The sequence below is a fragment of the Schistocerca americana genome, chromosome 1 (genome assembly GCF_021461395.2).
Source record: "Schistocerca americana isolate TAMUIC-IGC-003095 chromosome 1, iqSchAmer2.1, whole genome shotgun sequence".
In the NCBI taxonomy this organism is placed as follows: Eukaryota; Metazoa; Arthropoda; class Insecta; order Orthoptera; family Acrididae; genus Schistocerca; species Schistocerca americana.
In genome coordinates, this window is record NC_060119.1 from 190,174,321 (window position 1) to 190,246,409 (window position 72,089).

At 40.9% G+C, this 72,089-nt stretch overlaps 1 non-coding gene across 1 annotated transcript; it reads right to left on the reverse strand.

The window, feature by feature from the left end:
* Nucleotides 1–38,571: 38,571 nt before the first annotated feature.
* On the reverse strand, nt 38,572–38,646 carry Trnat-cgu. The gene has a single exon. It is a non-coding gene; the product is annotated as a tRNA-Thr (tRNA).
* Between the last annotated feature and the right edge of the window lie 33,443 nt (nt 38,647–72,089).

The window sequence follows — 72,089 nt, forward strand, 5'->3', positions numbered from 1 at the left end:
GGGGATTTTCTCTGCTGGGGAGTGGTTGTTTGTGTGGTCCACATCATTTCATCATCATCATCATCATCATCATTCATGACAGTGCTTTGATTGGGCTGTGTAAAAATTTGGACTGTGTAACGTTTGGGACTTTGCACGGGCGCTGATGACTGCGCAGTTGAGTGCCCCACAAACCAAACATCGTCATCCAGTTCCTCGGGTGTTGCTGGATACATGAATAATGTGTTTGGATTAATTTTTTGATCTGAGTGACTGGCTGGCTGTTTGTCAAGGTGTGTATTTATTAACTGCTGTGATATATTAGAAAAATAATTGTTGAAAGCCCTAGCCACATGTTTGGGGGTCAGTTAGTTTATTTTTATTCGTAATCATTTCTATATTACTATGATTAACTGACCAGGTTCCCATTTATTTCCTTATAATTTGCCAGGTTGCTTTAGTTTTTCTTCAAATTACACGATATTTTGTCATTTTCTAGTTTTTTTGCTTTTTAAACTACTCCTGTTAGTATTATTTTGTGTCTTTTGAAATATGTAATAAAGTCAGGATTAGTATTTTGCTTTGGAGTACTCTCTTTTTATTTTGACAAGATATTCTTATCCCTTTTCTAATCCACTTGTTTATTTGTTTTTAGTAGAGCTATCATAGTTATTTTCTCGTAAAAGTCATTTAAAAAAAAAAAAAAGGTTTGATTGTAGGCATAAACTTATCATATTTCTCATTGGTATAATTACAGTCATTACATCTTCCCAACTTTCACCCTTTAGAAGAGAACAAAAATATTCTACATCTTTTGTAATGAAATTCCTTACAGTGTATCATATTCTACTGGGAATTTAGTGTCCTGAAGTATTCACTGCAAGAATTTGAGCACTGTGATCACTACAATCAGTGTTTACAACTTGTATGTTATGGGCATATTTGCTCATATTTATCAAGATCTGATCAATAATAGATGCAAGTTGTCAAGCTGGTTCAGTTACCATTGTACTGATGTTGAACGATTGTGGTAAGATTTATACTATCATCTCTGAATTAGTTGCATTTCAAGAAATCAATATCAAAGTCACCACATATAATTGTATTTCTCTTGGGAGAGTGAATTCCTTCCAAGAGTTCCTCCATGCGATTATAAAACACTTTTTTGTCTCCATCTGGTGAGTTGTATACTCAAATAATAACTGTATCTTGCCTTGGTAGTTCAGCTGTAGAGAGTGTGGTGTCACCGCCAGACACCACACTTGCTAGGTGGTAGCCTTTAAATCAGCCGCGGTTCCGTAGTATACGTCGGACCCGCGTGTCGCCACTGTCAGTAATTGCAGACCGAGCGTCACCACACGGCAGGTCTAGAGAGACGTCCTGGCACTCGCCCCAGTTGCACAGCTGACTTTGTGCGCTTGCTACACTGACGAAGACTCTCTCATTTGCCGAGAAGATAGTTAGCATAGCCTTCAGCTAAGTCAATTGCTACGACCTAGCAAGGCGCCATCACCAAGTTATATTGAGATGATAATACTGTATCAACAAGACCAATGTTCACCAATTGTGGATTAAAGTTAAGTATTCCAGAAGCTACGTACTTTTCTTTATAGCATTCATTACGTATCCTGTTTCAGACCTCACGCCAGCCTGCGTGAGTTTAAGCGCGTGCCTTTCGGCTTCCTCTCATTATGTCTAGGCTGTCTTGTCTAGACACAACATTTTTGGCGACGAGTGAAAACAGGGTCTTGTTCTTTATACTTGCTTAGATTACTTGTGTCATGGCTTCGCCACAATCTCCAGATGTACTGTCCGAATTTTATCGCTTGCTGAATCAGCAGACGCAGGCCTTATTGGATGCCCTTGGACAGCTCGTCCAGGGTCAACATGCAATGCAAAACGATGCGGCCGCCGCTGCTCCACTGCTACCGCAGCCACAACACACAGTTGCACCACCTTTTCGTCATTTCGATGCGGCACTGGAAAGCTGGACGGAGTGGTCACGCCAATTTGGATTCCATCTCGCCGCCTACAGAATTCAAAGTAATGAGCGGCAGCCTCACTTATTATCATGTGTCGGCGTCCAGACGTACCGTGTGATAGTGAAATTGTTTCCCCGACACGACGTAGCAACTCTGTCCTACGACGAAATTTTGTCTGCATTAGATGCATATTTCAAGGAATCAGTCAATGTAGTTGCAAAAAGGTATACGTTCTTTCGTACAAAACGTATGGCCGGTCAGACTAATAGGGAGTGGGTTGCAACATTGCAAGGCCTTACAAGAGATTGTGCTTTTGAGTGTGAATGTGGACTCCCTTATTCAGATACTATGGTGCGTGATGCAATTGCACAGAACGTTTCTGATGTTCGTATACAGGAGCAAATTTTGAAACTAGTCAATCCCTCCCTTCAACAAGTGTTGGACATACTGGATAGGCAAGACACACTTGACTTTGCTCAGGAATCATTTGAAACTTCGCCAGCCGTGTGTCACATTAACCGGCCCGCGGGGCGAGCTGCACGGAACGGTAAACAGCCCTCGCGCACGTCCGCGCAGCCACGTGTGCCACGCAAGCATGCAAATGCAGTGAAATCATGCCCGCGGTGTGCTACTAGACATTCGCGTGAGAATTGCCTGTCACGCCAAGCTATTTGCTTTTTCTGTAATAAAAAAGGACATGTTCAGAGTGTTTGCCAGAAAAAGCTCAGATCGGACACTAACAACCATTCCAGGCCCTTTGCTTCGCGCCGGAATTGAACCAAGCATACTCAGGCTCGTGAACATTCGCCCATGGAAATTCATGTAGTTAATTCCACTCCACCCAGTGCCGCTCTCTTTAACAGTGACTGTGTTCGTCCCACAAATTGTGTGCGTCGACGTTGCCGGAAATCGCGTCACGTCGCAAGTGCTTCTGTACCAGTGTCTGTTCACATTGCACGAGACAGTCGCTCTTGTCGTCAGCAGGACAATAAACTTTTTGTAGATTTGGACATTCATGGCCACGTGATACCATTCCAGCTCGATACCGGAGCTGTAGTTTCTCTGATCAATCACGACACGTACAAACAGCTGGGAACACCTCTGTTGCGTGCCGCAAATGTTATGTTAAATAGTTATTCAGGTCAGAATATCCCTGTGTTAGGACAGTGCAGCCTTCTTGCAACATACAAGGGACAAACAAAACTTCTGTCCTTTTACGTCCTTCGTTCTTCTTCTGCAGTGAACTTGTTTAGTTTAGATTTATTTCAGTTGTTTAACTTGTCTATAGTCAATCAGGTCCTGTCAGTGAACCAGACTGTGCCTTCAGCCAGTGTTTCACGTCTATGTGAAGAATTTGCTGACATTTTTGCACCGGGCCTTGGTTGCACTAAGAACTATAAAGCACATTTGGAACTGAAAGTAAACGCGCAACCGAAATTTTTCAGAGCGCGCAATGTTCCTCACGCATTGCGTGATGAGGTCGCAAGAACATTACACTATTTGGAATCACAAGGTGTAATTGAACGTGTGCAGGCTTCTCTCTGGGCATGACCCTTAGTCATTTTGCCAAAACCTTCCGGTAAATTGAGACTTTGTGTGGACTTCAAGGCAACAGTGAATCCACAACTAGCGATTGCAACTTTTCCTTTACCCCGCTTGGAAGATCTTTTTGACAAACTGTGCCCGGGTAAATATTTTGCGAAGTTGGACCTAGCAGATGCGTACTTGCAAATACCGCTGGACGAAGAATCCCAGCACGTATTGGTGGTTAACACGCATCTTGGTTTGTATCGATTCACAAGACTGCCATTCGGGTGTGCATCCACCCCTGCATTGTTTCAGCAATATCTGCAAACTGTTTGTGCGTCGGTCCCTACTGCAGCAAACTATCTGGACGATATTGTGATCTCCGGAAAGACGGAAGAAGAACATCTAGCCAACCTCCGAACATTATTTCAGGTCTTGCGACAAAATGGTCTTCACTTGCGGAAGGACAAATGTGTGTTTTTTGCTCGGGACTTACCATATCTGGGCCATGTACTCAATGCCCAAGGCATCCATCCGAGTCCAGTGCACCTACGTGCCATACAAGACTTGCCTTCGCCGCAGAATTTGAAGCAGCTACAGAGTGTGCTGGGTAAAATAAATTATTATCATAAATATATCCCCCATGCCTCTTCCATTTCAGCTCCGCTTCATCGCTTACGCCATACAGGCGTTCCGTTCGTCTGGACGACGGAATGCGAACGCGCCTTTCGCCAGTTGAAATCAGCATTGCTTTCAAATACTTGCCTTATGCCATTTGATCCCCGGAAACCCCTTTTGTTGATGGTAGATGCATTGGATTTTGGGGTCGGTGCTGTGCTTGCACACAAAGATGGATCGCATGATCGCCCTATTGCCTTTGCGTCCAAATTGCTCTCATCTGCACAAAGAAATTATTCACAGATCGAGAAAGAAGCCTTGGCTCTCGTATTTGGTGTTACTAAGTTCCATGATTTCTTGTATGGTCGTCACTTTACCATCATCACAGACCAGAAACCTTTGACATCGCTTTTTCATCCGAACAAGCCTGTACCTCCACGTACAGCGCAGAAATTTATTCGCTGGTCCATTTTCCTCTCGCAGTACCACTACGATATCTTGTATCGGTCCACTGCTAAGCACGGAAACGCTGATGCGTTGTCCCGTTTGCCTGTTGCTGAGGATAGAGCATTTGATTCTTCCAAACTAGCTTGCATGTTCATTGATTCGGAAACCAATGACGTGGTCGAATCGTTTCCGATTGATTTTCATTGTGTAGCTACAGCCACAGCTGCTGACCCTGTCCTTGCAACCATTTTGCGTTTTGTTGCTACGCAATGGCCCTTGTCAAAGTCACGGATCGAGCATCCGTTGGTTCGCCGATTTTTTTGCTCACAAGGAGAGACTTTTTGTTCGACGTGGTGTTTTGCTGTTGCATTCTGATAGTGATCAGTCCAGGGTCGTGGTCCCATGTTCGTTACAGTCCTCTGTCTTACGGCTTTTCCACCATGGACATTGGGGTATAGTGCGCACGAAACAACTTGCTCGTCAGCACTGTACTTGGTTCGGAATCGATGCTGCGATTACGAATATGTGCTCTTCTTGCATGGCGTGTGCCGAACAACAATCCGCACCACCGCGGATAATCTTTGCATGGCCGAAAGCCACTTCCCCTTGGCAACACTTACACATAGATTTTGCTGGTCCATTCTGGAATGCTCGATGGTTGGTTCTTGTCGATTCTTTCAGTAATTTTCCTTTTGTTGTCCGGATGTCTTCCACGACGTCATCTGCCACCATCCTAGTGTTATCCACTATCTTTTGCATTGAAGGTCTTCCACAGACTATTGTTTCCGACAATGGCCCACAATTCATGTCCGCAGAATTTCAGTCATTCTGCAAGGCCAATGGTATTCAACATCTGACATCCGCGCCGTTTTCGCCTCAGTCAAACGGTGCCCCTGAACGATTGGTTCGGACTTTCAAGTCACAGATGTTGAAGTTGAAAGAGTCGCCTTCTAGGGAGGACGTGTTATTGCTCTTTTTGTCTTCATATCGCTCTCAGCCCGAGATGGTCGCTCGCCGGCTGAGTTGCTCCACGGTCGTCCTCATCGAACCTTAATGTCTTTGCTGCATCCGCCGCATCAGGTTCCTGTGCAGCGGCAGACACCTGCTTTTGCTCCAGGCGACGTTGTCTATTATCGCAACTATCGCGGTTCACGGCGTTGGCTCGCAGGGCGCATTCTTCGCTGCCTCGGCCGTGCTATGTATCTGGTTTTGGGGACCTCTGGTGAGGTGCGTCGGCATCTCAATCCTCTGCGCCTCTGTCGTCACACGGGTTCTGCTGCTCCCCGTCTGCTTTCAGCGACGGTGCCGTCTGGTCAGCGCCCTGGGGACCCATCTACTGGCTCGCCTCATTCCTAGGTGTTACCGACGCTGCCTTCCATTTTGCCCCGTGGCGACGCGCCGCCGCCGCCGCCGCCGCCGCCTGTTCTCCCGCCAGCGCCGCCCGCAGTGGACGCTTCACTGCAGCCGCCAAGCGCCTCCCACGGTCACGCGCCGCCGATCGCTTCCCGTGACCAGCTGTCCTCCGACATGGAACTCTTGCCCGCTCCGGACCACATGTCGTCTACGCCCATCGGGTACCCCGACGCGATGGAGGTCGACCCTTCGGCCCCTCCTGTCTCTCTACGGGCGCATACACCGCATATTGACGTGCACCCTGGACTAGGTTTTCAGGCGTTTCCTAGCTCCCCTCGGACCGAATGGCAGGGTGTGGGTGGCACAGCCTCGCCTGTTGTTAGGCTCCCCACCTCGTCGCATACGTCAACATGGGGTCCTCCCTGCGGCGGGCGGAAGCCTTATCACACAACCGTACGCCGATTTGCGGGGGAGGAATTTGGTGTCACCGCCAGACACCACACTTGCTAGGTGGTAGCCTTTAAATCAGCCGCGGTTCCGTAGTATACGTCGGACCCGCGTGTCGCCACTGTCAATAATTGCAGACCGAGCGCCACTACACGGCAGGTCTAGAAAGACGTCCTGGCACTCGCCCCAGTTGCACAGCCGACTTTGCTAGCGATGCTACACTGACGAAGACTCTCTCATTTGCCGAGAAGATAGTTAGCATAGCCTTCAGCTAAGTCAATTGCTACGACCTAGCAAGGCGCCATCACCAAGTTATATTGAGATGATAATACTGTATCAACAAGACCAATGTTCACCAATTGTGGATTAAAGTTAAGTATTCCAGAAGCTACGTACTTTTCTTTATAGCATTCATTATGTATCCTGTTTAAGACCTCACGCCAGCCTGCGTGAGTTTAAGCGCGTTCCTTTCGGCTTCCTCTCATTGTGTCTAGGCTGTCTTGTCTAGACACAACAGAGATTTCTATATCTTTTACACAGGACAGTTTATAGTGTTTAGTTACACTACTGAATTCAGTATTTTCTATAACATATACACAGGTACCTCAAGGACTCGATATTTTCACATGAAATATGCTTGCAAGTTTGAACTTAGGAATATATGTTTGCTGTAACATATCTTGTTTGAGCCAATGTGCTGTAAAGCATAGCACAGAAGTATCATTTAGGTTGTTCAATATTATTTCTATTTCATTTAATTTATTTGAGAGTGATTGAACATTTTGGTGGAGTAATTTAAAATTAGGTACAGAGATTAGATCATTTCTTGCTTCACCACTTACCTATCTATCTGAGCTAGTGTAGTTAGTGGAAAAAAATCCTAATGTTTTCCAGGGATGGCAGTCATGGTGTTTGATGTATGGCTTACTGGTTCACCGTATGTGGGTTCTGCCTTTCTTCTGTTGAAATGTTTCCAATGTCCAGTTTTTCCATCCTTTTTCACCCATCTCTCCATTAACAACTGCCTTGTTGCTGCATTTAATAGCTTGAAATTTAACATAATAAGTGTGTTGTGACTTTCTTTGAGCTTATTTTTTGTTATATACTGTTTCATAACTGTCTGTTGTTTTTGTGGGTGACACTTTCACTTCAAGACTGGCTCTTTTTATCTGATTGTGTGTTTGCATATGCTTCTTCCCTGTACTTGTACTTGGTTTCTCAGTTTTTGCTGTGTGTACGAAAGAACCAAGCGTATTACAGATGCAAATCTTTCCTTGTTTGTTTAGATGTAAACCAGCAGTTGTGTATTCATTTCTTTTCAGGTGTTCGATCTCTAAATTCAACGATAATCTCTTTCTACATACGCCTGTGGCAGTGTTGAATTTTTTCTAACATAATGCGATTTACAGATCTGATTTTTTCATCTAGACTATGTGTGTGATGTCTACGCGGTGTTGGATGAATTATTACATTTGTTTTGTGCGTGGGTTTAAGCATATATTCCAAAGAATCTATCATGTTCTTCCAAAGTTTCAGAGGTTTTTCAGTGTCATTTGTGCCACCAATAACATTTAACATATCATTAACGGAGAAGTTATCAGTTAATATGATGACGTGTTTCACAGCTTCCTTAATTTGCACACCAGGTTTTATAATAGTTTGCGCACTGTATTTTTTACCTAATTTGCCTTCTAGTACAAACCCCATTTTCTGCAGTGACTGGCACTCAAAATAAGCACTTTTTTCCTTTTGTAGCAATTGTTTGAGGACTAACAGATTGCAAGTTTTCACATGAAACATGATAAGAATTTTTCACTGCTCCTTGTTCACAATGGGGTATAAGTGCTTCTGGATCCTTGAATTTAATTTTCATATTGCTGTTTTCTTCTTGCAACACTTTTCAGACCACTCATCAGAAAAGGGCAGTATTTCTGAAGGAATTTTTGGCTCACTTTTATTTGTCGGCTGGCACACTTTCCTTTGTCGGCTGTTCACATTTTGTTGTTTGAAAATTAGTAATTTCCATTTTTAGTATACTGTAGACTGGATACTCGTTTGTGTAGTTTTGATATTTCGTCCTTACAATTTGCACACAATTTCTTTTTACTGGAAATATGCACATTTTTCTCAGGAGATGCATGATATACTTTTGCACTGGCCGCCATATTGAATGTTACTTAACAGGAAGTGTAGTTTCGATATTTCACCCTCACAATTTGCACATGATTTCTCTTGAATGGAAATATTTATATTTTTCTGAGGAGATGCACAACATACTTTTGCACTGGCAGTCATATTGAATGTTACTTACAAGAAGTGTCCTACAAAACTTTACTTAATACTAGGTTACATTATGGATAAGCAGACATCAAAATTTAATATAATCCATTATGGAGTCGAGGTAGCAGTTATCATTATACTGGTTTTCACTGTTAGCATTCAACCGCGATTCTTATACATATATCTTAACAACGCGTTTCAAGAGACAATGCTCTCATCATCAGGTTGTAAAGTCTATGTCATGAAATTAAACGGACTAAAAAGACAAAATACTATCACAAATAGTTGGGAAGTCCATAGAGTAAAACAGAATTAAAAGTATATTGGACTGTGGGTCCTCATCTTACATTGAAGTTGTTGACACAAGTCGATGGCCGTCCCATAGCTACCAAGTATGCAGTCGCACTGTGCCGGCTCGGGAGCTGTTGTGGACTGACGTGCCTAGGTGTTGTGGCGTGGTTACAGCTGTGTGCTTGACAGTAACACTATGCTATTGGGCGCCTTATTTCCTTATTGCATTGGTTTGCCATCGTTAGCCTCTCGCAACTCCGTCAGTGACATGCTACCAGTTTAAAGTCGCATACCTACCCTAAAATAATTCTAAAAACCCGCTAAAAAATCTCATTTCTTTAAAATTATCTTGTGCATTTAGAATATTGCTTTGTTTCTTTTCATGGATAGCTATCTCAAATTCCTCTAGTAAATCAAGTTTCCCCCTTTCTTTTCTACATGCAATATTTCTACGTTATCTTCTATGCTATTAAGGGGATGGCCTGTTTCATATATATGGTTCGCAACAGCTGATTTGTCATAATTTCCTAACCTGAACGCATCTTTATGTTCTTTATACCAGATTGCGAATGATCTCCCTGTCTGCCCTATATATTTTGCATCACAAGTTCTGCACTGAATCTTATAAACTCCCGATCTTTCAAACTTATTTCTCTTCTCGCCAATATTGTGCTTAAGGCTATACCTCACTAGGTTATTAGTCTGAAAAGCTATTTTAACATCGTATGGCTTAAAAATATTTGCTATCTTTTGTGAGACTGTTCCGTAGTATGGCATCGTGATAATTTTCTCTTTCTCTCCATCAGGTTTTTTCTTTTTCCGCTTATTACTTTTTCGTAACAGTTTTTTAACAATATCTATTCTGTAACCGTTATTCATCGCTATTCTCTTAACAGTATTAATTTCAGTCTCCCTATCTTTTTCGCTCATAGGTATATTGACTGCCCTATGCACGAGACTACGGAAAGCAGCTTCTTTATAAGCCTGCAGATGGCATGAATCATTCGGGATCACGACATCAGTCATAGTTTGTTTTCTATAAACGGTGAACGCATGTTTGTTGCCCTGCTTTTTTATATTCAGGTCCAGGAACTGTAAACAACTGTCAGTTTTATACTCCACGGTAAATTCTATTTTATTATGTGTGTCGTTGAACTTTTTTACTATTTCCTCAATGTCCTCACGGGAACCATCGACAAGTAACAGAGTGTTGTCAACATAACGTTTGTAATAAACAATTTTATCCATAATGTTATCATCAGAATTTAGAACTTTATCTTCAAGGTCGTTGATAAAAATGTCTGCCATAGTTCCTGAAATACTGGACCCCATGGCTAACCCATCGTCCTGAACATAAAATTTGTTATTAAACGTAAAATAATTAAAATTTGTAATGAGCTGTAGGAGTTCAATAAATTCAATTGTCTCTTGCATTGAAATTTTACCGTATTTTAGGAAATTTCTCTTAATGATTTCTATAGTTTCGTTAACCGGAACACTGGAGTATAAGTTCTTAAAATCCAACAAAACCAAACGGGAAGTGTCAGTGACTGGCGTATCTTTAATTTCACCTATCATGGTCATACTACCATGCACCAAATAGTTATTTTTATACACGTAAGTCTTTTTCAGAATTTGGTTCAACAATTTCGTTATTTTGTATGCCGGACTATTTCGACCGTTAACAATCGGACGAACCGGATGCAGATCTTTATGTATCTTCACCTGTGATCTTAATTTGGGGGCCGTTGGATTCATGATAACACATCTTCTATCTTCGGCTTCTGTCAGCAGGAAGTGTGTGCATTTAAGAACATTTTTTAGTTTAATTTGGAAATTGGCTGTTATGTCTTTCGGAATTTCCGTAATGCCATTTTCGACAAAAAACGCAAAGGTCTTCGAAACGTACTCCTCCTCTTTTAATATTACGACCGTATTCCTCTTATCCGATTTCGTGGCAATAGCTTTCACTTCATTAAGTTTTTTGTTTATAGAATCGACAGTTAGTCGGTTTGCTCTAGTCTTATGATTAACATTATTTCGCTTATTTAGTTCATTTTTTACTATTTTATGTAGCTTATGACTGACATGCCCGGTTTCATTATTATTTAATTTGGCAATTTCTGTTGTCATTTTAGTGAGGGCAATTACTTCTTTCGCGATCTTCTTGTTAAATGACGGCTCAATATTAAACTTTAATGCCTTATTTAACATTTCTACTTCTGTATTATCAAATACAATATCCGTTTTATTAACCACCCATGGATATAAGTCTATAGATGAAAGGCTTTGTTGTTGATCTTTTTCATCTTCACACATGTTATTACTTAATTTACGAAGTTTTTTATCTTGTTTTTCTTTTTTCTTTATAAACTCCTTCTGTAGTATTTTGTGTAGTCTACATGTAACCTCTTCCCATACGTTCACCGGTAATATTTCATTGACCTTAGTCTCTGCTTGAACTATTTGTTTTTTAATTAAGTCTTTCTTTTTATACAGATATTTAATTTCTGTGCGTATCCAAAACTTTTTTGCTTTTTCAACAGCTAGTCGTCCCGCCCATGACTTGCGATCACAAAGTTTCAACTTCACGTAATTCGGGATAACATGATTCTTCACACATTCTTTGTTAAAGTTTATGTTTGCGGCAGTTTTTAATAACTTACATCTTAAATTTTTGTATTTATACACTAACCTCAATTTCTCGCCTGACACTAACGATTTAATATTCAGGACGATGGGTTAGCCATGAGGTCCAGTATTTCAGGAACTATGGCGGACATTTTTATCAATGACCTTGAAGATAAAGTTCTGAATTCTGATGATAACATTATGGATAAAATTGTTTATTACAAACGTTATGTTGACGACACTCTGTTACTTGTCGATGGTTCCCATGAGGACATTGAGGAAATATTAAAAAATTCAACGACGCACATAATAAAATAGAATTTACCGTGTAGTATGAAACTGACAATTGTTTACAGTTCCTGGACCTGAATATAAAAAAGCAGGGCAACAAACATGCTTCACCGTTTATAGAGAAAAAACTACGACTGATGCCGTGATCCCGAATGATTCACGCCTCCACAGGCTTATAAAGAAGCTACTTTCCGTAGTCTCGTGCATAGGGCACTCAATATACCTATGAGCGAAAAAGATAGGGAGACTGAAATTAATACCGTTAAGAGAATAGCGATGAATAACGGTTACAGAATAGATATTGTTAAAAAACTGTTACGGAAAAGTAATAGGCGCAAAAAGAAAAAACCTGATGGAGAGAAAGAGAAAATTATCACAATGCCATACTACGGAACAGTCTCACAAAAGATAGCAAATATTTTTAAGCCATACGATGTTAAAATAGCTTCTCAGACTAATAACCTAGTGAGGTATAGCCTTAAGCATGATATTGGCGAGAAGAGAAATAAGTTTGAAAGATCAGGAGTTTATAAGATTCAGTGCAGAACTTGTGATGCAAAATATATAGGGCAGACAGGAAGATCATTCGCAATCTGGTATAAAGAACATAAAGATGCGTTCAGGTTAGGAAATTATGACAAATCAGCTGTTGCGAACCATATATATGAAACAGGCCATCCCCTTAATAGCATAGAAGATAACGTAGAAATATTGCATGTAGAAAAGAAAGGGGGAAACTTGATTTACTAGAGGAATTTGAGATAGCTATCCATGAAAAGAAACAAAGCAATATTCTAAATGCACAAGATAATTTTAAAGAAATGAGATTTTTTAGCGGGTTTTTATAATTATTTTAGGGTAGGTATGCGACTTTAAACTGGTAGCATGTCACTGACGGAGTTGCGAGAGGCTAACGATGGCAGACCAATGCAATAAGGAAATAAGGCGCCCAATAGCATAGCGTTACTGTCAAGCACATGGCTGTAACCACGCCACAACACCTAGGCACGTCAGTCCACAACAGCTCCCGAGCCGGCACAGTGTGACTGCATACTTGGTAGCTATGGGACGGCCATCGACTTGTGTCAACAACTTCAATGTAAGATGAGGACCCACAGTCCAATATATTTTTAATTCTGTTTTACTCTATGGACTTCCCAACTATTTGTGATGGTATTTTGTCTTTTTAGTCCGTTTAATTTCATGACATAGACTTTACAACCTGATGATGAGAGCATTGTCTCTTGAAATGCGTTGTTAAGATATATGTATAAGAATCACAGTTGAATGCTAACAGTGATAACCATGCATCAAAATATTACTGGAAAATTAATAATACCTAAAAAGGGTAGTAAAAAATATAATATGTTTGTTTAAAATTATGTGATGTGCAATAGCTAAAAGTCAGAATGAACCATAATAATATGATATATTGCAGTATGTACATAGTGCATGCAATAATTTACCTAGTGTATGCAGCTACAGACTGATAACTTAAAGTGAATTAATCACACTTATGTACACAGTGAAGTAGGTGTTCTAGACCAAGAAACATTAAAAAAGTGCATAAAATGTATAAACTTTGTGTTCTGCCTTACGGCAGGTCTTATCATGGGGGAAGCCTCGTCAGAGGTGTCCACCGCATGAGCATCTAGGTAAATGATTCCAGTGGTGGTTTCCCATTGCCTTCCACTGATGATGATAAAATGATAATGAGGACAACACAACACCCAGTCCCTGAGTGAAGAAAACCTCCAACTCAGCTGGGAATCAAACTGGGCCCCTTGGCTTGACAGACCACTGCGCTGACCACTCAGCTATTGGGGCAGACATAAAATATATGACTTGAGTTTTTAAAAGAAAGCCATACCTTAAATGAAAGAGCGCAATGGCCAATCAAGGGTCAGTATATGAAAGTCAGTCCGAAAGTAATGTCTCTTACTTTTTCCTTCTTAAGTGAAAAATCTGAATATGGCTCTATTCCACAAAGCTTCTCCAGTCTGCTGCAGTAATAACTTTCTGTCAACAGATGCCAGTACTGCAGTCACTTGCTAAATGTCTGACATTGATATTCATATAGGCAGCATTCTGTGATAGAATTCTTGTATGCAGAAGATGAAATGCCCATTTGCATTAGTGAAAAACAGAAAAACATTTACGGTAATGCAATAGTTGTTATCAACACTGTTAGATGATAGGTTGGTCACTACATCACTGTGACAAAGCTGAAGGGCAAACGCCATTGGTTGAAGAAACACTAAGTGGCAGGCTGGTGAATGCAGTGACTCCATACAGCATTCATCAAGTTGGTGATATTATTCGTGGTGACCAACAGGTGGCTGCAGATGATTTGTGTTGCATTACCACCCTCAGTAAAGGCAGTGTGATGACTATTGTCAAACAACTGAGATACTCAAAGGTTCATGCAACTTGAGTTCCAAGAATGTTAACTGACCAGAATAAAGAGATGAGAAAGACAACTGCCTCCCAACTCTTGTAGTGCTTCCATCTGGAGGGGGAGGAATTTCTGCAAAAAACTGTGACCAGAAAGGAAGCGGGTTTATTTTTTTGGAACCAGAATTAAAAAGCAGACAGTGACATGGCATCACAGAAGCTCACTGAAGAAGAAAACGTTCAAAACTGTGTGATTGGGAGGGAAAGTTATTGCTACTGTGTTCTGGGATGCAAAGGGTATGATTTAGAAGGTATGCATGCTACGCAGTGTCCAATATGTCAAAACCCTTGAACAGCTTAATGCGCATCCTCAGTGAATTCACCCGACAAAAGTTATGGCAGATATTTTTTTTTACATTGCAACGCAAGACCGTACCACTGAAGAGATTGCAAAAACTGAATGGGAAGTCTTGCCTCATTCCCCATACAGCCCTGACCCGGCACCATCAGACTTCCATATGTTCAGGCTAGAAGAAGTCCATCAAGGGATTCATTCTGAATGTGAGGAGTCCGTGAAAACATCCATGCATCAGTGGCTTTGGATGCAAAGTTGTGTGTTTTAGCACACTGGAATATATGACCTAGTTAAAAAAGGATCAGAACTATGGAAACGGACTGAGGTTTTATTGTAAAGTCATAAATTAATTGTCAAGGCTGTGGTTTTCAATCTGTGTAGTTGCATTTGAAATTCATGACAATTAAAAAAGGGGGGGGGGGGGGGAGGAGAAGGCAGACTCTCATAAAATCTTAGGTTAACCCTTTAACGGGCGCATTTTTTGTGGCGACTCAATGAAGCTAATTTTGTTTGCATCGAATTAGAATTGTGATCAGTTTACTATATTTTATTTTTTGATAATTTTATTTTTGTGATTTAGGTCTAAAAATTATGGTGGTAAATATATCACCACAGCACTTTTTTAAACCTTACATTTTGAGTGGTAAACCGATTTCCCACTTGTGAGCTTTACACTTTGGTGGGAAAAAGTATCCCATTTCCATTATATAAGTTGTAACATGTTGGCATTACATGTAAAAATTTTTAAGAAGACGGTGATTTCTTTTTATTTTACTTTATTTCAAAAACATTTACATTACAAATTTACAAGTAATAATTCCTTTTCTACAAAATGTTCAAGTGATTGATTTACAAGTAATAATTCTTTTTCAACAAAATGTTCAAATGATTGTTACATCTTCGTTTTATTTTCCTTGAAACTGACGGAAGCATGCCTCGATACACAGGGGTACGTTGCGGGAGCAGCATACATATTTTGTTCTCTTGTCACAAGCTTATGTTGAACACTTTCGGCACTGTCTGTAGGTTTTTTCTAAAACAGGCATATGATTGCCTACATTTGCCAGTCGAACATGATCTGGTACGGTGTTCTTGGTTAGAATGGTTACTGGACATCCTTTTTTTTTTTTGTGGGATGTAAAGCCATCTATCAATTGTTTTGCGAGTCGTAATCGAAAGTTCAATTGATCATCATATCCCTCTTGTCCTTTATTAGTTTTGTACAATATAAAGACATTTACAACTGCCATGTCTAATAGGAAATAGAGAATCCGATGCCACCACTTATGAGAACATTGACCTATTGCATAACGTTCTCTAAGTTGATCAAAGTGATCTACACCTCCCATTATGGTATTGTATGTTGCCACAGCTGTGGGACACATAACCATGCTGGTTGTGCCATCCTTATTCTTTCTTCAGACTAGTGTGGTATCTCTAGGATTGTCTGAAGTTGTCAAAATAGGGACAGGTTTGTTGTTCATCCATTGTATAGCTGCAATGCCACGTTTGCATTGAAACTGAAATTCTCCTCGTTTCAAGGTACATTTATCTTTCATCATTGAAGGAAGCCCTTTCTGGTTTGCTCTGACAGTCCCTATAGAGTAGATTCCATTGTTCAGAAGTATTTGCATCAGATTCACTGTGGTGAAGAAGTTGTCAAACGCAACTAAACTGTTACTATATTTCAGGCCTTGCGTGAGGCTAATGACTACATGCTCTCCCAGAGAATAGCCAGTCTTTGAATCTGCTAAACACCATACCTTGTATCCTCGTTTTACTGGCTTGACAGGCATATACTGCTTGAGCGAAGACCGTCCCTTGAAAGGTATCATGCTTTCATCCACAGCCAATACCTTACTAGCAGTGTATGGCTTATGAATTGTGTTGTTCAGAAAGGTTATAAGAAGTCTGACCTTGTGAAGTTTATCGTGGTTTGGATGCCCTCTTGGTGGATTCAGCCTGTTGTCATTTATGTGAATAGTTTCACATATCTTTTTGAAACGTTTGCATGTCATTTGCATCTCATAGGTTTCGATATGTAAGGCTGACCTAAGGCAGATTCTGAACTCCAGTAATGCGCTACATTTGGCAACACAACCACACTCACCAAGATATTCATTCCAATCTAGGCCTGTAACTCCCCTACAGATAAATTTGTTGACTCACTTACAGTCTGACCAGATTGCTGTTTTTGTTTCTGTTGCTCTGCATGCAGATTTGTCTGTGAACCACATACTCCAGCATCTTATCGGTAAATAAAGAAAGGAAGTAGTCTCTCTCTGTGCTGTGTTTTGTCAATGGGTGGTTGACAACTGGTTCTCCTTTTGTATCAGTGCGAAGAAAGTCGAAAACAGCAGTGTCATCGGACCATTCCTCTTCTACCAATGGCTCTTCTGCACTTATGGTACTGTCACTAGAAATATCGATGTCCATGGAGCAAAAATTGTTTGCACTTTTATTGATATTAGGTTGTGGAACCAAACACGGATCAACATCTGAAACAAATTCATCTTCTGATGCTTCATCACTTTCTATTTCAGAATCCTCCGGATCACTAGGCAGTGAAAATAGCAACTCCAATGCTTCTTCTGGTGTGTATTTCTTAGTATAGGCGTGCTTCTTAGACATTTTTGCTACAAAAAGCAAAGAAAGATTGTGAGGCGAACAATAAGTGATAATATGACATTCCAATTGTATTTGCCACCAATATCAAAATTTACTTACCACAATGTGAAAACAGTAAAGCTATGAGCTGATAATAGTGACACAGACATATACTTCAGAGGCGAAGCAAACTCTTCCAACAACAGCAGTGATCCCATGATACACACAAACTGATCGTTGTAGCTGTTTTCATACAGCTGGTACAGTGTACTACCACAAGATGTCAGGCAAATACAGTGGTGGTAAGATGTATTCCCAGAAGCATTGTGGTACCTCGACATTTGTGGTAAGTATGCTTCCCAAGGACCACAAAAGACATTGTGATATATATATTTCCCGAGCCCCTTTCAGAAAAGACTTTTGGTGGTTAGCATACTTCCCAAAAACCATGGGAACACCATTATTTGGTGGGATATATACTTTCCACAGCCCTAAAAGCTACGTTTAGCAACAAACAGAAACCAGAGCTAGTGCAGCAGACTACCATTAGGGGCCAGGAGTGTATGGAAGTGGGAACACGTATTTCCATGAATGCAGTAAAGGATTACCATTAGTGGGAAGTATATCTCCCACAGCCCGCAGAAGGGTTAAAGGAAGCTATGAAAAGGGTGGTGTAGGATTTTATTCGTTAAATGTTGGTAGTGGTACCATGGCCCAAGGATGTAGAGGCAGTTCACCATACTTCCTAGTAACCTGGAGACTGCTGTAACTTCCTTTGCACACTTTGTAGTCCTTTACTGGATACAGGAGTGAGGAACATGAGCACTTTGTGAACAGAGAATTCAGATATTAACTATCCTACATCTTATATAAAATAGTGAAAGTAATACATAACATTGCTGTAGTTCAGTGTCAGTTGATAACAGTATATTTGAATGTTGAGATGTATACAGATACAAAGGTTTACAATTCTGTCTGTCTTCAATAAAATGATTATTCCATAGATGACAAGCCCTGACTGCTATGAAATGATAAACACAGAAAATGGGGCTCTGTGCATCGATGTTTGAACTTAAGTAGACCCACCACTGGAGAGGGGTTTCTTGCATTTCATTGGTAAAGGTTGGTGAAACCTTTGGCACAGAAAGGGGTAAAATATGCTGCTGTAAAACTTTTCAATAAATTATCAGATGAAATAAAATGTCTGACAGACAGCAATAACATTTAAAAAAATAACTTGAAATCGTATCTCCTTGACAACTCCTTCTATACTATAGATGGATTCTTGAAAAGGAATAAATAAATATATTGGTATAATATACGTATTTTGTGCCATTTAAGGGAATGGGGTAGGTAATAAAAGTTTTAACCTTTTTTTTTCATAAAAAAAAATTCATTCATGTGTTCATTTCTTATGCACTTGACATGTTCCACATCATAACAGTTACCGTGAGATTGATCAATGGAACATGTAACTAAGTAACTCATAAGCCAGTACTGAGTGAAGTTTTTTTTAAGACATTTCTTGTACTTGCTCTTAAGTTTACATATCTGAACATTTTGCTTCTTTCGTTGAACCATAGTCGGAATACCTCTAGGTTGGAGTCCAATTACTAAACACAGAGCATCAAAAACCATTCTTAATTCTTGTCCATTTGCTTATTCTGCAGAATAAGAGCTGGCCTGAATCACTTGAGAAACCATCACTCAAGTAACTGTTGGATTAGGTGTGGTGTCAAGTTCATGGTCTTATAGTCAACTCATGACCTGAGTTCCCTGTCTGTAGATTGTGTCTCTTGGCCTGTGGTCCTTGGATGTATCTGATGGTGGCTATGTAACCATGTTGAAAGGCAACAGACCCTTTCAAAAGTCTCACTGGTTGATTCAAAGCCTAGTTTTGAAATGTAAGGATGAGATCAGTCAAGCTCATTGCAGGTCTGTATTGGAAATGGACAATTAGTCTTGAAGACTTTGTATCTTTGCACCTCTTATTCTGAGAGCTCTGGAATATGGGGCAAGTGAAGATACCTTGTATGATGGTGGCACCTGCTGGGGGAAACCAGATGTGTCCTATAATGTAGGTGTGGGACACTTGTGTGCTGAAAACCTCCAGGATTGGCAGTGATAACATGTACATAATTATAGTCACTACAGTTGACTGTCATGGGAGTCCCTCCAGCTCCCATGGCCAAAGCAGGTATTACCTTAGGTTTGGGAAGTCCATGAATAGCATAAACCTTGCATTGTCATGCAGTAAGGACCAGTCATGAGAATGCCACAAATCGGGGAAGTGACATTGAATTGCTTGTCACAAACATTTCAAGACTTTAAAGAGTTTGTTTCACTGTTTGACCTGGTAGAACACACTCATGAAGAACTAATTCTGTATTGTAAAAGAATGTGATCAACATTGTCTCTGTTCTTGAAGGTTCTTGTTAACCTTTTTCGAGGCTGGTGATCCATTACTTCTCTATTCAGCACGTCGACATTTTGTTTGAGAGCCATACTGGTAGCACGAGGTTTCATCCATAGCAATAATATTTGATGGAAATGTGGGATCGTGTCTGGCTCTATGCCGTAGTTCAGCAGAAATTATTTGTCTTTCCTTCTTCTGTTCATTTGTTAGTGTGTGAGAGACGAGTTTTGCCTGAAGTTTCTGTTTCCCTAAATCTTTGCGTAAAATCTTACGACACTTATCATGATTCAGATTAAGTTCTTCTGATATCACACACATAGTTACATGGCAGTCTTCTTCAATAACTGCCTTACACACTCCATATTTGCATCGGTATGTGCTGTAGACAGGCGAACAGCTGTGGGATCATCCTGCACTGAATCTCTGCCTTCACGAAACCTTTTCTGCCATTCGAAAACACAACTTCTTGAAAGTATCTTGCCTGCATTTGCTTGACTAATCATTGTCCCTGTTTCACTATGGGTTTTTCTGAACGTAATGCAGTACTTAAAGTTCACTCTTTGCTCACAATCAGCATCCATTGTGTCACTGCATCTAATACACCAAGAACTCAAACATGTGTTGCTAAGCACAGCTCTGCCACCTAGTGAGTTCATGTAGAAACATGGCCAAGGTCATTTCAAGAATGTGCACAAACCAAGTAACATAAAGACAACATTTGTTCCTCTTTTAGTATTACAAACTCAGAAATAAAAAAGAAAAAACCTGTCCTGGAACTTTTCTGACAAAGGAAGTATATGGGCATCAAAAAAGTCATTGGACACCAGTGTAGTAAATTATTGATCCAAGTGATGTTATATTAGCTGCCATCCTGGTAGTGGAATGCCTTTTTTATGACTGTAATTTATATACAATGTAAACACAAAGTCTTCTGTGATGGAGTTGTTGTATAAAATGTCCTCGGTAGAGTGGGTTGATTGGCAAGCACGACTTCGGCTGCCACTCCGAGGACCTATGAATTCGGTGAATGATTTTGAAAAGATACAACATTAAGGATTGCATCACACATGCATGCAATTTCAGTTTTGGACATGTGGATTATCTGTGGTATTGGTAACACGTGTAATGGAAGTACAGCATCAACTTGGATTAGTATACTATGAGGCAGTGACATCAGTAGCTCAACAGAATAGAACCATTATATTACAGTTGGAGCAGGCAGCATTGCAAGGCAGAAAAAAAGTAACACAGGGGCAGTATTGTGTAGATTTGTGCATTGCCGGCTGGGTTGTTTGAGGGAAGAGACCAAACTGTGAGGTCATCGGCCTCATCGGATCGAGGAAGAACAGGGAAGGAAGTCGGCTGTGCCCTTTCAGAGAAACCATCCCGGTATTTGACTGGAGTGATTTAGGGAAATCACGGAAAACCTAAATCGGGATGGCCAGATGCGGGACATTGCTGGTATAAGTAACATTCTTAGAACCCTGAATGATGTTGGCTTGATGAATTTAATGATTTGATTGCAGATACTGTGACTTTTGAGTAACAGTAGTGGTCGCAGCAACAGCTTCTATCCAACTACAACCACAAGAATGGAGGCCCATGGAATACAGAAGGAAATACAAAAATATAATAGGAACTGATTAGTAATTGAAGGATTCAGTCTTTTTAGAAGCTGGCATAACAGGAGAAAGGAAGTATTTCAGAGTAAAAAATTACGAGAAATGCATCAACAAAAAGTTTGGGAAAAGGAAGAAAGTGTGAAGACTGGATGTTGGTCACTGCAAAATCACTTTGTGGTACGAACACAAGTGATACGGAAGGACTTCATGAACCGATGAGAAGTCAGGAAGTGTCAATAAATAAGCACGTTAAGCAGTATTATTTGAACTGTCATGTTAGGATACTGTATGGCTAGGTGGGCAATGCTTGTGTGTACATGTGTACATGAAGAGATAATGATGTTTAAACACATCGAAAGAGTTTGCACATTTCTGCTTTCATACCCTGTCGAACTCATCAAGACGACAAGCATTCGGCTACCTCTGCATGACAACCAGTGCATTGAGTCATGAGCACAACAATACTATCACAGTATGCGTGGCCTTCCACAGCAGGACCAACACTATAACCACTAATTCAGGAAAGACAAGGCACTTGCTCATGTGCCAACTATTTAAGGTAATGTACACTGTGATACAGGGCCTGGCATATTGGAATTAATTCATTAAGACATCCTTTTAACTAACTGGGGAATATTGTAAGGTTGAAATGGTACCATTTGCCTCTGAATACTGGTTTGACATTCCTATACTTTTCTTGTGATTCTCTAAGAATCTTGGAGGTCTTCTGAAAAGTTTCCTCTCTTCTCTTCTTGAATAAATATAAGGTCTTCTCATAAATGTGAGTGTATGCTTTCCCGGCGTATACAGCTGGCGAAGAGTTCTCGGGCTTCCAGCCGGGTGGCGGTGTCTTCAAACAGCGACGTTTCGACGAGTGACATACTCATCATCTTCTGGCGAAGTGCCGAGACTTTGCGGATGCCTGTCCCTTTATACCTGCGGTGTGCCCCCCACCACCTGGCCGCGGGAGGCTGGGCCCAGAGGAGCCGGCGGGCGAGGTGGAGGGGGAAGCGGGTGCGCCGTTCGTGTCTCCGTCAGAGCATTCTGATTGCGTCTCGTGAGCTGGACAGTTCTTGTTGCGTTCCTGGCGTATTGCGGCTAATGCTGGATTCCAGGCCGCGCTCAGTTGATAGCCTTCGTCCCTGTTCACAAGGTTCTCGTGGACCCGTATTTCTATTGATTCTTTAATGACGCTATCCCAATAGCTCCCGGCTCGGCATAGCACCCTGGTGTTTTCGAAGTCAAAGGTGTGGTTTTCTTTGATGCTATGTTCAGCTATAGCAGATTTCTCTATCTGTCCAAGTCGAACATGCCTGATGTGTTCCTCGCACCTTTTTGAGATGCAGCGCTGCGTTTGACCAATGTACTGCACACCACATTCGCAGGCAATGTTGTATATACCAGGTGTGTTTAGTTTGAGTGGGTCTTTAGCTGAGCCCAGCAGCTCTTTCGTCTTCGGCGGTGGTCGGAAGACGGTATTTATGTTAGATTTTCTTAATAGCCTCCCGATTTTGACTGATGTGGGCCCCAAATATCGAAGAAAGGCGAGTCTCTTGTTAACTTCCTCTTCCTCTTCCTGAACTTTGTCAGCCTGTCTCCTCTTGAAGGCCCTGCCAATCTGTGTTTCACTGTACCCGTTTTTCCGAAATACCTCTCTTAGGTGGTGTAATTCGTCTGAGAGGCTTTCTTTGTCACAAATGACGTGCGCCCTATGCACCAAGGTGGTCAGTACTGACTGGCGTTGCGCCGGATGGTGGCAGCTGGTTGCATGGAGGTACAGGTCTGTGTGTGTCTTTTTTCTATATACTGAATGGCCCAGCGTGCCATCCGCTTTCTTCCTGATCAGTATGTCCAGGAATGGAATACAGCCATTCTCTTCTACTTCCATCGTGAAGGTTATATTCTCATGTATGCCGTTTAGGTGGTCCATAAACTCCTCCAGTGCCTGCCTGCCATGCTACCAAATCACGAAAGTGTCGTCCACATAGCGGAAGAAGTGCCTGGGTTTACGGTGAGTAGTTTGTAGTGCCACCTCCTCAAAGTGTTCCGTATAAAGATTCGCGATCCCTGGAGCAAGGGGAGATCCCATGGCCACTCCATCCACTTGTTCATAATGCTCTCCATTGCACTTGAAGTAGGTGGTCGTAAGTGCATATTCAAAGAGCTTCACTGTTTCAGGCTCGAAGTGCCGATTAAGGAGCGCCAAGGTGTCTTGTAGCGGTACTTTTGTGAACAAGGAGGTGACGTCGAAGCTCACAAGTAGGTCATCACTCTGTATCCGGATGTCCTTCAGTATTCTAACAAAATCCGCGGAGTTTTTCACGTGATGACTGCAGTGTCCCACCAGTGGTTTCAATAGTGTCGCCAGGTATTTGGCCAGTCCATAACTGTGCGAGTTGATAGTGTCCAGAATCGGCCGTAGAGGCACCCCATCTTTGTGAATCTTGGGCAACCAATACAGGCGCGGTGTCGTTGGCGCTCTGGGATACAGCCGTTTCTGCACTGCCTCTGGTAGATCTGAGTCCTTCAGTAGCGCCACGGTTTTCCTGGTCATCGTCGATGTAGGGTCCTTGTTGAGCTTCCTGTAGGCTGGGTCTTGCAGCAGAGAGCAGATTTTCTGTTGGTAGTCGACTGTGCGAATCAGCACCGTCGCATTTCCCTTGTCTGCTGGGAGGACCATGATGTCAGCATCATCCCTCAGTGCGCGGATGGCCTCTCGCTCCTGCACAGTAATGTTAGCTTTAGGGAGTCGTGACTTGTCGATGATCCTGCAGGTCTCCCTTCGGAGTGGGTTGACTGCAGCTCTCACGCCGACAGTGAGGTGCAGAAACGACATGTTGCCGCAAAACAGATCAACAAATTCGGCAGACTCTCTGGAGCTCAGTCGACCCAGAAGGTGACAAATAGCACCAGAGCTATTGTAAATTTGACAGATAAGGTGCTAGATGCAGCCACAACTTCTGTCCTCACGAAAGGGTTGAACTTTGCACCTGTACCAAGGACCATACCGAAACGGGACATCATCAGCAGCGTAGAGGAAGCAATCCGGGGCCTACCCAAGGAGGAAGCTGAGCAGATCCGAAGGGAGACCTGCAGGATCATCGACAAGTCACGACTCCCTAAAGCTAACATTACTGTGCAGGAGCGAGAGGCCATCCGCGCACTGAGGGATGATGCTGACATCATGGTCCTCCCAGCAGACAAGGGAAATGCGACGGTGCTGATTCGCACAGTCGACTACCAACAGAAAATCTGCTCTCTGCTGCAAGACCCAGCCTACAGGAAGCTCAACAAGGACCCTACATCGACGATGACCAGGAAAACCGTGGCGCTACTGAAGGACTCAGATCTACCAGAGGCAGTGCAGAAACGGCTGTATCCCAGAGCGCCAACGACACCGCGCCTGTATTGGTTGCCCAAGATTCACAAAGATGGGGTGCCTCTACGGCCGATTCTGGACACTATCAACTCGCACAGTTATGGACTGGCCAAATACCTGGCGACACTATTGAAACCACTGGTGGGACACTGCAGTCATCACGTGAAAAACTCCGCGGATTTCGTTAGAATACTGAAGGACATCCGGATACAGAGTGATGACCTACTCGTGAGCTTCGACGTCACCTCCTTGTTCACAAAAGTACCGCTACAAGACACCTTGGCACTCCTTAATCGGCACTTCGAGCCTGAAACAGTGAAGCTCTTTGAATATGCACTTACGACCACCTACTTCAAGTGCAATGGAGAGCATTATGAACAAGTGGATGGAGTGGCCATGGGATCTCCCCTTGCTCCAGGGATCGCGAATCTTTATACGGAACACTTTGAGGAGGTGGCACTACAAACTGCTCACCGTAAACCCAGGCACTTCTTCCGCTATGTGGACGACACTTTCGTGATTTGGCAGCATGGCAGGCAGGCACTGGAGGAGTTTATGGACCACCTAAACGGCATACATGAGAATATAACCTTCACGATGGAAGTAGAAGAGAATGGCTGTATTCCATTCCTGGACATACTGATCAGGAAGAAAGCGGATGGCACGCTGGGCCATTCAGTATATAGAAAAAAGACACACACAGACCTGTACCTCCATGCAACCAGCTGCCACCATCCGGCGCAACGCCAGTCAGTACTGACCACCTTGGTGCATAGGGCGCACGTCATTTGTGACAAAGAAAGCCTCTCAGACGAATTACACCACCTAAGAGAGGTATTTCGAAAAAACGGGTACAGTGAAACACAGATTGGCAGGGCCTTCAAGAGGAGACAGGCTGACAAAGTTCAGGAAGAGGAAGAGGAAGTTAACAAGAGACTCGCCTTTCTTCGATATTTGGGGCCCACATCAGCCAAAATCGGGAGGCTATTAAGAAAATCTAACATAAATACCGTCTTCCGACCACCACCGAAGACGAAAGAGCTGCTGGGCTCAGCTAAAGACCCACTCAAACTAAACACACCTGGTATATACAACATTGCCTGCGAATGTGGTGTGCAGTACATTGGTCAAACGCAGCGCTGCATCTCAAAAAGGTGCGAGGAACACATCAGGCATGTTCGACTTGGACAGATAGAGAAATCTGCTATAGCTGAACATAGCATCAAAGAAAACCACACCTTTGACTTCGAAAACACCAGGGTGCTATGCCAAGCCGGGAGCAATTGGGATAGCGTCATTAAAGAATCAATAGAAATACGGGTCCACGAGAACCTTGTGAACAGGGACGAAGGCTATCAACTGAGCGCGGCCTGGAATCCAGCATTAGCCGCAATACGCCAGGAATGCAACAAGAACCGTCCAGCTCACGAGACGCAATCAGAATGCTCTGACGGAGACACGAACGGCGCACCCGCTTCCCCCTCCACCTCGCCCGCCGGCTCCTCTGGACCCAGCCTCCCGCGGCCAGGTGGTGGGGGGCACACCGCAGGTATAAAGGGACCGGCATCCGCAAAGTCTCGGCACTTCGCCAGAAGATGATGAGTATGTCACTTGTCGAAACATCGCTGTTTGAAGACACCGCCACCCGGCTGGAAGCCCGAGAACTCTTCGCCATAAGGTCTTCTCATTAATGCTTCTTGACTATTAATTACTTTTGTGTGCCATTCTGTTGCTGATAATTATGATTGTAGAGTGATAATTCACAGCAAATTGAACAAATTGAGTATGAATGAAAATGATTTGAAATGGAGTTGTAATTTATTAGGGGCAGATGAATGATGGGATACTGTGACAAATGCTATATTTGAGGGATAAGCTATAGTTCACAATTGTCTGGATATTTCACCAGGGATTTAGAATTTATTTTATGTTTTTCAAAATTCCTTGGAAATTTTAAAAATGAATTAGTTGGAGAATGTAAGAGCACAGCATCTAGTGATACTATACTCTTTGCTGGTGAGACTTTCCTTAATATTTACATTGACTTGATTAATATCTGCTCTTTACTGGAAAGTACTCACATAGGTTAAATAACTTTTTTCTGTAGAACATTGTTGAGCACTTTCAAGAACATGCACTAGTTCTTAAGCAGCAGTAGCACTGATCGTGGAATAGATTTTTCAGAGCCAGAGGTTTCACACAATTTCAATTGGAGACTCCAACTTGCTCCAGTTGGACAGGATTTGTGGGAAGTTCATTTTGGTTAACTGAAGAAACTACCTTTTGTTTTTTTTAGGAGATATTGATATTACTTCATTCATTTATACATTATGTCCCGTAAATCCCACCATCGAGGAGGACTTCAGAGAAGTGAAATGGGTGGGATTAAACATTAACAGGCAGAAACAGCCATTACAGTGTACTCCTGTAAAGTAACCCAGTACTGAGAAGAAATAATAACCAGCAGAAATCCACTCAAATGACAATTATGGGAATTAAATTATACCTTTGTTTGTGTATATTAAGAGAAAATTACAACCTTGCGAAAAAACACAGCACTTCTTGTCTTGTACTACTCAGCTGTTCTTTTCATCTAATGCTTCAATCAAAGCCTTATGTATCTTTATACAGATCGCTATCAGCTGTCTGTGGATGCCTGCAGAAATTTTTCAAGGGAGCAGAGAGCAGGTTGGGGCATGAACAAGGCTCTAAAATTTCCATTTTTCAAATAGGTGAGCAGGTCAGTTTTAGATGTGTCATTGCACAAGAACTAAATTGTGCAAGCGACAGAAAAAAATATTATTATAGAATTGTTGGTTATTCACTCAGTATATGAATAAAATCTCTGTACTCCAGAGTCCAGGTAAAAGGGGGGAGTCTTCATTATTGCTACCCTTACCCACCTGCCAATACCTATGCAGGCATCTATACTGTAGAAAAATTAAGATCTCTTTAATATAAACATTAGAGTTACATGGACTTTACGTCTCTGAGCCCAGATACTCTGATAAATCATACAGGGAACGGGTAATGAGATATTCTTTTAGTTTGTTTTTGAATGTTTATGGATTTTAAATCTCATGTTTGATATATGCTTGGAGCCTGTTATAGTTTTTTGCACCAGAATATAAAACTCCATTCTCAAACAATGGAAAAGCCAGGATGGAATGTAACAATATTAGAGAAGGAAAGTTGCTCCTCACCATATAGCGGAGATGCTGAGTCACAATAGGCGCAACAAAAAAATTCACACAATTATAGCTTTTGGCCATTTAGGCCTTTGTCAGCAATAGACACACACACACACACACACACACACACACACACACACACACACACACACACACACACATGCAAATGCAACTTGCACACACGCCTGCAGTCTCAGACAACTGAAACCACAGTGGTTTCAGTTGTCTGAGAGTGCAAACGCGCGCGCGTGTGTGTGTGTGTGTGTGTGTGTGTGTGTGTGTGTGTGTGTGTGTCTATTGCTGACAAAGGCCTTAATGGACAAAAGCTATAATTTTGTGAATAAATAGTCATTTCCCTAGAAGAGTTTGCCACAGGATAATACCAAATAGGATGACCAACTCTCCCATATTTCATGGGATCTGCCATATATAGCAAAATTTTTTTAAGCCTATTGGTTCCCTTATTGACTGCCTATTTCTGCTGTATATTTTGGCAGTGATCCCAATTATAAATATTAATCCATGAACTGCTATTGATAGTTCGAGGTCCCTGACCGACTTGAAAAGTTTTCGTATAACAATTGGTGGTCGACATATAGTCTTTTTCCTGTTTATACTTCTTCAGAAAGAAGAAGGGAATGTGAGGAGTCTTATTACATGCTTTTTAACTCTAAAAACTTTCTTTCAGTTTGTGAAGTTAGCCCAAAATATGATACCATGTTCTGTAATAGAATAAAATTAACCAAAGTGTGCCAGTTTTTGTTTATATTTATAACTCCATTGTCATCCATTCCAAGATAATGTGATATAATTGTGCAGTTTAAATTTAAACCTCCTTTGAAATAATGGTCAGCTGTTGGTCATCTTCCTTAAAAGCATGACGAATGTTGGTCGCCCAAGTACAGAGTGAAAGTAAGCAAAGTACTGTACATTAACAACCCCATCTGCAGGTCAACTTAATGGCAGATATTTCCAAATGGAAAGAAAACAAAACTGATCTTTATGGTTGCCACCTCATTTTATTATACATTTGGATGCTTCACTGCTTCACACTGGAAGCCAATCCAACCTCCACTGATCCCTACTTCTTGTACCTGTAACATATTTTTAAGTAATTGGTGTTGTGTAATGTAAGTCTTTATGCATTAAAAATTTAACTGTTTGCTGTGAACCAGTTGTACGTCTGTTCCATTATTTTCCTTGCTGTGTTGATGCTCTTACATTTCATTAAAATGAAACCCAGTCACTAGTGTAAAGTAACGGTAACAATTTTATTAACTCAAAAATGTACTTATGCATAGTACATATACTCAAAAATAGTCACCAAAACTGTTGGCACATTTATCCCATTGTGACACTAGCCAGTCAATTCCATCCTTGAAGAAGCTAGTAGGCTGCTGTTGGATCCAGACCCAGACCCAGTCACACACTTCGTTGACCGTTTCAAATCGATGCCCACAAATAGTTTGTTTTAGAGGTTCAAACATATGAAAGTCACACAGTGAAAAGTCGAGATGTGGATGTTTTAGCAGTTTCCACCGCAACTGCTGCAATGTCATCTCCATCGCATTTGCCCTGTGTGGGCAGGCATTATCATGCAGGAGGATAACGCCGTTGGACAACATGCCTTGGCATCTCGACTTGATGGCTCATCTAATGTTCTGTAAAGTGGCTTGATAAGGCTGGGCATTGATGGTGGTTCCAGGAACTCGACAAGCAGTGGGCTCTTGTGGCCAAAAAACAACGACTTCATGACCTTACCAAAACTGGTGTGCATGGCCTTTGATTTCTTTGGAGGTGTTGAAATCTCATAAAACCACTGCTTGCTCTGGTACTTGCTTTCCAGTTCAAAATGGTGACACCATGTTTCGTCACCTGTGACAATACACGACAGAAAGCCATATTTCTCCTCATGATAATGATGAAGATGACTCAGAGACAGCAACACTCGAGTATTGCACTGTTCGGCACTCAGTTGGTGGGGAACCCACTGTGCACAGATTTTTCAAAAGTTCAAGTGTTGATTCATTATGGTGTGGGCCGTGCCTATGCTAACATCCAGTAACCGATGGATCTTGTCCATGGCGATTCTGTGGTTGTCCAAGACTAAATCATTCACTTCTGCAACCATTTCTGGTGTGATGACATGATGAGCCTGTCCAGGACAAGCATCATCCTCCAGTGACTCATGACCCTCAAGGAATTGTTTGCACCAATCCACAACACTTGAACGACTCAGACTGTACTCACCATACACAGCCTTCAGCTGTCGATACATTTCACAGCCTCCAACTCCCTCCACTGCCAATTGAAGCACTTCTCATTGGTCCTGCTTACTCACCTGCACGTTCAGTAGTGGATGATAACTTGTGTGACCACCTTCTCTTTGGCGTGAAACCACACTGGCGCTATGCAACATCAAGTGGTGCACTTACATCAGTCTCTCTACCAATAGATGGTGCCATCATACCTGCAGTTACATGGTGCCACCTTTCATGTAAGACAAAGATGGATGCACTGACCACGTTTCATTTGAATGAACCTCATATAAAAGATCACCAGTGTTGGAAACATTTGCATACAAAAATCACAAGTAACTATCATATTTGTAAGTGCTTCAGAGTAATTATAAATGCAGAGAAGAAAATTGTTTAAACTCTACTGGTGCCTTTTAATGCACAGGAATAATACATTTAAATTCATAATAATGAGTGATGTATAAAACTGACTTTATATTTAATAGAATATAAGTAGATTTTGTTTTCTAAGAGGACAAAACTGTTGAAAGGTTATGGGTAAAGTAAGCTAGCAAAACAAAATCTAACTATGACAAGGACACTTAACCATAAGGTTATCATAGTATATCATAATATCTTTTACCATAAGTTAGTTACTCTGCCTGAGTGACTCCCCATAATTACTACTCACACACTGAAAACCACGACCATTCGTTGATAAACCTCAGCTTCACCTCCTGAATTTCTACACATTGTCACCTCCTTATATACTTCTACAGAATGATCTGCACCTCTTGCTTGTGATAACACATTACAAAACTAACGTTCCTATTTACACACTCAATGAACGTTGTCTGTGAGTACTGAACTTACCAATACAATTACACATTTGGCAAAAGTCTCTTTGATTTTCAATTATATCCCCATCATATGTTGACAAAACTGCAAACCTGCAGTAGTCGAGTCATCTTCTTCATCCATGGATTGGTGTTGTCTTCTGTCACCAACTGGTGTGGACCACTGGGGATGACAGGTCACTTCCGCATTACTCAATGGTAATGTAGGGTTGTGGCGAGGAGCAGGCCAATGGCAGCTTAGTAAAACAATATTAAAAGTCAGTCACTTTATTATAACTCATGTGACTACACACAAAAGCCACAGTATGGCAGCCACACCCCTCTGGGCTTGTGGAGCAGTAGGCACATGCCGTGCAATGTCGGCTAGTGCTTAGGTGGTAGGCCATCACATACACACCCCAGAACAGTTGGTTGGCTGATTTGGGGGAGGGGATCTGAGAGGTCATTAGTCCCATCAGGTTAAGAAAGGATAGGAAAGGAAGTCAGCCATGCCATGCCAAAGGAACTATCCTGGCATTTGTCTGAAGTGATTTAGGGAAATCACGGAAAACCTAAATCAGGTTGGCCAGAGCGGGTGTGGACTGTCATCCTCCCGAGTGTGAGTCCAGTTTGCTAACCATTGTGCCACCTCACTCGGTCCCCAGAATGCTGAAGCCTGTTGGCCAGCTAGTTAGTTGTGCCACAGCTGCTTGTGGGAGGCATCAGCTGTGTGGAAGATGGCCAGAACTTTGGTAGAAGATGACACCCTCGTGGTGGGAAATCTAGCCTCATGCAAGTGACAGTGTGAGGTGCCACAGCACTTGCACCAATATAGAAGGGTTAGTGGCTGTACCTTCCTGATCACAACTGACTGTCCCATGGATAGGAGTTGAGCTGCTTCTGGGAGTGAGCTTGGACCAGTGGAGATGCACCAAGCTCAAGAAGAAGGGCGCGGTGCTAGAAGATGGTTTGACAGTGGCAGCAGACTGGTCTCATGGTGGCCACTAGCTGACCTGTGGTGCGGCAGCCCCTGGTGTAGTCCTCTTGTCACAATAGGTCTGTCGGGCTGCGAATACCTCTTCCAATTTTTTGTGCTAATGTACCAGTTCCAGTCACATACCTGACAAGATTTCTGCAACCTATCAGTGGAAAAAAATTGCTTGAACCGTCCTGTAACCACCCAGTCTTACCACTGCTGGAAGATTTGCAGTGCCTGACCTGATCTATCTTGCGGTGCATAAACAGCCCTGTTGCTGTAACTGGCATATCGATATCCTGCGCAGCTATGCTGCCACAGTAATGCGCAAAAAATGGTGGTGGAACTACAGAACTGACTTATCAAGTTTCATGTGGACTCCATGCCATCATTTATCGTGGCATTTTTCACATTAACAAATACTTGTCAGAGGCAAGGTGTGATAGGTGACAGAAATAAAATGCCAGGTGTTGACTTAGAATTGAACTCCAGACCTTTGGATCTGAAATCTGGCACGTACCCACTGAGCCACATCATTTTACTATATCTAAACATAATAATATCCAGAGTACAAATAAAACCATATTGTCAGAGAAAATGGTGCTCTATGTGACACACAAAGTGTGAAGTTCATTTGCTCCTTCTCATGAAATGAGCATGACTGTTTTTACTTTTATTTATTGATAACTGTTCACGGTGTAATATCTTGTTACTCTGCACATGCTGTCTTCAAATAGTGGCTCTTTCATTTGCTCTGGCCACTGGTGTGCTCATCCCTTTCCTTAGTAGTAGCAGAGATAAGTGGAATGTGTGCACTACCACTATCAAAGTATATCTAGTTAACCAGATATGCCGACCAGCCCTTGCACAAAACATTGCATATGGTTTGTGTGTCATGAATGGTTGTGTATCAAGTATGCAGGGATGAGGAAACATAGGCAGTCAGTTATGTGAAGTACTAAATTAAGTGATTAATTATAATTAATACTTGTGAGCAAAGCGGTAAGGGGAGTTGTAGCTGTAAATTAAAGAAAATACTATGTTCCTAAAGCTAACTGTTGGTTAAAGTAGAGCATTTGATTACAGAACAGAGGAGGAATACAACCTCAGGTCATCATTTGATAGTTATAGCTTATCCCGAAACAAAAGCAGAACTGTGTTAGAGATTGAGCAACATGTGTATCAACAATTAGAATTTATGTAAACAGTGTGCTCAATAAATACAGTATTCATACAATCGGAATTCTTAAGTAATAGTTTTTAAGTACAGTAAACTTGCACAAAACAGAATTGCCTGGGACTAAACTAATTTTCCAAATTGGACAAGTTTCTGGATTACACAAAACTCGCTGGGCTATGTAAAATTTGTCAGGTATCATGCACAAAAGTACATTAAAAATTTGTAGTTATGCATATACTGTACGTTCATTCACTTCAGCACAGTAGATATGCATTTACTGTATATTGGGCAATAGAACACTAGACTATTACACTAATTGATAAATAACACAGCATTTCTATATTTTTCTCAAAATTTAAGTTTGTTTATTATTTTATATACATGCATATTATTCTCATGTTTATTTGCTTTACATTCCACTTTTTTTTTGCCACATATCAAGGAGTGAGACTTGTTTCAATGTGTTTGAAACTGTTTTCTCTAGGCAATTTTTTGCACCATACAATAGTTCCAACAAGTTGGGAGAATTTGTGTGAGGTGCATATGGCATAACATCGTTTATGCATGCAGTTGCTTCTTCAGGCTTATTAATTTTTCTTGGGACATCATTATGCTCCTCTTCTTCTTCCTTTGTTTCTTCTTCATCATCCTCTGTGTTGTGGATTTCTATTAAATCTGATGCTGAAGCGAAAGTGGAGTGAGTTGACAGAAAGTCATCACTTCGAATGTAATCATCTGCACTGCATGAAATGTTTCACATTTTCATTAATTCAGCAATTGCTGGTGCATTTTCTTGTAAGTTGATGCCACAGAAGCGTTTTGAAGCTGTTGGTGACAGTTTTGGGTTTTATTTCCTTTACTGCTAAGCCAATCCAATTTATTGCATCCAGGACAGAAACTGACCATTCAAGATCAAACGCACATTCGGCTTCTTCAAAACTAAGGATAAGAGATTGTATCATTAATCATCTATAATGACATTGAATGTGCAAATAACCCCCTGGTTCATGGGTTATGTGAGACTGGTTGAACCTGGAGGGAACCAAGCCAATTTCACATTCAGTAACATTACTTTTGGGTAGCAGGTTGCATTGTGTAAGAAAAGGAGAACTTGGTGATTTCCTTTTTTCATTTTGGCACTCACCATCCATGCCTTTTTATTGCTTCACCGTGTGACTGGAAGCTTACTGATATCTATGTTTTTGAAACAATGCAGTTTTGCTATCTTTCCAATCACCAGTGGCTTCTCCATTTCACCTAACATGTTTCCATACCGCAGTACAGTGAGTCTTTCCTTGGACATTTTTCTGCCTGTGCATTTTTCACTTCGAATTGCTAGCAGTTTTGAAGGCAGCATGCAATAAAACAGTCCAGTTTAATCAGCATTGAACATGTCTTTCAGATCATACTTCACAATTAAGTTGGACAGTATGGTCTTCCACTCTGTTGCTACACTTTCCTGCACATCCTTAGCTTCCCCACACACTTCATTCCACACAATGTTATGCCTAGCTTTAAAGCTGTCCTGCCATCCTCTGGATGCCTTAAACTCCATAATTACAAGCTCTGTAGTGTCTTCAGAGCCTCCCTCTGCAACATGGGTCCAGGTAAAGGTACATTTTTTGCTGGCGCACTTAACGAACCTTCCCACACTATTTCGATAATTTCTTCATTTCCAGTCTTCTTCGTCTTTCTTTTCATCTGCCAATTCCCTTTCATCCATTCGTCCTGAATCTTATCCTTGTTTCTTAAAGTCTCATAAATATCTGTTTTACCGCATTTGAAATACAACACAATTTCGTGCACAGAGAGTTTGTCTTTCTCACTCACCTCGATTACATTAATCTTTTCATTAATTGTTAACAACACATACCGTTTGTTTGACATCATGTTGCTGTATCTCTTAAAGTGCTACTAGCGAACTGAAACTGGCAGAAAATAATGAACTTGCTGGGTAAAACCATTGTTTAACAGAACAATACCCACCTCTTTCACTGCACACATTGCAGCAGAGTGTTAGTAGATGCGCAACAATGATCCTGAAATTTCCTGGCAGATTAAAACTGTGTGCCGGACCGAGACTTGAACTCGGGACCTTTGCCTTTCGCGGGCAAGTGCTCTACCAACTGAGCTACCCAAGCATGACTCACGCCCCATCCTCACAGCTTTACCTCTGCCAGTACCTCGTCTCCTACCTTCCAAACTTTACAGAAGCTCGCCTGCAAACCTCCTGGAACATCCCCCAGGCTGTGGCTAAGCCATGTCTCCGCAATATCCTTTCTTTCAGGAGTGCTAGTTCTGCTAGGTTCACAGGAGAGCTTCTGTAAAGTTTGGAAGGTAGGAGACGAGGTACTGGCAGAAGTAAAGCTGTGATGATGGGGCGTGAGTCGTGCTTGGGTACCTCAGTTGGTAGGGCACTTGCCTGCAAAAGGCAAAGGTCTTGAGTTCAAGTCTCAGTCCGGTACACAGTTTTAATCTGCCAGGATGTTTCATATCAGCACACACTCCGCTGTAGAGTGAAAATTTCATTCTAGGAACAATGGTCCTGCGTGCGCTGGTGTGCATTAGTAATGAGGAAAATGAGAAAGCCAACAAACAGAGTGCTGACAAACAAACCGTATCCTTTGAGGTACTGCACCGACACTTAGTGTAACTTATTCATTGTTGCACAGAGCGGCATGGTTTTAGGTCCACACCAGCAGTGCGGCACTGCACTGGACCTGTTTTCTTGGTTTTGTGCTGCTTAACAAAGGTGTTAAAAGTAACATCCTTGTAGAGTCATGAATAGCTAATGAACTGTAATACAGTAGTACTGTATAGGCTCTTTTCCTATTACACAATGAATTATTAAGTATGTTCTAAGATTTGCTTTCCATTTCCGCATTAGGCATGTTCTGCTTTATACAAAATATCAGCGTATGAACATGCACTGAATGTGTTGGACTGAAATAATTATATGGTCTGGGCAGATTTCTGAATTCTACATGTGCTGATTTGAGCAAGTTTTACTGTAATAATATTTTTAACTAATAATTTTTGAGTAATAATATTACGTTGCTGTCAGTATTAGGCTTATTCCAATATGCACAACATAGTTATATAATGTTTATTCACACATGATCAATGATTCGTGAAGGCCTGCTATCCAGGTAGTTCAATATTTATTTTGTGATCATTTAATTGCTAAGTCAGATAAATTGCTTACGAGGTGTTGCCTTTAGCTATGCTGTTGCTGGCCAGAGTGCTATACAGTGAACTTGGAAAGCTGTTTGCCATCCTGAGTCATGATACATTATGAAGATGCCCTGGAGCACAGACATGTACTGCAAGGAAATACTGCACAACTGCGAAGAAGATATTGTGTTCAGACATGAAGGGAAACAGACTTGCTCTTGTGTAAGAACTTAAGGATTTTTGTTCAAGGCTGTTAAAAGTTCATAACCACACTCACCCCCGACAAAACTTAAGTTTATCAGGCACCACCTATATGCATATGTAGACGATGATAAGGAAATACAGAAAGATTTGGTCAGAATAAATACAGATAAAGGTAAGCTCTTGTGTATAACAAAGAGAAAGAACCCAATAGTGTGCATTTACTAGGCTGTTGATAAACATCTTGAACACATCAAGTCATGTGAGTATTTATGGGTAATACTTAGAAGTGGTATGAAATGGGGCTATCACATGCTAATGTAAGGTAAGGCAACTGGAAGACTTAAATTTGTTAGAAGGGTTCTGGGAAAGTGGCAGTGCATTTGTAAAGAAATTGCATACAAAATGCCAGAGTGAACCAATTCTAGACTATTGTTCCAGTATTAGAAGTCCTTACCAAAGAGGCATGACGGTGAACATCAAACAAATTTAGAGACACACTGCTAGTATCATAACAGGTCATTATTGCCCATATGAAAGCCTGACAGAAATGCTTAAGGAACTTAAAAGGGAATCCTTGAAAGATGATGCAGTTCTCGGAAAATCCTGTTGAGTAAATACAGAATGAAACTTCCTGGCAGATTAAAACTGTGTGCCCGACCGAGACTCGAACTCGGGACCTTTGCCTTTCGCGGGCAAGTGCTCTACCAACTGAGCTACCGAAGCACGACTCACGTCCGGTACTCACAGCTTTACTTCTGCCAGTACCTCGTCTCCTACCTTCCAAACTTTACAGAAGCTCTCCTGCGAACCTTGCAGAACTAGCACTCCTGAAAGAAAGGATATTGCGGAGACATGGCTTAGCCACAGCCTGGGGGATGTTTCCAGAATGAGATTTTCACTCTGCAGCGGAGTGTGCGCTGATATGAAACTTCCTGGCAGATTAAAACTGTGTGCCCGACCGAGACTCGAACTCGGGACCTTTGCCTTTCGCGGGCAAGTGCTCTACCAACTGAGCTACCGAAGCACGACTCACGTCCGGTACTCACAGCTTTACTTCTGCCAGTACCTCGTCTCCTACCTTCCAAACTTTACAGAAGCTCTCCTGCGAACCTTGCAGAACTAGCACTCCTGAAAGAAAGGATATTGCGGAGACATGGCTTAGCCACAGCCTGGGGGATGTTTCCAGAATGAGATTTTCACTCTGCAGCGGAGTGTGCGCTGATATGAAACTTCCTGGCAGATTAAAACTGTGTGCCCGACCGAGACTCGAACTCGGGACCTTTGCCTTTCGCGGGCAAGTGCTCTACCAACTGAGCTACCGAAGCACGACTCACGTCCGGTACTCACAGCTTTACTTCTGCCAGTACCTCGTCTCCTACCTTCCAAACTTTACAGAAGCTCTCCTGCGAACCTTGCAGAACTAGCACTCCTGAAAGAAAGGATATTGCGGAGACATGGCTTAGCCACAGCCTGGGGGATGTTTCCAGAATGAGATTTTCACTCTGCAGCGGAGTGTGCGCTGATATGAAACTTCCTGGCAGATTAAAACTGTGTGCCCGACCGAGACTCGAACTCGGGACCTTTGCCTTTCGCGGGCAAGTGCTCTACCAACTGAGCTACCGAAGCACGACTCACGTCCGGTACTCACAGCTTTACTTCTGCCAGTACCTCGTCTCCTACCTTCCAAACTTTACAGAAGCTCTCCTGCGAACCTTGCAGAACTAGCACTCCTGAAAGAAAGGATATTGCGGAGACATGGCTTAGCCACAGCCTGGGGGATGTTTCCAGAATGAGATTTTCACTCTGCAGCGGAGTGTGCGCTGATATGAAACTTCCTGGCAGATTAAAACTGTGTGCCCGACCGAGACTCGAACTCGGGACCTTTGCCTTTCGCGGGCAAGTGCTCTACCAACTGAGCTACCGAAGCACGACTCACGTCCGGTACTCACAGCTTTACTTCTGCCAGTACCTCGTCTCCTACCTTCCAAACTTTACAGAAGCTCTCCTGCGAACCTTGCAGAACTAGCACTCCTGAAAGAAAGGATATTGCGGAGACATGGCTTAGCCACAGCCTGGGGGATGTTTCCAGAATGAGATTTTCACTCTGCAGCGGAGTGTGCGCTGATATGAAACTTCCTGGCAGATTAAAACTGTGTGCCCGACCGAGACTCGAACTCGGGACCTTTGCCTTACGCGGGCAAGTGCTCTACCAACTGAGCTACCGAAGCACGACTCACGTCCGGTACTCACAGCTTTACTTCTGCCAGTACCTCGTCTCCTACCTTCCAAACTTTACAGAAGCTCTCCTGCGAACCTTGCAGAACTAGCACTCCTGAAAGAAAGGATATTGCGGAGACATGGCTTAGCCACAGCCTGGGGGATGTTTCCAGAATGAGATTTTCACTCTGCAGCGGAGTGTGCGCTGATATGAAACTTCCTGGCAGATTAAAACTGTGTGCCCGACCGAGACTCGAACTCGGGACCTTTGCCTTTCGCGGGCAAGTGCTCTACCAACTGAGCTACCGAAGCACGACTCACGTCCGGTACTCACAGCTTTACTTCTGCCAGTACCTCGTCTCCTACCTTCCAAACTTTACAGAAGCTCTCCTGCGAACCTTGCAGAACTAGCACTCCTGAAAGAAAGGATATTGCGGAGACATGGCTTAGCCACAGCCTGGGGGATGTTTCCAGAATGAGATTTTCACTCTGCAGCGGAGTGTGCGCTGATATGAAACTTCCTGGCAGATTAAAACTGTGTGCCCGACCGAGACTCGAACTCGGGACCTTTGCCTTTCGCGGGCAAGTGCTCTACCAACTGAGCTACCGAAGCACGACTCACGTCCGGTACTCACAGCTTTACTTCTGCCAGTACCTCGTCTCCTACCTTCCAAACTTTACAGAAGCTCTCCTGCGAACCTTGCAGAACTAGCACTCCTGAAAGAAAGGATATTGCGGAGACATGGCTTAGCCACAGCCTGGGGGATGTTTCCAGAATGAGATTTTCACTCTGCAGCGGAGTGTGCGCTGATATGAAACTTCCTGGCAGATTAAAACTGTGTGCCCGACCGAGACTCGAACTCGGGACCTTTGCCTTACAGAATGTCTGTATTCAGAGAGGACTGTGCAGCCATTATTCTATAGTGTGAAAATAAGACAAGGAGAGATTGGAGTGCATATGGAGGCATGTAGACAATCATTTCTCCCACACTCGATACACAAATGGAAGAGGACAGAAAATCAATATTGGCAAGAAGTGTCCCCTGCCATGTATTGTACAGCTGCATGCAGATTATGTATGTTGATACAGATATATGCAAGTTAAAAATAGAGGATAAAGAAGACACAGTGACTGAAGGCATGTGAAAGTGTACAGCAGTATTTTCAATGCCATGTCAAACTTTTGCAAAAAGGGTTCTGCTCACATTATCTCTAATTAGATAAAAGTCCTTTGAGATAATAAATTTGAATAATACGTGTAAATATCTGAGTTATTTTCATTTCACTGCCCATAAAATTCCTACATGATTTACAGTTTAGTACCTATGTGATTGCAACGAGTGAATTAATGAAGGTTTTTTTTCAGATTATATATTTAATGTTATTAATCTGCTTAATAGTGAGTGCAAGAAGGAACTGTGATATGATGATTTATAATGAATTTCTTCCAGAGTTTTCTTGCTGATTATGGACTGATGTGGATTGGTGGTGAATCACACAAATCGCCAGAAAACATCCCAGAACCAGACACTCAGTGAGTCACCTAATGCTATACTATGGACCTATTACTTTTATTAAGTCATTAACACAGATTAATTTCTTTACCAAAACGTAGTTGGAACACTAAAATGCTTATTTGAATGTAAGGAAATTAAAAGACCACATATATAACAGTTCTTTTACCTTTATTAATTTATTTGTTTATTGTTGCATCTGATGTGCTGAGGTTCCTACTCATTATCAGAAAGACCACTTTGTTTGTGTCATAGATTATGGAGCAGGGCTGCCCTTGGCTAAAAATATTATGTGCTGTAAAATTACAATGAAGAAGAAAGGCTAATCTGCACTTGACTTTAGGGGGCAAAAATACAAGTACTGTCAACAGACACATGTAATAGTAGACAAAACTATCCTAGCTTGCATTACATTAGATCCATGCTCAGAGAGGAAAGATGGATAACTTTGTGAAGGTAGCAAAGCATGGGGTGGACACTCAGATTCCAGACCCAATGTATAATGAAACAGACTAAGATTCCTAAACATCATGATGCACTGTAATTTTATTATGTGGTTATATTTTTATGGTCATGCCTTAATTTTCAACTTACACAAATCACTATGTAACAACATTTGAAACAGTTTACAGTGGAAAATACTTTTAACAGAATTTTTGTTAAGACTTACATGACACATCCAGTTGTTCATAATGTAAACAGTTTTCACATTACCACTCTTCAGTACAAACTGAAATCTTTCCTCTTATATATATTTGATATTGGAGTTACCATTATTGTAGGTAGTTGAATTACTAACATTATGTTTAAAATAAATTTTTATTATTTGTTGAGCATGCTGTCACATATAAATAACCATGTACAAGTTACTCTCTGTTGTACCTTACCTAAGATATTAAGTATAACGTTACGGTAAGTACCATGTATTTTCAAGATTCCATATAAGGGCTAATGTTAGGTCTTTATGAAGAATTGTTGAGGCAGTATTTGTAGTTCAGTAGTAGTTATTGTTAAAGTCAGTTTTGTTAAAGTTGTTGCATTTCTGAATGATCTTGATTTGTGAAATTGTAGAGAAAATGTTGAAAGTGGAAAATTATCAATAAATGAAGAATGTAATGAAATTTGGTTTTCAAATGTTACTTATAAATTAAAATTCCCGTGATGATGTATGAATTTGGAATAATCCAAAAAGTCCCCCTAGACACCTGCATGGAACAAGAATTATGTGTTAGTCTAATCAACAATCACTGACACCTCCGAATCATCAGTATAAGTATTTGTATGTCAGTGAATCATTCCCTGCACTAAAATTTTTTACCATTTGCAAATATGTCTGTAAAATAAAGAGAACAATACAGTTTGTGAACTGAAACTTTCAATAACAATATATAAAAGACTAGGTTGGTACTCATCATACAGTGGAAATTGAGTGGCAGACAGGCATAATAAAAGGACTTAAACAAGTAAGCTTTCGACCAAAAGGCCTTCTTCCAAAATAGAAAACACATGCACACACATTCATGCATACACAACTCTAACACACATGACCACTGTCTCTGGCCACCAGAGATAGTTTTTGTGCTTTTAATGCATCTATTGGTTGTATTTGGAATTTTGCATCCTGAAGGTAAATAGTGGTCAGGCAGTTTATCCCATTCCAATTTTACAGATTTTATAAGTAAATTTTCCTTTTGATATGAGTACCTGTGCCTAAATAACATGGTACACAACATTCCATAGGCAATGCCACTTAGTAAAGCATGTACTCGAATGTTGACTCCAGGGTCACCTAACTGGAATATGGTATTTGTAATTTTTCACCTACATGAAATGCCATGATTACTGGTACTTGTGCCACAGTTGTACCACTTCAAAATGTCAGGACTCGTATTCATGTAATGATGTGAAACGTGTCAGTATAACATACGGTTTCTTTACATAATGTAATTCTAATTAATTAATTTTTCTTTTTTTGCATTACTGCTTCATATCTAAAATATCATCTATCGAGTAGAAGTAGTTCCCATTCAGAAATTCTTTTAGTTTGTTTTTAAATGCTGGTTGGCTATTGTCAGACTTTTAATGCTATTTTGTAAATGACCAAAAACATTTGTGGCATCATAATTCATCCCTTTCTATGGCAATGTTAGATTTAACCCAAAATGGTGAATATCGTCCTTTTTCTAGTGTTGTAGCTATGCACTTTGCTGTTCGTTTTGAATTCGAATGGTTTATAAATAAGTGAATATATGTATTGTGAAGGTACCGTGAATATTGTAATGAGAGGAATGACACGTTGCCTGTTTCTTAGTTGGAGGACATTATATTCTGAACCTTGTCCTACGCAGATATGTAGAGCATGATGCAAAATAAACTGTGCTTTTTAGTGCTAAATAAACAAAGCAATCCTTGAAACTTAATATAAATATATAAAAAAAAGCTCTGTCCATACAATATCTTTAAGTATACCACTGGCAAATTAACTATTGGAAAACTTGGCTTCCAGAACATATATTTTGGTAGTACAGTACTTTTTTGTTATCTTTGTGTGCAATTTCTGTTCCAATGTACATGTTATTTTGAGGCAGCCCTCTTTACAGACACACTTGTTTCATTGTATTGCTAAAGAACAAACTGATGGAAGTATTTTGTCTCAGAGTGTGAGAGAGAATGTAGCTTTCTCGCCTAGCTTTGTCTGACTGAATACTTAGGGTGAGCCCCTGTTTTGTGTCAATTCAATAATCCACTGATATTGACAGTCCAAATTTCCTATTAGGACCCACTCAGAAATTAATTTCTCAATGTTCATGTTGCTGGATTCTGGGTTGCTTAGCTGTGTTTCAGAAGATACCACACTTTTTTCTGTGTTGAAGTTGATATTAAATTGTGATTATGTTGGCCATTAACCATAATGTTGATTGATGCAATTCTTCATCCTTAGTGCTTGCTAACTATCCTCTTCATTTCAGAAAAAGGTGCTGCACCCCACACTTTTATGATCTGCCACATTTACTCACATCTAGGCCCTGTGAGTCTTTCCTTCCTCCACCCCTTCAACTACAGTTTTCAGCAGTGATTAATCTGCAAAATGTATCCAACTGTTCTGTCTCTTCTGGTTGAAAATTGTGAATCATTAAGGAATAAAGGAGATGACTCACCAAAAGGCAGAAGGGCTGGATCATAGATAGGCACTCAAAATACAAAGTACAGATTGTGGTTAGCTTTTGGAATGAACTTCCTTTTTCTAGCTGTAGGAAAAACATGCACACACTCACTCACATGCACACACCTGTTTCCCTACATTGTGCTCATTCGACTGCCAGCTCTTTACTGGCCCATGGTGAGTGTACTGGCATGAGGTGGAGATGTGGGGTAGGTTGGTGTGAGGGATGGAGAGGGGTGGGCGGCAGGGAGGGGGTTTGGGGGGGGGGGAGGAAGCATGCATCTAGTGGCTCGTGGAAGAGTGGGGAGCCACCTGTGGGCTAGCTAGGGGTGCAGGTAGAGGGGACAGGTGGCAGATGGCCTGGCACATGCTTCAATAGACTAGATTGTTGGGTAACAGCACATAGCTAGCTGATTTTGGGACACAAATTGGGTGGGGATGCTGAGGCAGGGAACAGTGTACACATACACACACACACACACACACACACACACACACACACACACACACACATACACACGATTGGGGGGGGGGGGGGGGAGGGACAGCGAGTTACCTTAGGTTTAGACCAGGAAGGTCATAAAAGCTGGTGGTGGTGGAGAGGATCCAGATGGAACAGGTTGTGAAGCAGCCATTCAAATCTCACATGTTTTTACTCTGCTGCATGTTGTGTGTCTGGATGGTCCACTTGGTTTTTGGCAAAAGTTTGGCAGTGGCCATTCATTCTAGTAGACAGCTGGTTGGTTGTCATACCAATGTAAAATTCTGTGCAGTGGTTGCAACAGAGCTGGTATATAACACTCTGCTTTCACAGGTGGCCCAGCTTCTGATGGTGGTAGAATGAGCCTATGATGGGACTGGAGTAGGTGGTGCTCCCTCCCACACACTCTGGCCACCAAGTAGGATAGCAAAGTGATTAGGACAGTGGACTGGCATTTGGGAGGACGCCGGTTCAAACACACATTCAGCCATCCTAATTTAGATTTTCTGTGATTCCCTGCTGTGATGGTTCCTTCAAAAGAGCATGGCTGCTTTCCTTCCTCATCCTTCCCTAATCCTAGCTTGTGCTCTGTCTCTATTGACCTTGTTGTCGATGGGACATTAAACACTAATCTCCTGCTCCTGATAATACCCTTGTCTCTGAAAAACCTATTCCATATGCTCATACCTTCTTTAACAGTCTGCAGCGGGGCACTGTATCAAACGCTTTCCAGAAATTAGAAATATGGAAACTGGCTCTCGCCCTCCATCCATAGTTTGCAGTATATTGTGTGAGAAAAGGGCAAGCTGAGTTTTGCATAAGCAATGCCTTCTATAACCATACTGATTCATGGATATCAGCTTCTCGGTCTCAAGAAAATTTATTATATTCAAACTGAGAATATGTTTAAGGATTCTGCAACAAACCAATGTTGGAGATATTGGTCTGCAATTTTGTGGGTGTGTTCCTTTGCCCTTCTTATACACAGGCATCACCTGCGCTTTTTTGTCCTTGCCCTGCATGATAGATTCATGATAAATACTAGGTAAGTAAGGGACCTGTGCTGTAGAGGACTCTTTGAAAAACCGAAATGGAATTCTGTCTGAATGTGGTGACTTAATTTGTATTCAATTCCATCAGTCGTTTCTCTACAACAGGGATGCTTATTGCTTTGTCATCACTATGGGAGTCCGTTTTACGGTCAAACAACAGTACATTTGTATGATTCTCCTGCATGAATGATTTCTTGAATGTAAAATTAAAGCTTCAGCTTTTGTTTTGCTGTCTTCAATTGCCACATCAGACTGGTCAACAAGTGACTGAGTGGAAGCCTTAGACCCACATAGTGATTTTACATAGGACCAGAATTTTCTCAGGTTCTCTGCTAGGTCTTTTGCTAAGGTATGACAGTGGTAGAATTTGTATGCTTTGTGCACAAATCTTTTCACAGATGTTTTGCTTGTCTTCACTTGCACGTTCTCTTTTGAACTGAGAGTGCAACAGCCTCTGCTGCCTCAGCAGTTTCTGGCTCTCATTATTAAACCATGGTGGTTCTTTTCCATCCTTAATCCACATACTAGGCACATAATTCTCCAGACCAAGATTTACAATCTGCTTAAACTTTGCTCATAATTCCTCTACGTCCATCATAGTGGAACTAAGAGATGTCAGTTCATTGTCTAAGTGAGATGCTAACAACTGCTTTTCTGCTCTTTCTGTTAGAAACACTCTCCTAGCCTTCCTAATTGATTTATTAACTTTTGTAACCATACTCACTATAATGACATCATTATCACTAATTCCCATATTGTGTGTGGGCTGCCAAACTAGCTCAAGACAGTTTTCAGAAAAATGTTCAAAAGTACTTCACATGGCTGTCTGTAACCCATGCAGAGAATCCATAGACATACCAGTCTATACTGAGTAGGTTAAAGACTTCTCCAACTAGTAATGCATGATCTGGATATTTAGATGTAACTGACCATAGACATTCTTTGAATGAGTCTAGAACTCTCATGTCAGAATCTGGTGGCCAGTAAAAACATCCAGCAATTACTTGGTTTCACCTAGACCAGTTATATATGACAAGATAACTTTAATCTCACACTCAGCTTCAACCTCAGTAGAGACAGTATCTTTGTCAACTACAATGAACCCTCCCCCTCCTATGGCTTCTAATTTGTATTTTCAGTATATGTTCCATGACTCAATATACGTTGCACCTCACAACTTTCCATTTCAGGTTTCATCTAACTCTCAGTCTCGATAATAATTTGAGCATGAGCTCTTTCCTGGAGGGCAGTAAATTTGGAAGCTTTGTTACGAATACTTTGACAATTTACTGATAAAATTTTAACAGTTGAAATGTCTTTCCTGGAGGGCAATAAATTTGGGAACTTGGTTACGAATACTTTGACAATTTACTGATAAAATTTTGAGAGTTGAAATGTCTTTACTTTGAAAGTGGTCTGACTTTCCTTGCTGCATATTGACTGGCGAGTGTTCATCAGAGTATCTCAAACTACCATTTAGTCTAAAAAATCCTCAAGTACGCCCCACAAGTACTCTGCTAGCCAAGTAGCTGCTTCCTTTGTGTAATGCACACCTGACCTATCAAGGGGAGTCCTGCAAATCCCCATCCGATAACGCAGGTCTAGAAATCTACAGCCAAGACTGTCATGGAGTTGACAAATGCTTTGATTGAGACCCTCCACTTGCCTCCAAACCAAAGGACCCAGATAAATTCTGGGAACAATGCTGCAAATTATGAGCTTTGCTTGCACCCGACACGAGAGGCCAGCAGCCTTCACCACTTCTGCCAGCCACCTATATGAACTGAGGATGGCCTCAGAACCCATGCAATAGTTATCGACGGTGGCGACATGAGTCACAAGTTGCAGATTACTGCACCCTGCTCGTTTGATAGCTGCAGGCAAGGCTGCCTCCACATCTCAGTGGCAGACAGACTGAGTGCACATTGGCTTCCTTTCCAGACCTGAATGCTATCTGCCTAAGGGGCTCCATAACACACCTAATGTTGAAGCTCCCAATAACTAGTAAACCGTACATTTGTGAAATACATGAATTATGGTTTAAAAGGATATTTATTTCAAGACATTTTTAAATTCTATGAAATGTATTACTTAGAGATGAAGTCTGTGTAACAACAGAAAACTATAATTAAAGGAACTACCTGTTAAATATGACAAATGTAGGTGTTTATTGTGAGTTAGTGGTAAAATATTTATGACAAGATACTTCATTGGGTTGCTCAGCATCAAAAGTGTCTTTATACCTTATATAAAACTTACTAGTTGTAAACATCTAGGGAACCTCCCCAGCAGCCATCACTTGTGTTGTCTGGGGGTGGGACATTCCAGAAACGATTTTGCATTTATCATTTTCCACACATAAACCCAAGTAACACTACACCCTTTTGTATAGCTGTGTGTTGTTGCTTGGCATTGTCTATTAGAAAATAATGCATTTCTGGAGCTAAATATGCATACCATTCCATCTCTCTTATTACTTGTAGTGCAATACCCTGTATGAAAGGAAAATTTGGTTCTCAAGTGGGGATATCTTCAGTTGTTGTTGTTGTGGTCTTCAGTCCTGAGACTGGTTTGATGCAGCTCTCCACGCTACTCTATCCTGTGCAAGCTTCTTCATCTCTCAGTACATACTGCAGCCTACATCCCTCTGAATCTGCTTAGTGTATTCATCTCTTGGTCTCCCTCTATGATTTTTACCCTCCACGCTGCCCTCCAATACTAAATTGGTGATCCCTTGATGCCTCACAACATGTCGTACCAACCGATCCGTTCTTCTAGTCAAGTTGTGCCTCAAACTCCTGTTCTCCCCAATCCTATTCAGTACCTCCTCATTAGTTATGTGATCTACCCATCTAATTTTCAGCATTCTTCTGTAGCACCACATTTCGAAAGCTTCTATTCTCTTCTTGTCCAAACTAGTTATCATCCACGTTTCACTTCCATACATGGCTACACTCCATACAAATACTTTCAGAAACGACTTCCTGACACTTAAATCTATACTCTATGTTAACAAATTTCTCTTCTTCAGAAACGATTTCCTTGCCATTGCCAGTCTACATTTTATATCCTCTCTACTTCAACCATCATCAGTTATTTTGCTCCCCAAATAGCAAAACTCCTTTCCTACTTTAAGTGTCTCATTGCCTAATCTAATTCCCTCAGCATCACCCGAATTATTTCGACTACATTCCATTATCCTCGTTTTGCTTTTGTTGATGTTCATCTTATACCCTCCTTCCAAGACACTGTCCATTCCGTTCAACTGCTTTTCCAAGTCCTTTGCTGTCTCTGACAGAATTACAATGTCATCGGTGAACCTCAAAGTTTTTATTTCTTCTCCATGGATTTCAATACCTACTCTGAATTTTTCTTTTGTTTCCTTTACTGCTTGTTCAATATACAGATTGAACAACATCGGGCAGAGGCTACAACCCTGTCTCACTTCCTTCCCAACCACTGCTTCCTTTTCATGTCTCTCGACTCTTATAACAGCCATCTGGTTCCTGTACAAATTGTAAGTAGCCTTTTGCTCTCTTTATTTTACCCCTGCCGCCTTCAGAATTTGAAAGAAAGCATTCCAGTCAACATTGTCAAAAGCTTTATCTAAGTCTATAAATGCTAGAAACGTAGGTTTGCCTTTTCTTAATCTAGCTTCTAAAATAAGTCATAGGGTCAGTATTGCCTCACTTGTTCCCATATTTCTATGGAATCCAAACTGATGTTCCCCGACGTCAGCTTTTACCAGTTTTTCCATTCGTCTGTTAAGAATTCGCGTTATCATTTTGCAGCCATGACTTATTAAACTGATAGTTCGGTAATTTTCACATCTGTCAACACCTGCTTTCTTTGGGATTGGAATTATTATATTCTTCTTGAAGTCTGAGGGTATTTCACCTGTGTCATACATCTTGCTCACCAGATGGTTGAGTTTAGGACTGGCTCTCCCAAGGCTGTCAGTAGTTCTAATGGAATGTTGTCTACTCCTGGGGCCTAGTTTCGACTTAGGTCTTTCAGTTCTCTATCAAACTCTTCACGCAGTATCATATCTCCAATTTCATCTTCATCTGCATACTCTTCCATTTCTATAACATTGCACCTCAAGTACATCTCCCCTCTATATACTCCTTCCAACTTTCTGCTTTCCCTTCTTTGCTTAGAACTGGGTTTCCGTCTGAGCTCTTGATATTCATACAAGTCGTTCTCTTCTCTCCAAAGGTCTCTTTAATGTTCCTGTACACAGTATCTATCTTACCCCTAGTGAGATAAGCCTGTACATCCTTACATTTGTCCTCTAGCCATCCCTGCTTAACCATTATGCACTTCATGTCGATCTCATTTTTGAGACGTTTGTATTCCTTTTTGCCTGCTTCATTTATTGCATTCTTATATTTTCTCCTTTTGTCAATTAAATTCATTATTTCTTCTGTCACCGAAGGATTTCTACTAGCCCTCATCGTTTTACCTACTTGACCCTCTGCTACCTTCACTACTTCATCCCTCCAAGCTATCCATCCTTCTTCTACTGTATTTCTTTCCCCCATTCTTGTCAATTGTTCCCTTATGCTCTCCCTGAAACTCTGTACAACCTCTGGTACTTTCAGTTTATCCAGGTCCCATATCCTGAAATTCCCACCTTTTTGCAGCTTCTTCAGTTTTAATCTACAGTTCATAACCAATAGATTGTGGTCAGAGTCCACATCTGCCCCTGGGAATGTCTTACAATTTAAAACCTGGTTCCTAAATCTCTGTCTTACCATTATGTAATCAATCTGAAACCTGTCAGTATCTCCAGGCTTCTTCCATGTATACAACCTTCTTTTACGATTCTTGAACTAAGTGTTAGCTACGATTAAGTTGTGCTCTGTGCAAAATTCCACCAGGCGGCTTCCTCTTTCATTTCTTACCCCCAGTCCATATTCACCTACTACATTTCCTTCTCTCCCTTTTCCTACTACCTAATTCCAGTCACCCATGACTATTAAATTTTCCTCTCTCTTCACTATCTGAATAATTTGTTTTATCTCGTCATACATTTCTTCAATTTCTTCATCATCTGCAGAGCTAGTTGGCATATAGACTTGTACTACTGTCATAGGCATCAGCTTCGTGTCTATCTTGGCCACAACAATGCGTTCGCTATGCTGTTTGTAGTAGCTTACCCGCATTCCTATTGTTTTATTTATTATTAATCCTACTCCTGCATTGCCCCTATTTGATTTTGAATTTGTAACCCTATATTCACCTGACCAAAAGTCTTGTTCCTCCTGCCACCAAACTTCACTTATTCCCACTATATCCAACTTTAATCTATCCATTTCCCTTTTTAAATTTTCTTACCTACCTGCCCGATTAAAGGATCTGACATTCCACACTCCGATCCATAGAACACCAGTTTTCTTTCTCCTGATAACAACGTCCTCCTGAGTAGTCCCCGCCCGGAGATCCGAATGGAGGACTATTTTACCTCCAGAAAATTTTACCCAAGAGGACGCCATCATCATTTATACATACAGTAAAGCTGCATGCCCTCGGGAAAAATTACGGCCGTAGTTTCCCCTTGCTTTCAACCGTTCACAGTACCAGCACAGCAAGGCTGTTTTGGTTAGTATTACAAGGCCAGATCAGTCAATCATCCAGACTGTTGCCCCTGCAACTACTGAAAAGGCTGCTGCCCCTCTTCAGGAACCACACATTTGTCTGGCCTCCGGTGTGGTTGCACCTACAGTACGGCTATCTGTATCGCTGAGGCACGCAAGCCTCCCCACCAACGGCAAGGTCTATGGTTCAAGCTTCAATTAAGAATACATTGGTTTCTAGTGTTCAGAGGAACCTAGACTCATTCTCGTTTTTGAGATACAGTTAAAACTTCTTGTTGCTGATGTCATCACTGATTAATAAATGGTGTTCCATCTGCTGTTTGAGGTTAATGATATGTGGTGCTAATATCCCCTCCTGCACACCCTCAACGAGTGCCAGTAACTCTTTGTATTCTTCTAATTTTACTATGAAGTGCATAATTTGCTGATTAAGTACTGTCTCTAGAGTTATCCACCACAACTTCTCATCTTTTTTGTGCCGGAATTTAGAAACTTGTCTTTTAATTTTCTCTGTACTGGTGCATAGGAGATTGGTTGTTCCATAGCTGACCCTCTTCTGTCCTGTTAAAGTCGATTTTGCCAATTTTGCTGTGGTTAATTCCTTCTGGCTTTGAGACAAGATTGTTTGTGTTCCTCTTCCATTCCTTTATTCTGGTCTCAAAATAGTTGACATGCTACACATTTAATGTACCAAATAAAAGTTTGCTTGTCGATTCTACAAACGAGGTTCATGGTCCCTCACCTATGGCACCAGTAGGATTGTGTGGTGATAGGATGCTCCAAAATTAGTTGAAATTAAATTTTTCTTTGGGCAGAAAGTGTAAAAAATGTATTGTCAAAGGAATTCGGTGCATTAAGTGCAACTTTTGTTTACATGAGAAGTGTGCAAATGTATGTCTGAAATTTACAAATGACGATATTCAGTGGACATCCCTCAGCTGTATAAGTGACTTAAATGTGTAGTTATCATCCACACTAAGTTCTAAGGATGAAATTATTTGTGTTCTTCAAAGTGACATTGATGCTCTGAAAGCAGAACTGACATTGCTAAAGCAATAAAATATTGCATTGAAATGTGAAAAGTGTTGTGTGTGTGAAAAAACTCCAGTATTAGATGGACCTACTTCGGTAAATACGCAGAGTAATACAATTGACAAACCACGAAAAAAATTCAGCCACCATTATGAAAGAAAAAGAAACTGAAGATATGGAAGAACCAAACAAATATAAGTGGACCAGCATAACATACAAAAAAGGCAGAAAGAAGCATTATAATAAGACAGAAAGTAAATTCTTTATTATAGGTGACTCACTGTTGAAAAACGTAGTCATTCCAAACTCTGTAATCAATGTTCGACCTGGAATCAGGACACATCGATTGCATACACACCTAAACAAAGTCTTAAACTCAAGAGAGAACACAGCAGCTAAACATAGCAGATATCCAAAAGGTGTTTTTATACATGTAGGAACAAATTTGCTATGAAACAATAGCGAGGAAGAAACTGCAAACCACACAAGGAACCTCATCCGAATAGCCAGAAGACTCTAGTCCAATTTCACCCTAATAATAAGTGGCATTGTGTACAGGAGATCGGTGAGTGACAGCTATGTGCAGAGAATAAATGGAAATATTAAAGAACAGTGCAATAAACTATGAGTCGTTTTCATTGACCCCAACAAATCTAAGTGCAAAATGTCTTGCCAAAGATGGTCTACATCTGAATAGGTTGGGCTCAAAAATATTCAGTAAGGTGTCCTTTGATACTTGCCAGGTCATAAAAAATACGGGAAACTGATAAGCAATGATGCGGGTGAAAAAACTTGTGCAGCATTAAGAAAGACAAAATCAAACCATTATCTGGCAAGAAATGTGCTAAAGCCCATAACTAATAGTCAAAGCACGTATGTTATCCCCTGGAATATAAATGGCTTAAACACTGATGCTTCAAACAATAAAAGCTCCAAATTAGATGAATTGGAAATCATTCTGTCAGAATGTGCAAATATTAGAGTTGTTTCTTTAAATGCACACTGGTTTACTGAGGACACCATTAAGATTACCAAGTAGCTTTTGCAGAGGAAACAAGTCACATGGAGGCTCATGTACATAGTGATATAAATTATGAGACCAGAAACTGTTTTAATTACTTAAATGAAGAATGTGTGTTTGAGAACTGTCGTGTAGAAATAGTGGACTCACTACCAAATGTTATAATAATCTCAATATACAGAATTCCAGGGATGCCAACAACAGAACTATTTTTACCTAACTTCAAATTATGCTAGAAAACCTTTGTAGAGAAAAAAAGAAAAAATGTAATACCTTCTGATTATAATATTGATATCACATGTGATAGTAGCCACACTTCAAGATTTGCTGACTTAGTAAGGAAATATGGTCTCAAATTGAATTTCTTTGATCTACCAGAGACAATGGGCAATCAGCAACGTGTATTGCCAATGTTCTAAATAATTATGTATATGAAGATGTGTATAAATTTTGTCTGGATCTAGGTATTTCAGATCATTGTGCATTGTTCATTGAGCTGCCACAGACAGACAGGAACATTTCACGTATGAGAACCCATATGAGCAGGAACTTTAGCAAAGAAAACTTGCTAACATTTAGTGAGAAGCTAAAAGAGAAAACATGGCCTTTTGATCATTGTAGCTCAAGTGACAAAAACTTTGAGAAATTCCTAAATAGTTTTCTCGGTGTATTTAATGAAACATTTCCACCTAGACTCTGCAGCAATAAAATAACAAATAAAGTAAAGTGTATTAACCCGGGCATAAAAATTTCCAGTGTAAGGAAAAGGCAACTGCAGAGAGAACTAAAATATACACTCCTGGAAATGGAAAAAAGAACACATTGACACCGGTGTGTCAGACCCACCATACTTGCTCCGGACACTTGGAGAGGGCTGTACAAGCAATGATCACACGCACGGCACAGCGGACACACCAGGAACCGCGGTGTTGGCCGTCGAATGGCGCTAGCTGTGCAGAATTTGTGCACCGCCGCCGTCAGTGTCAGCCAGTTTGCCGTGGCATACAGAACTCCATCGCGGTCTTTAACACTGGTAGCATGCCGCGACAGCGTGGACTTGAACCGTATGTGCAGTTGACGGACTTTGAGCGAGGGCGTATAGTGGGCATGCGGGAGGCCGGGTGGACGTACCGCCGAATTGCTCAACACATGGGGCGTGAGGTCTCCACAGTACATCGATGTTGTCGCCAGTGGTCGGTGGAAGGTGCACGTGCCCGTCGACCTGGGACCGGACCACAACGACGCACGGATGCACGCCAAGACCGTAGGATCCTACGCAGTGCCGTAGGGGACCGCACCGCCACTTCCCAGCAAATTAGGGACACTGTTGCTCCTGGGGTATCGGCGAGGACCATTCGCAACCGTCTCCATGAAGCTGGGCTACGGTCCCGCACACCGTTAGGCCGTCTTCCGCTCACGCCCCAACATCGTGCAGCCCGCCTCCAGTGGTGTCGCGACAGGCGTGAATGGAGGGACGAATGGAGACGTGTCGTCTTCAGCGATGAGAGTCGCTTCTGCCTTGGTGCCAATGATGGTCGTATGCGTGTTTGGCACCGTGCAGGTGAGCGCCACAATCAGGACTGCATACGACCGAGGCACACAGGGCCAACACCCGGCATCATGGTGTGAGGAGCAATCTTCTACACTGGCCGTACACCACTGGTGATCGTCGAGGGGACACTGAATAGTGCACGGTACATCCAAACCATCATCGAACCCATCGTTCTACCATTCCTAGACCGGCAAGGGAACTTGCTGTTCCAACAGGACAATGCACGTCCGCATGTATCCCGTGCCACCCAACGTGCTCTAGAAGGTGTAAGTCAACTACCCTGGCCAGCAAGATCTCTGGATCTGTCCCCCATTGAGCATGTTTGGGACTGGATGAAGCGTCGTCTCACGCGGTCTGCACATCCAGCACGAACGCTGGTCCAACTGAGGCGCCAGGTGGAAATGGCATGGCAAGCCGTTCCACAGGACTACATCCAGCATCTCTACGTTCGTCTCCATGGGAGAATAGCAGCCTGCATTGCTGCGAAAGGTGGATATACACTGTACTAGTGCCGACATTGTGCATGCTCTGTTGCCTGTGTCTATGTGCCTGTGGTTCTGTCAGTGTGATCATGTGATGTATCTGACCCCAGGAATGTGTCAATAAAGTTTCCCCTTCCTGGGACAATGAATACACAGTGTTCTTATTTCAATTTCCAGGAGTGTAATAAAGATATTGATTTCATTAAATATGTTAGACTCTTTAAAACCAAATTTAAAAGAGTTGTCAGGGCAGCAAAAAGACTGGCAAATAACAGGATAATTTTAAATCATAAAAATAAAACAAAGGCTGTGTGGTCTGTCAGAAATCTGACTTAGGTGTTAAAGCCTGTAACCAAGAAATTTCAAAAATTGACAGGGAAGGAAATGCTGTTGTAAATCCAACTCAAATACCAGAGTACTCCAATGAATTCTTTATAAATGTAGCAAAGTCTGATGCAGATGTAACAGATATCACAACAAAGTAAATTCCTTTGGCCTAGGTGAAAACTCTGAAAACCTTATAAAATTCTTAAAAGTGTCTGTGGAGGATGTAGAAAATGTTATTGTAACATTAAAAAACAAAAAATCTGCTGGTTCGAATGGAATACCCACCAAAGTTAGTAAAGTGGTACACAATAGGATTGCAAACCCACTAGCTCAAATAATAAATTAATGTTTTGAAGAGGGCTGTTTCCCACAGGTACTGAAACATGCTGAAATCAAACCACTCTTCAAGAAGGGATCAAGAGAGATCATGGGAAATTATCATCCTATCTCAATTCTCTCAGTCCTATCTAAAATATTTGAAAAACTTACTGTTGCACAAATCCAAAACTTCATAGCAAAATCTTCTGTTATTCTAAACAATCAATTTGGTTTTCAGCGAGGGAAAAACACCATAGATGCAGTAAACAGTTTCACTGAGAAAATAAGTACATCATTAGAAAAGAGAAATAAGGTGGCAGGAATTTTCTGCGGCCTCACAAAGACATTTGATTCTGTAAACAATGCATTCTTTGTTTACAATCTTGAAAAGTATGGCATTAGCGACAATACCCTACAATGGCTTAAATCCTACTTATCCAACAGAAAGTGAAGAGTTAGCATCTCTTAAAATGGAGCTTATTATTTCTCTGACTGGAAAAAAATATCTCAGGGTGTTTCACAAGGCTCCATATTAGGCCCAGTCCTATTTCTCTTCTGTGTTAATGACTTACCATTTAGTATCAGCTGCCTATCAGTTTGTTTGCAGATGATACTTCTGTCTTAGTTGAAGAACAGGATCTGGAAAAAATTCCCAAATCTGTGCTCAATACCCTCAGTACCTTATAAACTTGGTTTCTGCTAAATGGGTTGAATCTAAACATATCTAAGACTCATGTGATACAGTTCAAAACCAAACATTCAAAATGTGAGCAGATTAAGCTTGTATGTAACAACCAAAATATAGAAGAAGTTGCCTTAGTCAAATTCTTAGGTTTAAATGTAGATAAAAAGTTGCGTTGGCTGGCGCACATCAAATACCCGGCAAGCAAACTGAGCAGCTTTGCATTTCCTATGCAAATATTATCAACCGCAACTGACATGGACACACGAAAAGTAGAATATATAAGCTACTTCGAATCCATTATTAGGTATGGTATTGTTTTTCGGGGTAACTTGATAAACGTAGTGTGGATATTAAAAATACAGGAAAAAATCATCCAAAATATGTGCACTGCAAATCACTAACTACTGTGTCGACCATTATTTAGAAAACTTAAAATATTAACTCTGCCATCCTTATACATATATGATATTATTATGAATTACTTTAGGGAAACCGTTTTGTCCATTCACATGATACTAGAAACAAAGAAAATTTTATGCTCCGAACCCAGCACCTCAGATTGTATGCCTAGGGACCTCAATATGTGGGAATGAAAATTTATAATAAATTAAAAGGGAACAAGTTGATGCAGATGAATTTAGGTTCACTTAAAAGAAAGCTATATGAGGTACTTTACTGTATGATTACATGATGATGGCGTCCTCTTGGGTAAAATATTCCGGAGGTAAAATAGTCCCCCATTCGGATCTCCGGGCGGGGACTACTCAAGAGGATGTCGTTATCAGGAGAAAGAAAACTGGCGTTCTACGGATCGGAGCGTGGAATGTCAGATCCCTTAATCGGGCAGGTAGGTTAGAAAATTTAAAAAGGGAAATGGATAGGTTGAAGTTAGATATAGTGGGAATTAGTGAAGTTCGGTGGCAGGAGGAACAAGACTTCTGGTCAGGTGACTACAGGGTTATAAACACAAAATCAAATAGGGGTAATGCAGGAGCAGGTTTAATAATGAATAGGAAAATAGGAATGCGGGTAAGCTACTACAAACAGCATAGTGAACGCATTATTGTGGCCAAGATAGATACGAAGCCCATGCCTACTACAGTAGTACAAGTTTATATGCCAACTAGCTCTGCAGATGACGAAGAAATTGAAGAAATGTATGATGAAATAAAAGAAATTATTCAGATTGTGAAGGGAGACGAAAATTTAATAGTCATGGGTGACTGGAATTCGAGTGTAGGAAAAGGGAGAGAAGGAAACATAGTAGGTGAATATGGATTGGGGGACAGAAATGAAAGAGGAAGCCGCCTGGTCGAATTTTGCACAGAGCACAACATAATCATAACTAACACTTGGTTTAAGAATCATGAAAGAAGGTTGTATACATGGAAGAACCCTGGAGATACTAAAAGGTATCAGATAGATTATATAATGGTAAGACAGAGATTTAGGAACCAGGTTTTAAATTGTAAGACATTTCCAGGGGCAGATGTGGACTCTGACCACAATCTATTGGTTATGACCTGTAGATTAAAACTGAAGAAACTGCAAAAAGGTGGGAATTTAAGGAGATGGGACCTGGATAAACTAAAAGAACCAGAGGTTGTACAGAGATTCAGGGAGAGCATAAGGGAGCAATTGACAGGAATGGGGGAAAGAAATACAGTAGAAGAAGAATGGGTAGCTTTGAGGGATGAAGTAGTGAAGGCAGCAGAGGATCAAGTAGGTAAAAAGACGAGGGCTGGTAGAAATCCTTGGGTAACAGAAGAAATATTGAATTTAATTGATGAAAGGAGAAAATATAAAAATGCAGTAAGTGAAACAGGCAAAAAGGAATACAAACGTCTCAAAAATGAGATCGACAGAAAGTGCAAAATGGCTAAGCAGGGATGGCTAGAGGACAAATGTAAGGATGTAGAGGCCTATCTCACTAGGGGTAAGATAGATACCGCCTACAGGAAAATTAAAGAGACCTTTGGAGATAAGAGAACGACTTGTATGAATATCAAGAGCTCAGATGGAAACCCAGTTCTAAGCAAAGAAGGGAAAGCAGAAAGGTGGAAGGAGTATATAGAGGGTCTATACAAGGGCGATGTACTTGAGGACAATATTATGGAAATGGAAGAGGATGTAGATGAAGATGAAATGGGAGATATGATACTGCGTGAAGAGTTTGACAGAGCACTGAAAGACCTGAGTCGAAACAAAGCCCCCGGAGTAGACAATATTCCATTGGAACTACTGACGGCCGTGGGAGAGCCAGTCCTGACAAAACTCTACCATCTGGTGAGGAAGATGTATGAGACAAGCGAAATACCCTCAGACTTCAAGAAGAATATAATAATTCCAATCCCAAAGAAAGCAGGTGTTGACAGATGTGAAAATTACCGAACTATCAGCTTAATAAGTCACAGCTGCAAAATACTAACACGAATTCTTTACAGACGAATGGAAAAACTAGTAGAAGCCAACCTTGGGGAAGATCAGTTTGGATTCCGTAGAAACACTGGAACACGTGAGGCAATACTGACCTTACGACTTATCTTAGAAGAAAGATTAAGGAAAGGCAAACCTACGTTTCTAGCATTTGTAGACTTAGAGAAAGCTTTTGACAATGTTGACTGGAATACTCTCTTTCAAATTCTAAAGGTGGCAGGGGTAAAATACAGGGAGCGAAAGGCTATTTACAATTTGTACAGAAACCAGATGGCAGTTATAAGAGTCGAGGGACATGAAAGGGAAGCAGTGGTTGGGAAGGGAGTAAGACAGGGTTGTAGCCTCTCCCCGATGTTGTTCAATCTGTATATTGAGCAAGCAGTAAAGGAAACAAAAGAAAAATTCGGAGTAGGTATTAAAATTCATGGAGAAGAAATAAAAACTTTGAGGTTCGCCGATGACATTGTAATTCTGTCAGAGACAGCAAAGGACTTGGAAGAGCAGTTGAATGGACTGGACAGTGTCTTGAAAGGAGGATATAAGATGAACATCAACAAAAGCAAAACAAGGATAATGGAATGTAGTCTAATTAAGTCGGGTGATGCTGAGGGAATTAGATTAGGAAATGACACACTTAAAGTAGCAAAGGAGCTTTGCTATTTGGGGAGCAAAATAACTGATGATGGTCGAAGTAGAGAGGATATAAAATGTAGGCTGGCAATGGCAAGGAAAGCGTTTCTGAAGAAGAGAAATTTGTTAACATCCAGTATTGATTTAAGTGTCAGGAAGTCATTTCTGAAAGTATTCGTATGGAGTGTAGCCATGTATGGAAGTGAAACATGGACGATAAATAGTTTGGACAAGAAGAGAATAGAGGCTTTCGAAATGTGGTGCTACAGAAGAATGCTGAAGATTAGATGGGTAGATCACATAACTAATGAGGAAGTATTGAATAGGATTGGGGAGAAGAGAAGTTTGTGGCACAACTTGACCAGAAGAAGGGATCGGTTGGTAGGACATGTTCTGAGGCATCAAGGGATCACCAATTTAGTATTGGAGGGCAGCGTGGAGGGTAAAAATCGTAGAGGGAGACCAAGAGATGAATACACTAAGCAGATTCAGAAGGATGTAGGTTGCAGTAGGTACTGGGAGATGAATAAGCTTGCACAGGATAGAGTAGCATGGAGAGCTGCATCAAACCAGTCTCAGGACTGAAGACCACAACAACAACAACAACATGAGGTACTGACACTCAGTGAATGAATTCATGCAGGACAAACTGGAAATCTGAGCTGGATACAATGTGTTACATATTCCAATAAATATCCTTGTAGTGTTATTATTTATTGTAGTGCAATTATTTATTAATGTAAAAATCATTGTAACTGTACTATAAGTTTTTGACATGTCTCCTGTACACAAACCAAATGGATTGCAAATGTACATCATGAGATGAATAAAACACAATTCACAATATGAAGTGCCAGCTGCTTAATTAATACCCGTGATTCTTGTAGCTTTTCTTTTTGCAGTTCCACCATTTCCCCTGTGAAATATACTCCTATAGTGCTCAGCTCTGCTATCTGGGACCATTTGTCTTGATGATCTTGTCAACTTTTCTTCCAGCTTTCCTAAACTGATATATGCTGCAATTTTCCACATTATGCTGGTGATCTACCCTTTCTCTTCATCACTGTAATATACTCCTGCGGTGATGTGAAATTCCTGCACCTGATAGGTGTCCTGCTTATCCTGGATTGATGTCACTGTTGTCCACCGACTTACCAAAACGGCTTCCATCAGCATAATTTGTGGGACCATCTGTAAAGTTAAAAAGATTATCTTTAATATCTTCATGTCTGAACTTCTAATTTTACGTTTTTCACTGACACTCTCCTTTTTCTGTCCTCTTCTCCTGTTTGCCAGTGCTGGCAGGGTTAAGCAATCGAGGCAAACTGACTGCGGGGTCAGCATGTCTCCGAGAACCAATCACAATGTTTCCCTCCACTATACTAATAACATTTCAATATATAATGCCCTCTTTCATTGATTTAAAAAAAAGAATTTTGCCTTTCACTCCTTGTATTGCAGAAGTCATAAACTTTGTTTGGTCACAGCATCACATGACTAAAGTTAAAGGAAATCCTTCAGTCTGTTTGAGTACATTGCTGTAATCAATCTGTTTGTGTACACCAGTGTGACTTCTTATCCGTTAATTGGAGTACTATACATATGGTCCTAACATCATAAAAGGGATTTCTCTAGGGGCATGATTAATTTTCTCCATCACCTTCTTCTCACACTTTCATCGTGTAATAATACTCTGCCTCCTACCTTAAATTCTTTGGGGATTTACTTATGATCATAATATTCAAACAATGGAATATCCATCATGTAATCTACATCTACATGGATGCTCTGCAAATCACATTAAAGCACCTTCACGATTCTCTATTATTCGAATCTCGTATAGCGCATGGAAAGAACGAACACTTGTATCTTTCCGTATGAGGTCTGATATCCCTGATTTTATCAGGTGATCATTTTTCCCTATGTAGGTCGGTATCCACAAAATATTTTCACATTCGGAGGAAAACATTGGTGACTGGAATTTTGTGAGAAGATTCCTCCACAATGGAAAACGCTTTGATTTAAAGATGCCAGTCCCAAATCCTGGTATAATTTCAGTGACACTCTCTCCCATATTTCACAATAATAAAAAACATGCTGCCCTTGTTTGAACTTTTTCGATGTGCTCCATCAATCCCATCTGGTAAGGATCCCACACTGTGCAGCAGTATTCTAAAAGATGATGATGATGATGTTTGGTTTGTGGGGCACTCAACTGCACGGCTATCCGAGCCCATACAAATTCCCAACCTTTGCTCAGTCCAAACTCGCCACATTCATGAATGATGATGAAATGATGAGGACAACACAAACACCCAATCATCTATTCTAAAAGAGGGAGGACGAGCATAGTGCAGGCGGTCTCCTTAGTACAGCTGTTACATTTCCTAAATGCCCTGCCAATAAAATGCAGTCTTTGATTACCCTTCCCCACAACATTTTATATGTGTTCCTTCCAATTTAAGTTGTTTGTAGTTTTAATTCTGAGGTATTTAATTGAATTTACGGCTTTTAGATTTATCATGTAATCAAAGTTTATCTACTTTCTCTTAGCACTCATGTGGATGACCTCGCACTTTTCTTTATTTAGGGTCAATTGCCAATTTCCATACCATATAGATATCTTTTCCAAATCATTTTGCAATTTGTTTTGATCTTCAGATGACTTTGCTAGTTAATAAATGACAGTGTCATCTGCAAATAACCTAAGACAGCTACTCAGTTTGTCTCCCAAATCGTTTATATAGATAAAGAACAGCAAAGGGCCTATAAACATACCTTGGGGAATGCCAGAAATCAGTTCTGTTTTACTCGATGACTTTCTGTCAGTTACTGTGAACTGTGACCTCCCTGACAGGAAACCATGAATCCAGTCACATAACTAGATGATATTCCATAGGCACGCAATTTCACTACAAGCCACTTGTGTGGTACAATGTCAAAAGCCTTCAGGGAATCAATTTGAAATCCCTTGTCGATAGCACTCAGCACTTTGTACGCATAAAGAGTTAGTTGTGTTTCACAAGAATGATGTTTTCTAAATCCGTGTTGACTGTGTGTCAACAGAATACTTTCTTCAAGGGAATTCATAATGTTCGAACACAATATATGTTCCAAAATTCTGCTGCATATCGATGTTAATGATATGGGCCTGTAATTTAGTGGATTACTCCTACTACCCTTCTTGAATATTGGTGTGACCGGTGCAACTTTTCAGTCTTTGGGTATGGGTCTTTCGTCAAGCAAACAGTTGCATATGATTGTTAAGTACGGAGCTACTGCCTCAGTATACTCTGAAAGAAACCTGATTTGTATTCAGTGTGGACCAGGAGACTTGCTTTTATTAAGTGATTTAATAATGACTGTATTATGGAAAGAGTAGATCACTAGTCACCATATAGCAGAGATGTTGAGTCACAGACGGGCACAACAGGAAGGCTACGAAACACGTAAGCCTTTGGCCAGAATGCATTCTACTGAAATAGACAACATAGACACACACACTCATGCAAATGCAGCTCATACACACATGATCACTTCTCTGGCTGCCGAGGCCAGATTCTGAGCAACTGCGCATAATGGAAGAAGCAGTCGGGGTGGTGGGGGTAACGAGGAGGCTGGAGTGAGGAAGCGAGGGGAGAGCAGCGTACGGGTGGGGGAAATCAGAAAAAAACACTAGAAAAATCTCTTTTTTTGTCTCAGTATATGAGATGGTTTGTTTACTGACATGTTGTGCATTGTCGCTTGCTGGGCACAGCTGAGTACATGTGCCACTTTCCTATTCCCTCATTCCTACTGCTTCTCCCCTTCTTACTACTGCCCTAGATTACGGTCAGTGCTGCCACCACTTCTTGCTGCTAGCCTAGTAGCTGCTGATGAGAGACAGGGAGACATGAGGAGTGGTTTGTTTGAATCTGATTCTCAGAGACTATAGACACAGTGGCCAGAGATGGAACTCATGTGGGCGTGAGTTGTGTCTGAGTGATTGTGTGTGTGCTCTCGTTTTCTGACAAAGGCTATGGCTGAAAATTTAGTTGTGAGAATTTAATTGTCTTTTCTGCTTGCCTGTCTGCAGCTCAGTGATCATCTATATAGTGAGTTGCTATCTATCCTCATTTTTATTGATTCTCAGAGTATTTGCAAAAGTTATCTATTGTATGGATTGATCAATGCAGTCTCATTTCTTCGACATGTTCTCTGTGACTAGTATCACCAATCTGTCTGCAGGCTGTGTCTGTTTGTGTGTGGCATAATGCAGTGGATTTTCACGGTTTACCCATGGACCCAGGACTGTGGCACTCCTCGCCAGGCCACAGGGGATGGATTTCAGGAACTGGAACTGTCTCACTGCAAGCACATTGTTCAAAGCGGCATTTTATAGACATTTTATTTATTCTAGCACATTTTTGCACTTCGAAAGTAGTTCATGCATTAGAAAGTATGGACGATAAGAAGAAGAAAATTGTGGCAATTTGTATGCTATATTTCTCAAAAGAAAGATCACACAATACCTGTAAAATAATAGACATAAAACAGTGGTTAATAACCGACAATAATGAATGTAGTTGAACCAACATTTTATTGGTGGTCACATATACAGGGTGGAGAAAAATTGTGTCACGAAATTTTAACCCTGGATAGCTGATGTAAGTAGGAACCAAAATTACTAATGTTGTGTAGGTCGACAACATACAATTTTTAAACTACGGATACTTGGTGCCACACATTCCGATTGGCCGCAGGATTGCCCCGTTCCTGGATGCTCTGGACAATGGATGACCGCGAATGCTTTGCCTGCCAGAGGTCATGATGTATCCAAGGCGGCCCGCACACTCAGTGGTAGCATGCCAGCCTTCCACTCTGGGGCCTGGGGGAGAATCCACCAGGGTCCCAACACATACACTGTAGTTTCGTGATAAGATATACCAGGAACAAACCCTTCAATGGCTGTTAGTTTGCACACGGAAAGTCCTTTACAAATTGTGTTGGCCCTAGAAAGGGCCTTTTTTGTAGCTAGGACAGTGTTTACTTAAAACAGGTGCTCAAACTGGCAACTCTCTGATGCAACACAAGCTTGGTAACGTTGAACGGTGTTTTGCTGAACTCTCAAAGATTCCTGGAATTGCCATGATGTGATTGGCAACATGTTGAGTGCAACTCATTAATTCCTCTTCATTTCAGGGTGGTTCACGCCTGGGTAGGTGAAAAAGTCCCATGGTGTGAAGTCTGGTGATTGCCGGGGCCATATCCTATGGGCACCTCTGCCAATTACTTGCCCATCGAAGTGTTCATTTAAATATCCGTGCACAGCATGTCTGTTATGTGCGGGTGCCCCATCATGCTGCAACCAAATGTGTAGCCGTATGTCCAGGAGAACATCTTCCAGCAGGCCGGGTAGAATATCTTGCAAAAAGTGAAGTTAATTTGTCCCAGTAAGTCGAAGAGGTAGACAGACCTGCCCAATCAGATGGTCACCCACAATGCCTGCCCAAATGTTGAGCAAAAGTCATTCCTGGTGTCCGTGGACGTACGTAATGTGAGGATTTCCCCTTGGCCAGTAATGAATGTTTCAAGTGTTGTAAACGCCATCCCGATGGAAATGGAAAGTGCATTCGTCAGTAAACAACACAATGGGGTGGCGGGGTGGGGGGGTGGGGGGCGTAGTCGGCATCTCGTGCAACACATCGCAGAAACCATCAGCAAAACCCTACCCTGTGTTCATAGTCCATCACAGGATTTAGGTCTTGGACAGGGTAGAAACTAAATGGATGCTGGCTGTCATCCCTCAAAACATCCCAGACTAACCAATGAGCGATGCTCATGTCATGTCCAACCATTCCAGTACTTGTCATAGGTGCTTCCTCGAAGTGCTTGAGAGCAGTCTCTTCAAATGAAGCATCCCATCATGTTCAAGGTCATCCAGCATCACCATGATATCCTGCCAACGAGCCTGTTTCGCCAAGTCACTTATGAATTGCTGTAAATGTTTGCAGGTGTGGGTGGGGTCTTGCTGGGTATGCCCATTACCATTGGCTAGTCCATACACAAAAACCACATCTCATTGATCTTCAAACAAATACTGTGCCGCTTTGCCTACTATATGACTAAATCACAGGTGACGTGTGTGTCCTGAAGCAAAGCTTACATGTGCATGTCTCTGATGTGAGATGGATGAGATGGAGGCAATCGGCAAGATCTATTCAACACATGTGCGAATCACATTGGGGCAGTGATGGGGTGAGGGATGTTTGTATGTGCGAACTGACAACCATAGCGCTGCCTGTAAATTGATGAACGGCAACTGGGCAATCCCATGGCGAATCGGAGCATGTGGTGCCAAGTTTCCATAGTTTAAAGATGGTGCGTTGTCGACCTACACAACATTAGTAATTTTGGTTCCTAATGGCATCTGCTATCCAGGGTTAAAATTTCGTGACACAATTTTTCTCTACCCTGTAGTGTTGGTTTACACAACTCTTCCCCACCTTATACACTTTTTTCAAAAGGCCTACTATGTTTTTCTGAGGTTATTTCTGAAGTCATGAGGATATACCATCTGCTTGCAAGGTTCTTATTTATTTATTTATTTTTTTACTTTTTAGGTATTTCCTGATATGGCATTTTGTTTCTTGTATGAATCTCCAGAGATGGATTTAAAATACCTTCAGTTATTATAAGGCAGCAGTGGACAATGTCATCACACAAATGAAGAATTATTTTCTGAAACTTCATTTCAAATTTTCAGTAATGATACAAGGACATCTTGCAAATTGTGTCGTATTACTTTGTCAGCATCTTATATCAACATATAAGCCATAGTGGCACGAAAAAACACAAGACAGCTGCTGCATTGGAAACAAAAATACCTTTCAGTACCAAGAAAGAATCTTTAGAAGTGAATCAAGCTGAGGGTTCCCATGCATTTTTAGCCATTGTGAAATCATATTGTGGGTCACTTAAGTAGTTGTAAATGAACAGATTCAGACAATGATATTGCCAGAAAACTTCAAATACATAGAACAAAGCATAATGCAGTTATAAAACATGTACTAAGGCCTTGTTTTGTGCAAGATTTGTGGCAAGATGTCGGTGACAGCATGTATAACATTGTAACTGAGGAATCAGCAGGCATTAACGTGACCAAATTATTATGAATAACGATAATATATTACAATGTTGCAACCAATACAATCATTTCAACATTTCTGAAATCAGCCAACCTCAAAAATTTTCATTATGTTTTCTTGGAAGAATACTGCAACAATGTCTGTGCATTATTATGACAAGGACAGATCCATTGTTTGTAATTTATAATCTTTATCTACATGACTATCCTGCAGTTCACTCTTAAGTGCCTGACAGAGAATTCATTGTACCATTTTCAGATTATTTCTTTACCTTTCCATTTCAAATAGAGTGCAGAAAAAATGAACACCTGAATCTTTTCGTTCACTCCCTGATTTATTTTATTATGATAATACTTTCTCCCTGTGTAGGTGGGAGTTAGCAAAATTCTTCCACATTTGGAGGAGAAAGCTGGTGATTGAAATTTCATAAGCTCCCCTATTATATTGAAATAGTGCAAAATGAGCTGCCCTTCTTTGTACTTTTTTTATGTTCTCCATCAATCCTATCTGGTAAGGATCCCATACTGTGCACCAGTACTGTAGCAAATGGCAGAAAAGTGTAGTGTAGGCAGACTCTTTAATGGATTTACTGCATCTTCTAAATGTTCTGCCAACAAAGTGCAGTCTTTGGTTCACCTTCCCCACACATTATCTATGTGGTCTTTCCAATTAAAGTTGCTCTTATTGTAATTCCTAGATATTTAGTTTAATTGAAGCCTTGAGAATTACACAATTTATCTTCTAACCAAAATTTGACAGATGTCTTTTATTACTCATGTGGATGACCTCACACTTTTCTTTATTAAAGATCAGTTGCCTCTTTTCATGCCATACAGATAAGACTTTGGTATTTCACATGCTGAAAAAAATGATGTTTCAAAACACCGAGAAAATGTTAAGTTTGTGACAAAAAAAAAAAAAAAAAAAAAAATGGATTTGGTGTTAGAATTATTTACATCGTTATTTACAATTTGCCAATTAATTGCACTGACAATGCAAGTGACCCATCAGGAAAATATCGGATAGCAATACAGTGAAAAAATACAGCTGTGTAAAATAAAAAAATCTGTTGTAATCATAGGACTTCATTTCAAATGCAAAAAACAAATCAAAAGCTGTTTGGTCTGTTATAAGAAGTGAAGTTGGCAGTGAGGCAGAGAGAAAATGCCCTTCTAAAATAGTGATAAATGGTAGAGCTGTTACAGAACCCAGTGCCATTTGTGAATCATTCAATGACTTTTTCATAAATTGTAACAAATTTGGTGACTGTTCACCACCAAATACAAAGCCCAATATGACAGATAGCAATTGCACATGTTTTAAGTTTTCTCATGTTTCCATCTCAGATGTCATCAAAATCATAATGTCCCTAAAAAATTCAAAATCTGCGGGGTGGGATGAGGTCCCCACTGAAATAATAAAAATAGTCCGTCACAGTATTGCATATCCACTCTCTTTCATAATCAACCAATCATTTGATGAGGGATGTTTCCCAGATCGATTAAAATATGCAGAAGTTCGGCCCATACACAAAAAAGGCAAACAAGATGAATTGGGCAACTATAGGCCAATCTCACTGTTACCAATTTTCTCAAAAATATTTGAAAGAGCTGCATGTGATCAGATTGAAAATCACAATTCATCTAACAGCATTATCTTAAGCAATCAATATGGTTTCAGAAAAGGCCGCAGCACAATCCATGCAATAAATGAATTAGTCACAAAAGTCAGCAGATGTCTTGATGATAGAATGTGTGTGTCAGGCATCTTTTGTGACCTGTCCAAAGCCTTCGACACAGTAAATCATGACCTGCTTCTCCAAAAATTGGCACGCTATGGTTTTCAAGGCAAATCTCTTAGCTGGATGTCATCATACTTGGCAAACAGAAAACAAAGAGTACTTATTAACATCAACGGCAAGAAATTTCTCTCTGGCTGGAAAAACACTCAATTAGGTGTTCCACAAGGCTCAATATTAGGGCCACTGCTTTTTCTATATTATATTAATGATATGCCATGTCAGGTCCAGTCTGATACTATCCTCTATGCAGATGACTCAACAGCTGTAGTCTGTTGTAAAAATGAGGTAGACCTAATTCGTCATATTGAACAAACACTTGGGGAAGTGGAGGCATGGGTCAAAAACAATAACTTGACATTAAATTTTACAAAAACAGAAATTGTTCATTTTACCACAAAACAATCTGCACAGTCTATAAGTGAAATAAGGTATATGGACAAAAAATTAGAGACTGCAGACTGTGTCAAATTCCTTGGCGTGTTAGTCAATAAAAACCTGTTATGGAGTCGCCATGTGGATAACATACTGGGTCGACTGAATAGCCTTGTATATATTATGAATATCTTGTATAGTATTACTGATTTAGCTGTAAGAAAAACTGTATATAATGCATATTTTGTTTCAGTCATTAGGTATAGTATAATTTTCTGGGGGTCTGAAAAAACAAATTTACTTAGAGCTTTTAGACTACAAAAAAGAATCATCCGAGCAATGGTGGGAGCAAAACCAAAGCAACACTGCAAACCTTTATTTGTAAAACTGGATCTAATGAGCATTCCAAGCATATACATCTATGAAACTCTCACTTTCACGAAAAGAAACCCACAACTTTTTGAGGGCAACTTCTTCTTGCATCAATATGATACAAGACATAGAACGAGCTACATGTTACCTACCCACCGTTTAAAATCATATGAAAAAACCCCATACTATATGGGCATGAAATTTGTAAATAAAATATGGAAAGATATGGATGACCCAAATATAAAAGGCACCAAAAGAGACCTGGAAAAATATCTGAAAGATAAATGTTACTATAGTGTAGAAGATTTCATGAATGGTAACAATGCATTATAATTGTAATTAAAATACCTCTTTGAAGATGTTACACCATGTATATTATTAGTTTATTGTCTATTTTTAGTATTGTTATATATAGTGTAAAAACTGACAAGTCACCTATGTCACAATCTTTGATTGTATAAGGCATGTTATGTGATAATAAAAATTGAATTGAATTGAATTGAATAGGAGAAATGGTCAAAAAACGTCCCAACCTAGTACTAAAGATAACGGGTATAGAATTGACACATTGATTAGTTCCAGTGTTATTATTTATATTTTAATAGCTTTTGTATAGCTTTTTGACATCACAGGAAAAGACTCACATCAGTTGTCTCAGGACTATACTGAAAATAAGTCATGATTTTTGATCAACTGCATCTCCTGATTTTTGGATTTTAAAGGTTGACAAGTATTTAGTATTACCAGGGTCATGTCATTCATCTTATTTCGACATTTGATTGTTTTCAGGGCGCTGGTACATCCTGATCACACTTCCTGTTGTCTGGTGAGATAACTAGGCACAATGAAGATGCTCCCTTTCTGCTTGATAAGATCACAGTGACTGGTGAATTGGGAAGCTTGCAATTGACAGTTGATTTGTCAACCTCCCAACTATTGCAGCCTGATGACACTTCCATCACTGCCACTAATGCTGCATCAACTAATAGTCATATTATCACCTCCACCATTGCCACTGATGCTGCATCGGCTAACAATCGTATTTGAAAGTACCTGATTCAGGGTGATGTTACAAGGGCAGAAATATTATGGACTTTGCAGGCTGTCGAAAATCATGTGTCCTTTTCTACTACAGGAAAGCAGACTGTTTTGTTTTTGGTCACATTCCCTAACAATAATTTAGCTAGTAAGAAGCAGCTTGTGCTGACCAAGACATCATACAGTATTGTTCATGGGTTAGCTCTGCACTTTAGGAAAAATATTCTCGAAGGTCTTGAAGGGGATGTTCCATTTGTAATTTTACCTGATAAGGACCTTAATGAGGTGGGTGAGTTGCAAAAAAAGGATATTGTTCTCAGATATTGGCACAGAGTTAACAAGACAAAATGCACATTTTTTCATCTGCATTTTTAAGCCATACCACTGCTGCCAATATGTTGGATGGTTTGAAGATAGAAACTTATGATCTGAACCTTACCAACATGCTTCAGGTATCAGTGGGTGGGCCTAATGTCAGTTGGACATCTTGAAGGATTTGCATCTTGATCTGAAGAACATTCATGAGGACAATGCATCAACATTTATTTATATGGGATCTTGTTGTCTTCATACAGATCATCAGAGTTTTGAGAATACAGCCTTAAAGACTAACTGGGAAGTTGTACCTTTTCTGAGATCGATTTACAATATGTTGAAGAATGTACCTGCAAGAACAGCTGATTATTAAAGATTTAATAAATGCGAAAAATCTGTCCTTTCCTAAAAAGCACTGCCAGCTGGGGTGTAAAAATCATCCCCCCCCTTTTTTTAAAGGCTTATGCAGGCAAAGTAAAGGAGCACAAGAGTAAATAGATACTTACAGCTGGGGAATGATGTTGAAGTACCTCGAAGATCCTCTGCTGCCAGCTAAATCCCCCCCCTCCAGCTTTGTTTCGGGGCTGATCACGTTCTTCGTAAGGAAATTCCAATGTGTGGTGTGGCACCTCTCCTTGCTGATTTGATGTCCTTAGTTGTCAAGGCTTAAGTATTATCTGCTGTGAAATCAGTGTGTGATATAAAACTTGGTAATAGAGCTGGTCTTATTCCTGCAATAGATATGAACTTAGGTCATGCTGTACAGTCTGAGCTCAGCAAAGTAAAAGTGACTACACTACGTTTGATTGGCCATCCTCTTGTGGAGTAATGCTGTACAGTCTGGGATCCAAACCAGATAGGATTAAAGGAGTACATCAAGATAGTTCAATGAAGAGCAGCATGTTTTGTATTATCACAAAATAGGAGAGAGAGTGTCATGGACATGATACAGGATTTGGGATGCACATCATGAAAACAAAGGCATTTTTCGTTGCAGCGGAATCTTCCCATGAAATTTCAGTCACCAACTTTCTCCTCCAAATGTGAAAATATTTTGTTGACACCAACCCATAAAGGGAGAAACGGTCATCATAATAAAATAAGGGAAATTAGAGCTTGCACGGGAAGATGTAGGTGTTCATTTTTCCATGCCCTGTTTGAGAGTGGTTTGAAAATCTCTCTTCCAGGAACTTAAGAGTGATTTGTAGAGTATCGATGTGGATGTAGATACCTACCAAAGTTATTTCAACTTTCAGGACTGAGTGCAGAGACTTTCTGATTGAAATGTGCTTAAACCTCCTTCAAAAATCCCCTTTGAAGTACAGCATTTGTAGATGCATAAGCTTTTCTGATCCAGTTGTGATAAAGACTAGCCCAAGAACTAGTAAGGATAGAACCTTGAATGTTTTGCACTGAATTGGATAAGTGCTAAGGACTGTAATAAAGTTGAGAAAGAATTCATGCATATTCTTGGTAAGGTGGTATTTTTGGATCTCTGTGCATACTACAGGAGGACTGAGATGAGAATTGATCACTTTTGGAGAGACTTATTGGATGGTGATACCAGCTGTCAGCATTCGTATAGCTTATTTTAAAAGGATGTCATTCTGAGCCATGGTCAAACTTTTGTAGAGCAGTGTTTTTCCATTAGTAAAGAGTATATGATAGTCAACCAAGAAACCGAATCATTGGTAGCCAAACATCAAGTATATGATGACCTGAAATCAGCTGCCAGTGTCTTCAAGATTGACGTTAACAAGAAAATGATTCTGAACTATCGCAATGCTCAAGATCGGTATAGTGGGGCTTTAAAGTGGAAGCAACATGAAGAAGATGAAGAAGCCAAGAGAGCAAGATGGAAGGGGTCCATCGTCCAACAAATTAAAGAACTGGAGGCCAAAAGTCATGGATACTCTTTGAAAGGTCCACTGTAGTGAGTGGAATTGATAAAGAGATCGCTTCACTACGAATTTTTGACTGGTTCTCATTTATTGATTTCATTTGTTTGTTTGACAAAATAAAGAGTATTATTATTTCACAGAGAAAAGTCACTAAACATACTCCAGTACTGTAGCAAACAGCCCATGACAGGCCATGCTAATTTAGGGAAACAAAGGCCGGACACCATATGTACCAG